This window comes from Sminthopsis crassicaudata, chromosome 1, assembly GCF_048593235.1.
Source record: "Sminthopsis crassicaudata isolate SCR6 chromosome 1, ASM4859323v1, whole genome shotgun sequence".
Taxonomy (NCBI): domain Eukaryota; kingdom Metazoa; phylum Chordata; class Mammalia; order Dasyuromorphia; family Dasyuridae; genus Sminthopsis; species Sminthopsis crassicaudata.
Window position 1 is genome coordinate 33,139,613 of NC_133617.1, and position 72,089 is coordinate 33,211,701.

Consider the following 72,089-nt stretch of genomic DNA (forward strand, 5'->3'; position numbering starts at 1 on the left):
TTAGGAGAAAGATTAGGAAAACCCATTTTCTCCAGGAATTTGTCATTATCTGTGATGTTCTCCTTTCTTTTTCCAGAAGACTGGATCCCCAAATCATTAATCCTGGAATTATTAGCATGACAATTATGATGTTAATTCTACCCAGAATACCCACTTCACTTTCTCTAGGGGGCTGAATCTCTGAACTCTTGAAAGATTGCTAGAGAAGCAATCTTGAGAGCAGTGCTATTTAGGAGTTTTCCCTTTTTTCCTCTAGAAAGTTGTTTTCTACATAACATGGAAGAAGAATTAAAGGTTCTACTACAAGGAAGCAAACTGGTCTTTTAGCTATTACCTATAATTAAATCTTAGCTCTAGATGGTTATACATTATTCAAAATGTCACATTCTCTTGTGTCCCTCATGCCTTACCTGCCTTGGAGGATGCTCAGGGGGCCTTCCAGACAAATAAAGGGAAGCTTGGGGTGGGCTTACTTTGAAACATGTGTTAAAAGGCCTCTTAACCCCAATTCGGAGCACATAGAATATTCCTTGGTTGGTTTAAATAGGACACTCAGCTTGTCCAGCCACCTTCTATTAAAGGGCTAATACTGTGAAAGGAAATTGAGTCTTCTGGTTGGCTGAGGAGATGGAAGAGTAGATCATACAGAAGAGGATAAAAGAAAACTGAATGGTTTCCCATAAAAACCATTGTATGAAAGGAAATTGAATGGAACCTATGGGCTCCAACTTCCTGGTGGTCACTTAAAGACATAAAAAGTCTCATTCTGGGCATTTCAGACTTAATGGATTCCCAAAGACCAATGGAAGTCACCATATCCCACCCCAAAGACAAGACATCTTCCCATTGGGAGGCAAAGGAGATCCTGAGCCATTTTATACTTGTGGTATATAAACCTTGTTTAGTTAACTGTTCAATGTCCTGCAAATGCCTCATTTCATCCCAAGGTTGAACTTGAAATGACAGTACTAGGAGTAGAGCCAGTTCCAATACCACGTGAGATCACTTTAGTATTTTTGGCTATCCTATTTCACCTTCACATTGAGCTTACAGGCCAGTAAGACGCCCAGGTCTTTTTCAAAACAATTGCTGTCTGAAAAAGCTTCTCCTTTGTCATATTTGTGAAGTTGATTTTCTGGCCCCAAAGTATAAGACATTTATACTTGTCCCTATTTAATATTCTCTTCTGAGAACCAGCCCCATTTTCTAGCCTGGAATCTCACACTATCATCCAGGGTATTTGCTGTCCCTCTTAGCTTTATCTTCAAAGCAGGCCATTACTGATAAAAATATCTGCATGGGGCCATAGATAATTCCTTTCAAGATAATATTATCTCATTGATTAAAATACATATTTTTCTTTTTTCTTTAATAACAAACTTAAAGATCATCAAATGTGGCTTTATAATTCAAACTGAATAAAATTTTATCTCTATAGCCTAGAGTCAGAAAGTCCTGAGTTCAAATTTGGCCTTAGCCACTTATTATTAGCTGTGTGATCCTGGGCAAGTCACAAATCTCTGCCTGCCTCAATTTCTTCATGTATAAAATGGGAATCATAACAGCACCTACCTGCTGATGTGTTTGTAAGGATCAAATGAGTTAATATTTGTAAAACACTTAGCACATAAAAATGTTAACTATTATTATTACTTCTATGACCTCAGATTCTTTGAGCCTCAGTTTCTTTATTTGCTGAATGAAGGGTTTATACTAGATGGTTTCTAGCTCTAGATTTCTGAATCAATAAATATTTCAACATACAAAGAACAGAAAAGCAGATAGACAGCATGTTTGACATTGAATCCTTAATAATTTTTTGAGTCTAGCCATTCAAATGGTTCCAAATCCCATTGACTATACCATCACCCAGCCCACTTCCTCCATCTTGTTCATAATATCTTAAGATACTGTGTCAAAAGCATAGCTAAACTCTCCAGTGGTCCTCAAACTTTTAAAATAGGGGGCCAGTTCACTGTCCCTCAGACTGCAGGAGGGCCAGACTACAGTAAAAACAACAGCTCACACTCTGTCCCTACCCCTCAGCCCATTTTCCATAACCCCGGGAGGCCTCATAAACGTCCTCAGTGGCTGCATCTGGCCCGTGGGTCATAGTGCGAGAATGCCCACTCAGTCTAGCAACTTTAATAAAAATGAGAAATGAGGTTGTTATTAAGTTATTTCAGTGGTGTCTAACTCTCCATGATTCCATTTGGGATTTTCTTGGCAAACATACTGGAGTGGTTTGCCATTTCCTTCTCTAGTTCATTTTATAGGTGAGGAAATAGGGTGAAGTGATTTGCTCAGGGTCTGAGAGTGGATTTGAACTCATGTTCTCTTGATGTCAGATGAAGCTCTCTATTCACTGCATCCCCTAGACAAAGATAACCTGATCTAACTGGAAGCCATGGTTCTTTGTAATCAGTGTCTCCATTTCTATAAATTTTCTCACATCTTGGTCCTTTAAAACTACATTTTTTTTTTCTGGCTCCTCTTTCCATCATGGTTACAATTAGAGCCTAGAGCTTTGTCCCAGGGACTGAATCTGAAATTAGACAGCACTGGCAGCTCCTGGATCCCTTCAGAGTACAGAAAAATCTGAACCTCTGAGATAGTGAGAATTAGTGAGAATGGGAAGTTCCCAGAGTCTCTCCCCTGCCTCTGGCCACAGCTGAGATAAACTTCCCACCACTGAGGTTCCCTCCCACTGTAACAGGTTCCCCAGGAATCAATTCACAAGCTCTCTCTCTTTTTTTTTTTTCCCCTGAGGCTGGGGTTAAGTGACTTGCCCAGGATCACACAGCTAGGAAGTGAAGTGTCTGAGACCAGATTTGAACTCTGGTCCTCCTGAATTCAAGGCTGGTGCTCTATCCACTGCACCACCTAGCTGCCCCTAATTCACAAGATCTCTAGAATCTTAGAGAGTCTTCCCGTGGAACCTTATGTACCCAGGTCTGGGGCTTTCTCTATCTTCAACTGGATATCTTTAAAAGTTAATTTGGGGGAATTTTTGCATTGCTTTGACAAATTGATAGTTGCAAATATCAAAGATAAATATTTATTTAGCACCTATTATATACCAATCTCTGCCCTCAAGGAATTTACAATTAAAAAGAGGAAACAATACATAAGGCAAATTATACATAGGATGCATAGTGTCAGAAATGGATGGGCATTTGTTTTCCACAGTTATGAAAATTAAATTGGAGAAATGAATCTTAAATTAGAAAACTGAAACTCACAAGGACTTCAAGAAATAGTTAAGCCCTGAAATCAGGAAGACCTGACTTTGAATCTGGTCTCCGACACTTAATACTTCCCAGCTGTGTGACTCTGGGCAAGTCATAACTTAACCCCAATTGCCTCAGCAAGAAAAAAAAAAAAGTCAAGGACGGAGGTTATTTTCTCACAAAAGAATGTAAACTCTTGGGAGCAGGGCCTGGCTATGTAATGAGAGATGAAGATTCATGTCCTGTAACTTCTATAACATCTAATTGATGGAGAATCGAGGATGGGAGCCCATAAGTCAAGAAGATAGGGGAAGTCATGAAGGTGAGATAGATATAGAAGCTGAACCAGGAGATCATTATGTACTTCAACAACAATACTGTATGAGGATGTATTCTGATGGAAGTGGATATCTTTGACAAAGAGAAGATCTAATTCAGTTCCAATTGATCAATGATGGACAGAATCAGCTACACCCAGAGAAGGAACACTGGGAAATGAATATGGATTACTTGCATTTTTGTCTTTCTCTCCAGGTTATTTTTACCTTCTGAATCCAATTATTACTGTGCAATAAGAAATTCGGTTCTGCACACATATATTGTATCTAGGATATACTATAATACATTTAACAATGTATGGGACTGCCTGCCATCTAGGAGAGAGGGTGGAGGGAAGGAGGGGAAAATTCGGAACAGGAGTGCAAGGGATAATGTTGTAAAAAATTACCCATGCATATGCACTGTCAAAAAAAAGTTATAATTATAAAATTAATTAAAATAAATTAAAAAAAAAAAAGAATCTGAATCGGGATTGGTTTGAGAAGTCCTCAAATGGACAGAAAAAAAGAGGAGGGATTCAGTGGGATGGCCTCAGAAAACTGTCCTCTGCCATAGTTTAGGGGAACAAGAAAACCCCTCTTGCTTATACCCTTGCTTCATGTCTCTCAAACTGCTAGTAAATCATAGTTCCCCTGTTCTTGTTCCCTAAGGGTGGAGTGGATTCCCGTGACAGATTGTGAGCCCTGATACTAATTCAAGGACAGCTGGGGCCCAAGTTCAGGGTATTAAAAAATCTGCTCCGTTGCCTATCGTTTGCCTCCCTTCATTAGACTATACTGGTGAAGGTGACGCCCCTTTCCGGTGGGAAATGAATAAATTGCTTTATGCTCTGGCTCTGAGAAACATCTATTTGAATTATTTTGGGTTAGTGGTGGTGTCCCACACAATAGGAAATGATTAAAAGGGATGAGGCATTAAGCGTGGGTTGGGGAAGGCTTTCTGTAGAAGGTGGGACTTAAAGGAAGCCAAGAGAGGTGGAAAAGAGAGAGTGTTTCAGGCATGGGAGACAGCCAGAGAGAATTCCAAGAGCTTAGAGATGGAGGGTCTTATTCATGGAACAGAAGTATCAAAGAGTGCAAGACGGGGAGGAAGGTGTAAAAAGATGGAAAGGTAGGAAGGAGATGACTTATGAAAAGTTTTGAAGGCCAAATAGAGCATTTTACATTTGATTCTGAAAGCAGTAAGGAGCCACTAGAGTATATTGAGTAGGGGAGTAACAGACTTCCAACTTAGGAAAATCACTTTGGTGGCCCAAGGGAGAATGGATTGGAGTGGGGAGAGCCCTGAGGCAGGCAGACGCCCAGAGAGCTATTGCAGCAGTCTAGATTTGAGGTAATGAGGGTCTGCAGAGGAGAGAAGGGGGTATATTGGGGTGAAATTGATGAGAAAAGCAGCAGCAGAGATGAAATTAATAATTAGGAAGGTAAAATGGGCAAGAGATTCTGGGAAATGAAACGGTTAAGAGATGCTGAGCAGTGAACGGATAAGATGCTGGAAAATGAAATGGACAAGAGATGCTGAGGAGCTGAAATGGACAGGAGATACTAGAAAGTGAAATGGACAAGGGATGCTGTGCAATCAACAGACCCATAGCTTGGATATGGGGGATGAAAGATGGGAGTACAGAATGACTCTGTGGTTGGGAGCCTAAGGACCTGGGGAAATGGTGTTCTGGTAGGAACTATGTCTGGCTTTTATCATCTTCTCAAATGTGTATTTATTTGGTTTTTTCCTAAGCTTTTTTTTTTTTTTTTGGTAGGTAATTGAAGTTAAGTGACTTGCCCAGGGTCACATAGCTACTAAGTGTCTGAGGCTGCATTTGAACTCAGGTTCTCCTGCTCCAGGACCAGTGATCTATCTACTGAATTACCTAGCTGCCCCTCAAATGTGTATTTATACCAATATATATCCAATGGCTCTCCATGAGTTGGGTGATCTTTTGAATGCTGTCACATAGGCTCAGAAAATAAAGAAGTTTATGGAGGAAAGAACAAGAAAAGGAATGAAGTATCAGACTAAGATTAAGTGGAATATAAATTCTTTAAGGACAAAGACTTCTTCATATTTTTGCATACCTTTGTATCCCCAACACCTAACACAGTATCTGTAGGTACTTAGAAAATTCTTGATGAAATGAATTGATTTCAGGTTTAAGCAGAACTTAAACTTGCTGACAATCATAGCAGAAACATGGTGAAGTTTTTATATTTTTTCTACTTACGTATGCTTAAAATCATTGGACTTGGACCCACCCAAACAATGTTGTAACTTTCAATGTTGAGAAGTAAGCACTACACCTGGGTGTAGCCAGTGTACTGCATTTCATATAGACCTGTGGGAAATTAGCAGGGGCTGTCTTAATTCAGCAGTAGGAGTCGGTATTATGACTAATGACAGCCTCTACACCCTGGAAATATGAAAAACAACTCTCTCTGCTATGATGTCATAAATTGAAAAGAAAACTCAGCAGGAAGGAATGATATGAGGTCAAATATAGGGCACACCCAAGGTACTTTTTTCTGTGACTACTTGGAAATGAACAATTTTTCAAATGCCAAATTCTAGAAACTGCAAACCCAGTCCATTTGTAGATAGTTAGCCTGAGTCAAAGGGGAGACAGCAGGATGCAATAGAGAGTCTTTGGTCCACCTCCTGGCTCTATCATTTACTATCTGTGTGACCTTGAGCAAGTCACTTTGGGGTGGGAATAGCTGATCTCTTAGGCAACTAGATAGAGACCTAGGCCAGGAGTCAAGAAGACTTATCTTCCTGAGTTATTTACTAATGGTATGACTCTGGCCCAGTCACTTCACCCTGTTTGCCTCAACTTCCTCATTTGTAAAATGGGCTGGAGGAAATGGAAAAGCCCTCCAGTATCTCTGCCAAGAAAACTCCAAATGGGATCATGAAGAGGCAGACATAACTAAACAAAAATAAGGTTAATTTATCCCTAAAACAATGATTGTATGGAAATGTAACTTTGGTATCTATAGGATACTTACCATAGAATTAATAATTTCCAAATCCAAATGCTAATGGAAAGTACTTGAATGCAGTGAGGTAGGTGAGGAGAATCTCCTTTTAATTTTATATAGAATGACAAATTTAGACAAGATGTCTTAGAATGCATTTTTTTTTTTTTTCAGTAACGACTCAACATTTTCTAGATCAGAGCTACAAGTTTTGTTCTTTATCTGGAAAATTCTGATCAAATTTAAATACATTTATAAAATATGTCCTATCTCAGTTTTTTAAAGAGAATTCTAAATCCTAAGGGCATGCACACACAGAGAAAGAGCTCTGTGTTTAAAGTTCTATTTATATCTACTTTTCTTTTTCATATAATTAAATACTCTCAAGTCAGTCAACAAGTCTTAATTTAGCACTTACTATGTACTAGGCATTGTGTCTAACTTTAGAGATTCAAAGAAAGGTTAAAAAAATTAAAAAAAAAAAAAAAAAAACAACTCTCAAAAAGCATACATTCTAATGAGGGAAACAGTGTCCAAATGAGTCAATATTCTCTCTCTCTGTGTAGTCTCTCTGTTTGTCTTTGTATGTATCTCTCTGTCTCTGTATATATCACTCTGTCTACACACAAAGTAGCTGAGTATTCTAAATATTAGCAGGTGAGGAGACTGAAAAGTGTCTTATAGCAAGTGCAATTTAAGCTGAACCTTTAAGCAAGCCACGGAAAGTGACTAGATATATAGGTATATAAAATAGGTATGCAAATCAAACATTTACCGATAATAATTATAATTTTGTGACCCCACATTCAGCTATACAACTGATGGAGTCGAGAACTATAGTTTAGGAAGCTAGGTTCTAGATGATCTCATTAGCTTCCATAGATTTAATTGCTATCTCTATGTCAATGAGTCTCAAACATTCCTTTCCTGCCTCAAACTTTCTGCTGACCATCTTGTCTCAACTCTCCGTCTCTCGGACATCTTGAGCTGGATGTCCAGTAGACATCTTAAACCCAGTGAATCGAAAACAGAACTTATCTTATCCCCTAAACCCTCTCCACTCCTATTTCCCCTGAATGGAGAGGGCAACACCATGGTCTGGGTCCTTCAGGCTCCCAACTTAAGAGTCATCTTGGACTCAGTCCACCTATATCCAAGTTGTTACCAAGGTCTCTTGATTGCATCTCTGAAATACAACTCCTTCTCTGCTTTAGCGTAGCCACCCTCATCACCTCAAGCCTGGCTATTGCAATAGCTGCTGGGAAGTCTGCCTGCCTCTGGTGTCCCTGCACCCCAATCCATTCTCCATTTAGCCACTAAAGAAATTTTCCTGAAACACAAATCAGACTATGTCACCTACTCCCCCATCTCAATAAATTCAATGATTTTATTGCCTCCAAGAACAAATATAAACTGTTCGATTTGCCATTCCAAATTCTTCATAATCTAGTCTCCTTCTGTGTTTCTAATTTTTTTTTTTAACAATTTTCTCTCTGACATGGATTCTTTGATCCATGGCTATTTCATGAACAAAATCCTGCATCTCTCAGCTTGGGGCATGTTTTCTGACCATTCCCCCATTCCTGGAACACTCTCCCTCTTCTGCTCTCATTAATGACCTCTCTGACTTCCTTCAAGCCCCAATTAAGAGCCCACCTCCTACAGGGAACCTTTCCCAACTCCTCTTAATTTCAGTGCTTTCCCATTTATATATTTGTTTTGTATATATTTGCTTGCATCTTGTCTTTCCAATTAGATTGTAAATTTCTTGAGGACAGGGATTATCTTTTGTTTCTTTTTGTATACCCTGTGCTTAGTACAATGCCTGGCATATAGTAGATGCTTAATAAGTGTTTACTGATTGTCAGGTTATGAAGAACTTTAAATGTCAAAACTTCTTATCACCTCCAGGTTTAAGTATGGAGCCACATTGAAAAATCACTTTGGCATTTGAATGGAGCAGGGAAAATTAGGGAGACTAGTTAGAAAGTAAAAGTCTATTGGCTCTTCTCAACAATGTGTGATTCAAGGCAATTCCAATAGATTTAGGATTGTAAATGCCATCTACATCTCCAGAGAGAACTATTGAGACTTAACATGGATTGAAGCATAGTATTTTCACCTCTTTGTTTCTCATAATTTTTTCCCCTTTTGCTCTGGTTTTTCTTGCACAACATAATATAGAAATAAGTTTAAAAGAATCGCATGTATTTAACCTATATCAGATTGCTTGCTCTCTTAGGAAGAGGAGAAATGAGGGAGAAAAATTTGAAACAAAGTTTTACAAAAATGAATGCTGAAAACTATCCTTGAATGTAGTTGGAAAAACAAAATACTATTGAATTTTTTTTAAAAGAAAGTATGTTTATGGAAATAAATTTGGAAATATGACTTCATATATGACTTCTCAGTGATGGGAAGGGAGAGGGAGAAAGGGAAAGAATCTGGAACTCAAAGTTTTAAAAACTGTTAAAAAATTATTTTACAAGTAATTGAGAAAAATAAAATATTAAATAATAAAGACCAAAAAAGAATATGAGGCAGTCTTTAGCTGAGAGAATGGAAAGAAGGGGCTTGAGTGGGAGGTTTGAGAAAGTAAAGAATGGCTGAACGACGGCCAATCAGAGAAAAGATGGAATGTTTGCCCACTTAAGATTCGATTTCTTCCAGCAGGTAAATAGAAGTGAAGGCCATACTGGTGGGAAAAAAAAACCAGGACTGAGTCTTGACAAAATGTGTCTGGCAATGAGAAAAGGAAGCAAGAGAAATGGAGGTGGAGACTAGTATAGAGTTGAAATGTTTCACCAAGAAGTCAAGAAAAAGGAGGAGAGTCTAAACAATGTAGGGATGATAACCTGGAAAAGTCCTGAGGAAGTAGAGACAATAATAGTGATGAGGATAAAGGATAAGTTTAAGGGTCATAAGGCACAGGGAATGATGGGATGTTGAAGATGATCAAATAAAGGAATTTTGGAGTTCATAAACATAGAATATAATCAAAGGTGACGCCAGAAGCAAGGGCAAGACCATTTCCGAGATAAATAGAAAGAGCTGGTTGCTGGACTTGGGTAGAGTGAAGAATAAGAAAATTAAAATATTTAAGGGAGGGGAATCAAAATGTAGGTTGAAGTCCCTTAAGATGACGGCAAGAGATGGGGAGGAAAGATTGTTGTTGTTCACTCTTCATTCTCAAAAATGTCAGTCAATGCTTTGAGATTCACAAATGAACTAGAATTAAGTGAGGGAGAAATGTACTCTTCCCCCCTCCAGAAACATTTGGAGACCAATGGCAAGACATAGTTCAGGACAACTAGAATGGCCCCAGATGCAATGGGAGACCTTGGTCTTTTTAAATTATGGTCTTTCCCAGATCTCAGTTTGTCAAAATCCACTAAATTATTAAATTCAGCTTAAAAAATTTTAAAAAACCATTAAAGGTTAGCAATTCCAATTGACTTGTGATGGAGAGAGCCATGCATCCAGAGGATGTGGATCACAACATAGGATTTTCACCAATTTGTTGTTTGCGTGTTTGGGTTGTTTTTTTTTTCCCCCTTTTTTGATCTGATTTTTCCTGTGCAGCATGATAGATGTGGAAATATGTTTGGAAGAATTTCATATGATTAACCTATATTGGATTACTTGCTATCTAGGGGAGGGAGGAGGTAGGGAGAAAAATATGGAACACAAAGGTTTTGCAAGGGTGAATGTTGAAAATTATCTTTGCATGTATTTTGAAAATAAAGCTATTATAAAAATTATGAAAAGCTACAGAAGAATTTGATGTGCTATGAATTCATTGAAGAAAGGAGTGTAGCCTGAGGGGATAGGGGAGAGGAATATCTATAAATAACCCCCAGCAGAATCAGGATTCAGTGATAAATTTGGAGTCTTAAGAGATCAAGAGATTGGGGAGCAAGGGGTATTCTAATAACCCCACTATGACCAGGGAGTTAGAAGGTATGAAAGAGTAGCCAGTGCTGAAAAGGATAGTCAGGGAAGCAACATCATCAGAGAGTCACAGCTTAGTGAGGGCTTAGAAGATGGAAGGAATAAGGAAGAAAGAGGCTTAAGGAAGAAGTGTGTTCATTACAGAGCAGATTTTTCAGAGGGTGGAGAGAAATGGGCAGACATCTATAAGGGGAGATGGGAGAGGGAAAGCATGGAGATGGAGAGAGGCACAAGGATCTTATTCATTGGCCTTTAAGGGATGAAGTATAATATGAGTGGAGTCTGGGCAGAATGTCGATGGTTGGAGAAAATGTCTTTGAGGAAAGCATTAATTAGACTATTTGAGGTCCTGTCTTGAGAGTCAGGCTCCTGGCGAATGACATGTTCTATGAAACCCAAAGAGAGCAGAAAGAAGTACAGGAACCAAGACAGGAAGCAAAGGTTGCCTGCTTGCTCTGGAAGTCTTGGAGAATAAAGGAAGGATGAAATCTTATCTCGGTGGTCTTGGAGCCAAGTCCTGGAAGGAAGTAGTCTGAACCCCCTCTACACCATGAGTAGCACAGGGCTAGGCAAGCACTGAGTGGTCCAGGGCTTAATAATTAAGTTAATTATTCTGATATGAATCTATTTTACTTGTAATTCAGCCACCAAATGTTAGGGTTAGGGAGGGAGCTTTGGAGAATTAGAGGGAAAAGAGAATAAAAGATTTTTAAAAGAGCAAAATAAATTGTTTAGTATCAAAACATCGAGTTTTGGGGAGCCTGAGTGACTAAGCTTTGCAAATCACTTTAACATTTCTGCTTAGTGATGCTTTAAGTTCAGCTTAGCAATTATCCCACAAAAGGGAAGATTCTACGATGGAAATGGAGGAATATAAGGGGGTAGAACACTGGACTTGAAAATCCAAAAAAAAAAACCTGAGTTCAAATCTCACCTCAGACATTATGTGATCAGAAGCAAATCACTTGTGTTCTTTCTCAAGTCTCAATTTCCTCCTTTATGAAATGGAGACACTTAGTTCCTAAAGTTCATGCCAGGATCAACTAAAATAACTGTCAGCTGTTGCTCTCTTCCTCATCATTCAGGAAACTTCTGGTCAACAAAGTCCCACCATCTAAAGAAATTTGACATTATTTTATATTCCCAAAGGGGAGTGCCTCTCACCACCTACATAGTTCTACAGGCAAATGACATCATGCTCTCTCTCCATTTGAATAACCTGATTTATAAGTTACCTTCCTTTGGACCCAAGGCAAAGATTAGAAACAAATCTCCACCTGTTTCAAACTTTTCCACGTATACAAAGTTCTTCCTTGGTTACTACCCATTACTCTCTACACCTAGCAACCAATCATCAGGATAGACAAGTCTGAACAGTAATGTATTGTTCCGCCCATGAGACACCCCACACCCAGGTGACAAAACAGCTGTGAAACTTGGGGATGACATTCTCTGCCCCATAAGTTAGGTTGGCTTCAAGGCCCATCTCGTTGTTTTAAAACATCATGGAGCCAGACTTTTAGAAACGTGTGTAATCCAAACCCAAAGGTCCATCTCCTTTCTTGTCTCTACACCTGCAGCACCATCCCTTTTCAACTCCACTTTTAGAACTTTTTTCTTGCTGTGAAGCTCAGCTTAGGAATACCTCCTACAGGAAGCCCTCAACTTGTTTTACATCTACTCAGATGTTTTGTGTGTTATATTCTCTCATAGAATACAAGCTTCTTAGAGAAAGCAGATTTTTTAAAATCTTTAAATCCCTATCTTCTGGCAGTCAGAAAACCCAGATGCCATACAAGGTATCTTTAGATTGTTTAGTTGTTCAGTTGTTCCAATTCTCTGTGACCCCATTTGGGGTTTTCTTGACAGAGATAATTAGTTTGCTATTTCCTTTTCTAGATCATTTTACAGATGAGGAAACTGAGGCAAACAGGATAAAGTGACTTGCCCAAGGTCACACAGCTATTTCTCTGACACCACATTTGAATTCAGGAAGATGAGTATTCCTGCTCCAGGTTCAGAGCTCTAACCATTGCACCACCACCCCCAAGTTGTACCTCTAAAAACAGAGGAGACAGCCTCCTCTATAAATAGCCATTAAATTTGCACTTGTGCAAGTCCCTTTCCCGCAAGCAAATTTTACTTTATTATATAGACTCACAGTGAATCCCTCAAAAGGGATTGGTTGAACAAATTGCGGTGTATGATTTTGATGGAATACTATTGTGCTATAAGGAGTCAGGATGCTTTTAGAAAAACCTGAGAGGATTTGTATAAACCGATGCATAGGAAAGCAAGCAGACCTAGAACGCCATACACAGTAACAGCCACATTGTAACAAAGATCAATCATCAATGACTCTGCTATTCTGAACAATGAAAAGATCCTAGAGAATCCTGAAGGACCTACAATGAAAAAATGTTATCCACCAGAGAGAAAGAAATTGATGCAAACCAAAACATAATTTGACTTTTTTTTGGGGGGGGAAGAGAGAAATCATACATGACTAATATGGAAATGTTTCACATGATTTCATATGCATAATATATAACCAAGTTGCTTACCTTCTTGAAGAGAGGAAGACAATTTGGTACTTGGGAGTTTTTAAAAACAAATGGTTAAAAATTTTTTACATGTAATCTGAGGGGAAAGATGAATCCCTCAAAAAAAAAAAAAAAAGGGAAATTCCCCATCCTCTGCCTAAATAGCACCAAAATGACACTAACAAAGATTTAAATCCTTCTAAGACTAATTCAAGATTCTCACGCATGGCCTTTGGGAAGTGGAAGGATATTATATAGTTCTATAGAGCTTTTCCCAAGGGAAACAATGCCCATGACTTTCTGGTTATAGAACAAAAATAGTCTTTGACATTCAAAGACATTTCCCAGAGAATAACAAAATTAGCACAGTTTCAATTTGATTTAACAAGTGTGGATATAAACTTTTACTTTTCTCTGATTTATATTGGTTTCAAATCTGGACTACCCTTCCTTCTTCCATACTGGCCTGGGTCAGCTGGATTCTTTATTATTAATTTTTTAAACGGCCAAGTCAAAGGCTCTCGCTTTCACTGCAGTGACTATGGGAACCCATCCAACTCCCAGGCTCCTTCCCTATATCAGTTTGAGTATTACAAGAGCACTCTCTTGTGAGCACAAAGTATAGGACCCTAGTTAATCCAAAGAGCAGGATATTTACTCAATTCAAAATATGGCCCACACTGCAATAGCCATGAAGCGCTTATGTGTAGTAGAAGCTTAAGATGTTTATATGAAAACTAATTTATTTAAACCTCTGTACACAAGAATGAACAGATCTGTGCGAGTTTACATGAAGAATGAGATTACAAAAAAGCAAAAGTGATATTAAAAATTGACCCAGGAAAATCACATATAAAAATACCCCAAATGGTGCCAAAGCTAGTAATTCCTGATTCCCAACTGACTGCCGACATTGAAATATGAGAAATTTTAAACGGTCAGAGCTTTAAAAAAAATTTATATTATTGTTAAACTTATCTACAAGGACAATTAGCAAAATGTAGAAAGAGAAAACAATGTACAAAGGACAGATTTAAAAACTACCACTCCTGAAACTCACGAGTCAAAAACCGGTATAAACCTTAATAATCAAATAAACTCAGACATCATTTTTTTTTTCTTCCCATGTTTTTTTTTTGTTTTTGTTTTTTTTTGGTTTTTGGGTTTGTTTTTTTATATCTCAGAAAATGAACGCTCAATGAGCAAATCCAGTCTTTCCCCTTCTTTAGAGGGAAGTTTGCCTTTAAGCTAAGCCAGGGCTGGTTCACGCCAATTTCCAGCTTTGGGTAGCTCTTTTTTAAACTAGGAAAAGAACAAAATAAAACAAAGAATTGCCCACATTGTTCATTTCCAAGCAACAGAAAACACAAAGTGAAGATGAAATTCAGTGTCACTTGGGTTAACCCCCAAGCTGACACTCTTAAGTTTTTTTGTTTTTCTGCTGGTTCCGGGGCGAGTTCTTTAATAAACTTCGTATTCTGAGATAAACGCCAGTAGATTCCGCCATGTTCTCAAACTCAAAGGGGGTTATTCCGGCTGCAAACTTACTCATGTCCGGGATAGGGCTGCTGGTCTTGCTGGAGGCTGTTGAGCTGACTCCCCGCTGGGGGGTGTCCTGCCCGCTGCCCTCGCAGTCCAAGCCAGCCGGGCCATTGTCCAGGCCGTCCTCAGAGTCCGCCTGGACGGGCGCCTCCTTCTGGACTTCTTCACTGAGCACCGGTGTCTCAGCGTCGGGGCCTGGTTTGGAATCCCCAGGGTCACAGACCTGCTCGCAGGAGTCTGCCGTGCCGAGTTCGGACGATGTCTGCTGGTCGGGCATTTTTCCTTCTGTGGAAGAGGTTTCTGGCTCATTCTGGCAGGGGGATGAGGAAACAGAATTTCCCGTCACCGGCGTGTCGCCTGGGAGGTCAGAGTCACTGTTGGCACTGTCCGCTTGCTCTAGGGCAGCCCAGATCAGCCGCTGCTGCTCCTCAAGCTCTTCCAAAGTCAGGGTGTCTTCGTCCATGGAGGCAGCTCCACTCCTTGGCTGAGCTGGGTCACCGGGAGTGGGAGGAGGGGTACCCCTGGGGAGGGGAGGGGTAAAGTTGGGAGGAGTACAAGGAGGAGTCCCCTGGGGCAATGGAGGAGGAGTTCTAATCAAGGGAGATCCAGGAGGCAATGGAGGTTGAAACTGAAATCCTTCACCAAGATGAGAACCATGTGGTATCTCCATATCTAAAAAAATAAAAAATAAATAAATTGAGGCTCTTTCAAAGTTACGATCCAACTTGACTAATAGTTTTAATGTAGTTTTAATATGTTCCTTAGTCACACCTGGGCTGGTAGGCCAGGGGTCCCCCCTCCCTCTAAAGGCCTCCCCTCTACAGCAGACCCTAACCCTCCTCAGCTCAGTCACCAAGAACTCCACCTCTCCAGGTCTTGATAAGCCAGGCCTCTCCCACTTCACAGAGATAATTGTGCCACTTGAAGAGTGGAAAGCTCTCTCTCTATATATACATCTCGGGTACATGAAACACCCTGTGATCAATACACACAGGAGATAGAGAAGCAGAGTATTGGGGGCCAGGGCTGGGAGAGGCCCCGGTTCACCCAGGAAGGATTTCCAAATCAGAAGGTGATTTGGTGATGTTGGACGAGCTGTGGAACCACATCCGACTGCCCCAAAGCGGTGGACAAAAGGGAGAGCATGAAAGGAGATGAAAAGGCAGCGTGCAGAGCTGGGAACTCTCAAGTCCTCAGGCTGGTCCTCACCTCACTGGGCAAGCGACCGGGAGTCGCCAGAGAGCTCTGAGCAAGGCTGCTGCTGTTTGTGCATCTTTCTTGAAGAGAACGATGACATCGGGGGGATGACCTGGATTTGAGGGAGGCTGGGCCAGGTCCCCGGCCTCACATTTCCCCCCTCCCCCCCCCAGCGACCAGAGAGAGGTCAGGGCAACTGGAGTGAATGCAAGGGAGACTGGCCTTCTGAAGCTCAGGTCCGGAACAGGGCATCAGGGACAGCCTTCTGCCAGCAATGGCATAGAGTGGGTTAGACAGGGGTGGCTGTGGCTGGAGGAAGCCAAGAAGGAGGTGGGGGAATGAGCGCTTGGATAATGGTGGGAGTGGGTGTGCTCAAGAGACTGGACCCAAGATTTGGGGCAGACCAAAGGTGTGCAGAGCAGAGCCAGAGAGCGGGCCTGGAGCCCGGGTGGTTGGGAAGACGGCGGCACCCCCAGAAGAATGAACACTTGTGTGGAACTGTCACTAAGTGAAGGAATCTGCTTCCTAAGAAGTACTCCTGGTAGGCCAAGGACCCACATGTGAATGAACACTGCAGCAGCACAATCTGTCACAGCAAAGAACAGAAGTAAAATAGGTCCCAGATCCTGGGGAATAACTGAATGAGGTGAATGCAAGAGGTGCAGAAGTCCAGAAAGTTCTGTCACTAGGTGCAGAGTGAAAAGAACAGAATCAGGAGAAACTCTAAGCGATAATCACAATGATAAGATAGGGGCAAGCAGTTCTGAAAGTCACGACAAGCCTGCCCAAGACAGACCAACGAGAACCCCAGAAACAGGACCCAAGCCCCCCCCTCCCTGCCCTCCCTTTTGGCAGAAAGGAGGGCTGTCCAGGTGCTGGGCTGTTTTGCATGACTCCATGACCACTGTACAAAGGAAACCAGGATGGTTAGTGGGTAGTGACAGATTTTTAAAAATTCATAAATAGAAGAAAAAAGTACAGACAGGGAATAGAGCAATTTTGTTACTGCCTTGTTCAACTTATATATTATATATTTGTTGTATATTTAGGTTTAGTTCTGCTCTGAAAACAAATGCTGAACATCAACATCAAACTGTCCAAAAAAAGAAAGAGAGACAGAGAGGAAGAATAAATGGATCTTGAAGACTAGATCATCAATGGTTGTGCTGAACTGCCGAAATGTCTTAAAATTTTTGTTTTAAGAAGGGCTTGTTGGATGGGGGGGGAAGGAAATTGCTATATTTAGAAGACTACATAAAAACAAACATACCAAGTTTTTAAAACCACTAAAGAGATTGGTCAATGTTCTCCCCATGATACTATTATGATACCATTAAGAGGGACTATGAATAGAAGACTGCTCAGAATCATAAGATATTTGAAGTTGGGAAGGATCTTAGCAGCTCTGCAATCCAATCCAAACCTGACAACAAATTGGGTAGGGAAAGAAGGAAAAAGAATGATGATCACTGGATTTTACATACACTCTATATTCTGTCATGTGGCCCTTAGGAATACTATAGATCTTTTTGGCTGAGAGCTATCCTCTCTGACAGCCAAAGAGGTGCCCAGGTGCCTTGTTGGGCTGGGCAGGGTAGCAGTTTAACATTTCCACAGGCATTTTGCCCCGGCTCCAGCCTTTTCCAGCTTTACTTCTTTTCCTGCTTCAGAATGAAATGAGACTCACCCGAGTCGAGGTCCATGTCCGTGGCCGAGGAGGTGGTTGTGCTGCTCCCCCTTCTCTGCTTCTTCGGGCTACAAGGACTAGACTGAGACGCGGCCCTTTTGCTGCCAGAATGGGGGCTTGTCTAAAGTTGTGACAGACGCCGGCTGTTAGGTCAGAATCCACCACAGAGCCCCCAAAGCCCAGCCCTCCAACCAAAGCTGGACTTGACTTCTCAGTCTCAGAAACCAAAACACGGGAAGTGAAGGAGGCCGTGCTCAAGAACAAGATCGGAAGCAGGCCAGTCTCCTTCCTGAGTCCAGACTCTAGAGCTATGGTGAGCTTTTCTATTGTTCTTGAGTGTATCACATAAACACCAAAAGAAAAATAATGACTGCTTTGTAGCTATCATAAGAAAAGGCCCCAGGTTTACAGAATGTGAATAATTAACTTTCAAAAGCTATGATTTCATCATAAGTATGGATGATCTTCAGAGATGGTCTCTCTACGCCCCATATCTCCTGCCGAGCCAGCCCCACTCTGGGGGCAGAGTGTCTCCCAGCTTAGCTGCAGCCAACCCATGGGTGCCAGAGAGAGAGAGAGCTGGGCCTAGGCCCTGACCTTCCACCTGGGAGAGCCTGCCCTCTCCTGACAGGGGTCATCCCTCAGTCTCCTCCGTACAAGGAGAAGGCACCAGTGTGTGCATTGTGGAAAACTTCTAACACTGGCTCATTATTCTATGATAATTAATAACTCATTTATGGTACTCCAGTGTTTCTAAGTTTACAACCTTGCTATCATATCTCCATATCATAAACCTGTATTTTATGATGACAGAAACCAGCTCAAGAGAGAGTCACTTGAATAAGCCAGGACTTAAGCCACAGTCTCTCCATCTGAACAAGTTAAGACCACTTAACCCTAAGGAGAATGGGGAGCTCTGTCCCTCTTGCAAGATGGCCTCTCTCATGCTCAGAGGCCACTTTTGGGAGGCAGACTGAGCAAAGTGGGGGGAGGGGGATTCAGAAAAAACCCAGACCAGCATCACATCCAGCACACCGAGTCCACTTACTGCTTGAAAGTTGGAAGACAGATAACTTGCAAAAACATCCTTTTGCTGAGATGCCTGCATTGGTATTGAACCAAATATCCTCCAGTCCTAAATAATGAAAAGAAAGATTTATTTGGTGAACACTGTCCTGGTGATCAACTTTATGGCATTAGGAGGCAAAGAGAGGACTCAAATCATCTGACTTTGCCATGTGACACAGACCACTGATACTGAGAGAATTAACCCCACTGACAGACTTGTACACCAGGAAATGCTTGACATTCTCCTCTGGCAAAAAGGTCTGTGGACATGGAAGATCTAGGCCTTCCTTATCTCACTGCCAACTTCCTGGATTGTTTCAGCAGTGACTTTACTACTCCCAGGCTAATGTGCCCCAAACATTGCCTTTCTCTTGCTCAAAAGTGGATCCATTTCTTTTTGCTTCAAATTCAAACTCTTCTTCTCTGTCAAGGACCTATACACACTGGCCTTTCCAACCTTATCTTCCACTGCACCAAATATACAATTCTCACAGTAGCATAACAAAAACCAGTCCAGTTTCTTTATACTTTAGCCACTTAGGGACCCTGATACTGACTGGCACAGAAATGTCAACTTGCTCCCTTTTTTCCTGACTGGTCCATTTCCTCCTCTTCTTTTGACAGTGCAGCCCACCATATAAACAGAACATGATAAACATGCGATACACCAGTTGTAGCCTCCCTAGCAGACCCCCATCTACCCAACTTGCCCACACTGCCCCTAAGTATTGTTAAAAGAACAATTTCATATTTATCATCACTTCACCAATTCAATTTTTTTTAAAGTATATAGCTTATCTTTTAAGACATTTTAAGATTCAATGGTAACTGGGTTTTGGTGCTTTTGAAACATGGACTATGTCTTTTTTTTATTATTATAGCTTTTTATTTACAAAACATATGCAAGGGTAATTTTTCAACACTGACCCTCACAAAACCTTCTGTTCCAACTTTTCTCCCTCCCCTAGATCACAAGTAGATAGACTATGTTTTAAACAAAATTAATAAATGAATGAAACAGAATGTCATGCAAAAACAGAAGAAGAAATACACTCACATCTGAAATTCCTTTGGGTGTAGATATGTTAAAGCCAGGATAATTGACCAATTTAGAGAGATCATAAGTGACACATTTATTCTGCAGCTCTCCCGCTTCAGTCTCTCCATCAGCGGCATCTATTAGAAACCATAAAAAATATTGTCAGAAGACAGTATTTAACATAGTGTTCCACATACTGAATGTATCTGCTCTTAAGAAAACAAAACCGTTCCAAGAATTCTTTTGACCATATCTATAGATCAACCTACTTTTTCACATATGGCAATATAATTGCTGATATTTCCAGATCTTTGCTAATTGTAGATGAAGCTGACAGGCTTGTGCATATTGGCTAGAATGGTTCTAAAATAGTTCTACCATCAGACTTACAGAAATAACAGTAAAGAGTTCAACACAGCAGGAATGGGCTTTGGGATTCTGATCTAGGGCCTAAGATATGTACTTTCTATTTCTTGGCTTTTCTCATAAAGATTTCATACAGCAGAGAACACAAGGGTGAAGGATCATCTACATGGTACAATTAGCTTAAAAATAAATGGGAGGCTTGGGTCCCTTGAGGTTCATGAGATGTTAAAAGTATTATAAGTAGGCATGAATACTCTTGTTCCATATAGGCCCCATATTTAAATTTGATTAAATATGTTAAAAACTAATTACCTGGAATGTTTGGAGAATAGAGTATCCTCTGTAATAGATTTCTCCCCCCAGTTAAGTTTTTTTATTTCAATCCACTGAAATAATTCTAAAAATGCTGATGCCTTTTCCTAACTTAGTATATATACTCAGTCTGGGTAACTCTTGACACAGAAACTCCCTCCTTTTCAGTGCAGCAACTCATATGCAACTGAGGATCTTAGAAAGCTACCTTGGTCAATTTTAATCAAGTAGTTATTTGCTTAGGGTCAAATATAAAGACAGTGTCAGAGATCATACATGACTAATATCCAGGCCTTCCTAACTCCAACGTTCTCTCCCTCTCTCCTAAGACTTAGACAGGTCTAGGAAAAATAAATCATCTATCTAGGACAAGAAACTTAAAAATAAATGGGAGGCTTGGGTCCTTGAGGCTCCCTTTAAACTCACTTCTGTTTTTTTCCCTTGAAGACTCAGAAGGGAGTCCTCAGTCACACTGCTTCTATATTCTATCCATTTGGATACCTGAATCTATGAACTAAGACTCACAATACAGAGTCTCAGGGCCACAAATTCTTGATCATTTGCTTGGTTCTATGTGACAAAGAAATAAAGAAAACAGCTTGTGCATCTTGTTTTCTTACTCATTTATTTTCTTTTTTTTTATCTAATTTTTTCTTATGCTGCAAGACATAAATAGGTTTATACATATTGGATTTAACATATATTGGATTGCTTGCCATCCAGGGGAAGGAATGGGGGGAAAGAAAATTCAAGACACAAGGTCTATGCAAGGATAAATGTTGTCAAATTATCCATGCATATTTTTTGAAAATAAAAAGAAAAAAAAAAAAAAAAAAAAAAAAAAAAAAAGCAGTCTGACCCTGTTGGGATTACCTGCCTTCTACCAATAATATGGGTATAAAGTCACCATTCTATTCCCTAGATCCCTGGGAATCAGTCTCAGACTTGATTCGAAAGGAATGCTGGTCTTTGTTCACTTTTTTTTCTGGTATTAATGTTTATTTTTTTAAGATGATGCATGTGCATTCATTTTTTACATGAAGTATGAGTCATTGTTGGGCTAGAAAAAGCAGAACAAAAGGGGAAAACCATGAGAACAGAGAGAAAAAAACAAAAACACCAAAACAGGTGAAAATAAGTGTGCTTCAATCTGCATTCAGTCTGCAAAATTCTCTCTTTAGATACAGATGGTATTCTCCATCCAAAGTTTATTGGAATTATGTTGTATCACTGAATTGCTAAAAAGAGGCAAGTCTATCACAATTGAGCATCATATAAACGCGCTTACTGCGTCCAATGCCTTCCTGATTCTGTTTGCTTAATTCAGCATCAGTTCATTTTTCCAAGCTTTTCTAAATCAGACTTTGTCATTTTGTATAAAACAATAATATTCCATTATTTCCAAATGCCATAATTTATTACTTAGCCATTCCCCAACTGATGGGCACCCAGTTTCCAGTTCCTTGCCAGCACAAAAAAGGCTACCACAAACATTTCTGTACAGGTGGATCCTTTTCTCTTTATGATATTTTGGGGATATAGGCCCAGTAGTGAGACTGCCAGATCAAAGGATAATACTGTCTTATGGACCTTTGGGCACAGTTTGGACGCTTCTAATGAAGAAAAGGGACACTGGTGCAGGAGGCAGCCTGGGCCATTTTGGTCAGCAAGTTCTCCCTGACGATCAACCTCAACTGGTCTTTTGGCAGCTTCCCCCTGTAGCTCCTTATTTTGCCCTTCAGGGACAAAAAGAATAAATATAGTTGCTCTTCTACACAAAAACGCTTCAAATACTTTTAAGATGGGGCATGGGAATTCACTTCTCAAACCCCATCTCCTCAAACACGGGAGAAAGATCGCAACTGTCACATGCAATATACGAATGGTGGAAAGGTCTTGTCAGTCACCCCAAGTGCATCCTGAAGTTCCTCACTGACGAGGCAGTCTGCCCTGGGAGATGTACTCCTAAGAAGCCGTGGCAAACTAGGCTCAGCCTCAACTTGTGCAGTGAGGCCCACTGCTGCTAATCTGAGCAGACAGAGAGATGCTGCTGGGAAGAAGATGCCTAGAGTCAGGGGATGATGAAGAGTGGTCCCGCCCAGCACCATCAGACCCAGGTTTGAAACAGAGCTCTACCAGGGCTCCCCTCTCTGGAAAGTGGGGACACGTCTGGCACCAGGGTGCCCCTCTCTGGACAGGAGGGATGCATCCAGCACCGGTATGGCCTGCCTGCCAGGTTCACCGTGAGGAAAGTGCCCGTTTATCCTGATCCCCCCAGAGGAAAGCCGCACAGCACCATGGGTTAGCCCTAGTTGGCCTTGTAAGCACAGCTGCTCCCTTCTCCAGACTTCATTCACAAATCACGGAAGATGGCCCATGATCCCAAGCTAGGAAAAAGTTCATTCTTGTTATCAGACTGAAATAATTTGTCCCAAATAATTTCTTCCCCCTTCCCCCTCCCCCCCGGGAACAAAGAAACAGTGATTCCACGTAAGCACCAAGTTTTGGATCAGAGAAACACCCTAGAATTCACCTGGTCCCACATTCCTCTTGTGCCAATGAACTAAATATGAGTTCCTGGGGGGAAGTGACTTCCAGAGCCCTCCACTGCATCTTTTTCCCTTCAACCTCAGGTTGCGGCCCTGAAATCTGCCCACAGCACAGAGTTGGCACTTAATAAATGCTGACTGACACACACACATATCACCATCTCTTCCAAAAAGGAATTAATTTTACCAACTTTGGTAAAAGACGTGGGTGATAATAGGACCACTACAAACAAGCACTCCGCAACTAACTGCAGGCATGAATATAGGTAGACGGATGCCGAGGTTGCCAAAGACTAAATGCTTCACTAAAAGGACTGCTCTGGGCTCTATTTGGTTCTTAGAGCATGAGGCCATTTGCCAGTCAGTCAACCCCAAGGATTTCTTGGCAACCTGCACTTCGTGGTCCCAGTCACTTAGGTGATAAAGACCATAACTGTGACACTCGCCAAATTTAAAAACCCCATACCTTTTCCATCATAGAGAGCAAGTCCAGAATTCTCCAATTCAGCCTCTTTGAGCCAACCTGGCGGATAACCCAACTGTCTCATGCGATATATGAATGGTGGAAGGGTCTTGTCAGTTACCCCAAGTGCATCCTGAAGTTCCTCACTGAAAAAAAAAAAAAAAAAAAAAAAAAAAAAAAAAAAAGATAAGGAAAATGATTTAATGGCATGGTGGGTTTTATACCACTGGCAGTTATGCTGATAGTTTGGGGTTTTTTTTTTTGCATTTCATATATGAGTTCAGTGACTACTAGACAACACTTGTATACAGAATTTCAATTATTCTAAAGATAATACAGCAGTACTACTGGGCTTATATCCCAAGGAAATACTAAAGAAGGGACCTGTATGTGCCAAAATGTTTGTGGCAGCTCTTTTTGTAGTGGCTAGAAACTGGAAAATGAATGGATGTCCATCAATTGGAGAATGGTTGGGTAAATCATGGTATATGAATGTTATGGAATATTATTGTTCTGTAAGAAATGACCAACAGGATGAATACAGAGAGGCTTGGAGAGACTCACATCAACTGATGCTGAGTGAAACGAGCAGAACTAGGAGATCATTTTACACTTTAACAATGATACTGTATGAGGATGTATTATGATGGAAGTGGATATCTTCAACATAGAGAAGAGTTAATCCAATTCCAATTGATCAATGATGGACAGAATCAGCTACATCCAGAAAAGGAACCCTGGGAAACGAGTGTAAACTGTGAGCATTTTTTTTTTCTTCCCAGATTATTTTTACCTTCCGAATACAATTCTTCCTTTGCAACAACAACAACAACAACAAAATTCGGTTCTGCATATATATATATATATATATATATATATATATATATATATATATATATTGTACCTAGGATATACTATAAGATATTTAATATGTATGGGAATGCCTGCCATCTAGGGGGAGGGGATGGAGGTAAGGAGGGGAAAAACTCGGAACAGAAGGGAGTACAAGGGATAATACTGTAAAAAAAAAAAAAAAAATTACCTATGCATATGTACTGTCAAAAAAAAAAAAAAAGTTATAATTGTAAAATTAATAAAAAAAAAATACAGCAGTAAGGAAAAAAGGGAAACTTGGCTATTAAAAAAGAGAAACCAGATATACCTAATAATTCCTGGTTTGAATCTTCCAAATCTTTCTTCGACTTCCTCTGCATGGTATCGCTGCTGATAATTTTGGTTGTTTGCCTCTCCACAGGCTTCCATAAACTCTTTCCTCTTCTCGCTTATACGAGCAGCATTCCGAGGCTATAATAGAAAGCATTTGAAAAGAATAGAGCTGTATAGTTTTAAAATATAGAAATTATACAGGAAAAAAGTTACAGGAAAACATTGGTCTCAGTTGGGCAAATAAACGTTTTCTCTGGACAAAACACTGTGCAGATTTTTAAGCCCCAAAATAAAAAACAAAAAAAGAGGGAGAAGGTGATTTTGCTCTTTTGTAACTTTATCATAAAACTATCAATTTCCTTAAAGATTACTTTAAAATTTTATTTCTTTCACATTCAGTACACCTGACATACTGAAACATTATACTAGCTGAAACTTTGACTTCTTGAAAAGTAATTGTGTACTCTTTAGCTTCTACAAAAATAGTGAAAATACAAGAAACTAGATGGTTATAGAGATGTCATATAGAGGAAATTTACCATTGGACAATCTTTCATTTGATGTTCTTCCGAACCACAATTGAAACAGTGAGCCTTTGGCCTATAAGTTCAAAAAAGAAAGAGAAAGTCACAAAATAAATGAAACAAAAAAGCAAAATCAGTTATACAATGTTATAAATAATGTCTTTGTGCAGCACAGAATCAAGGAAAAATCCCACTAGAAGGAGCACAAAATAAAATACTGGTGCTAGAAAGGCCCTAGGAGATCATCTAGTCCAATTGATCACTTTACAGATTTCAAGGAAACAAGTCTGAAGGGCAAAGGGACTTGCCCAAGATCACATAATGTGACACCAAACTTCAAAAACAAGTATTTAAATTAATGTTACTATACACAAAAGGTCTAATAAATGAGGATTCAGGAGTTCTTTCCTTGTTTTACTATCTCAGGCTCTGGAAAAGCTAGAGAAGATCACAGCAATAGTGACCAATAGAAGAATACACAAGACCTACTCTCCCAAATTCAGTTTAAATAACATAAAGAAGGAGGACAAATAACAGTTTGTTATTTAAAACAGTTAAGATAACATGAAAAACTTTTAGGCCCCCCCCCCCCCCGCAATAATTAGATATGAAACAATTCCAACCATCAACACATCTCTCTGTATTGTTTGAAGAGTAGCATAGCACCTACTTCCTCACTTGATCCCCTAGTAACAGAAGTGGTAAGTATCATATATACACTGTTCAAAACTCTGTGCGTTCAAAACACAACAAAAACTAAGAACATCTCTCAGCACAAACCTTTTTGCCTTTACTTGTATTTCTTGCCCTTCTAGAGAAACAATCTGGCTGAAGACTTGCTGGTACCTTTAGTAGATTTTATTAAGGAATAGTGACATGGTGATATTTTTTATTTCTAAATCAAAGGTACACTTAAAGCAGAAGTAATGAAAGTTGTATAAACCTTCCTTCATTTCACTGAGTAGGATACTTGGGTATTTCCCATCCTTCAGTAAGCTGAGGGTTTTCGTTTAGTAGAGGCTGCCCCAATTTATCAAGGCAAAAATTGGTAAAATATAGGACACTTCCTACAACCTGTGGAAAAACAAGTCAGAAAATGGTGCTATTTAAATAGAAATAATATATAGGTGAAATAATAACATAGGAACACTGAATCGAACTTTTTTACAAATGCATTTAGTTCCTCTAATGGCACAGAAATCTATGTTCTGTTTAATGAACAAGATCTTGTAACATAAGTAAAAGGTAATCAATTTCCAGATTTCCCCTTTTCTGGAAGGTGTTAGTTCTCATGGTATTCCTAGGTAGAAACAGTGAATCTCAGGGTGGGAAGTAGCATCTTAGAGGATTAAATGAGTTTTATTTCCCAGTCACAAGAATCCCTTAGATTATGTCATTCACAGTCATCAAGCTTCTGAACACTTCCAGTAGCACTGATCTCATTGCCATTTCATGAAGCACCCCTCATTTCTTCTGGACAGTCCAACTGCTGTTATTGTAACCATCCTTCCTCTAATTTTCATCTGAAGTCTTGTTCTATCTTCGTGTCTTTATTTTCTATATCATAACAAGTCTTTCAAATATTGAAGAATGTTACTATCCTTTCCCAGGTCTAATTACCAAGTCTTTTCCTCTCCAAAACAAATGACTAATGACTGCCAACTCTAAATACTCAAATACTGACTGCAGTTTGAAGAGGGTAGACTAGAAAGGAACTTTAACTTCCTATAATCTGGATATTATACTTTTTGGTTTTTCTTAAGTAATCACATCACACCTGGACAAAGCAAGGTGATTTAGTTTCCAATCAAATAAAGCCAACAAATCTTCATACCAACTATCCCCTCTTGCCTATGTCTACACTGACGTAGTTACTTTTAACAATTTGAATGCAGTTACATTTATCCTTGTTAAAAATAAAAAGTCACTGTTTGACACTCTAGTCTGTTGAGCTTTTTTTTTTTTTTTTTAAATATAGGATTCCCCCCCCTCCCCCCCCCCCCGGGATGGGGTTAAGTGACTTGCCCAGGGTCACACAGCTAGGAAGTGTTAAGTGTCTGAGACCAGATTTGAACTCCTGAATTCAAGGCTGGTGCTCTATCCACTGCGCCACCTAGCTGCCCCCATGTTGAGCTCTTTTTAAATCTTTGCATCAATTTACCTCAGGTTTATGACACCTGTAATTTCAAAAAGCAACACTTTAATATGTATTCATCAAGTCACTACCTTAATTTTTAAAAGTCTGAGAGCTCTAAATGATACCTATACAACAGTAAAATCTAATAATCTAATGTAACCAGTTAACTCCCTTATCCAAAGAATACATAGTTTAATAGTTCTACAAAATTAATTAGGTATCTAGCATGTGTCCCTTTCAAAAAGATTTTACACTTGGTAAAATATTAGACAGTTAAAAAACCAATTTTATGAAATCCAAGTCACATAATTATAAAAACAAAAAACAAAAAACAAAAAACACCAAAAAAACACCAAAAACCATTATTATATTAAATCCCATATGACTGACAGAATGGAAAAACATACTTGCAGAAAAATAAAATATAAAAATCTAAAATAACTTACACTAAAAGCTTCCTTAATTTTTTTAACTGCTTTTGATTTCTTCACTTTATGGTCCTCTTCCAATATAATACTGGAAGGCTAATACAGAGAGAAAAAACAAACCTTATAATAAGGTGCTGAATTTAATGAGTACCAAATTCTAAGATGCAAGTGTTAAATATATTCAAAACATGACATAGGGGACAATTGAATATGTAAAATAACATTCTGACACGTTATTCATTTCCACACACAGGAATGTTGGTGTAGGACCGACACAAGAAAACAGCAGATACATAAAGTGCAACTGTCTTGAATAAAGCAATAATATATTTGAATCCTATTTTGCTGGGTGATAATTTGGAAACTAATTTGGATGAATCAGATAGAGTTAGAAGTTCAAACAAGTACAATAGTACAATATATTTCTCAAAGACCAGACAAGAAAACTAATTTAATCCTAATTTTTATCCCAAATGATAAATGATTTTCACAATAACCCTGAGTCAATGCAAATTACAAACAGCTTTACAACTCAAAGAAACACTAAATTATTATTGCTTTGATGTTAAGCCTATTTTTTGAGTAGACTGGTAGAATAAATAGCAAAACAAACTGCTAAATGCAATTTAAACTGGAGCTATTTTTCTCTTCACATTAACAGCTCTCATTCATAAAAGGAAAATTTATCAGATACTTCATGTGTGCAGACATTTTAAGTGTTACTCACATTTTTTTTTTTTAAATAAAAATGTAGCTAGCACTGTGTGGCAGCCCAATCTTAAGAGGCAAGAGACAAAAAAAAAAAAAAAATAAAATAAAATAAAATCTCAATTTCTTAATTTTGGGCTTTATCCAAAATTACACCAGGAGTAGCAGAGGGTCCTCTAGTCACAGAATGGCCTTAGAAGGAGACTGTAAAAACCAAGCCATGGGATGACTGGAAAACTAAAGTGTGTGACATTTTTTGAAATGGAGGTAGGAGAGGGATAAGATCTGTTATATAACCTTTTGTTATCAAAATAACAGATGTGTGGATCATAGAATTGGAGTTGGGAAGAGTCTTCTAAGTTGTCTAGTCTAAACTGTATTTATTACTTGATCCGAAGTATTTACTATGCAGATGTAATATTAGGAATACTAGGATCAATTAATAGGATGAAAATTTAGAAGTGAAAGAGGCCTTCAAGATACCATGTGGGTCAACACGTATTGCATACGAGATAGAAAAACTGAGGCTAGATCCAGCAATTGAACATCACAGAGTAACAGAGCAAGAAATGAAATTGAAGTTAAATTCTATGAAGCTTTCAATTTCAAATCCAGTCATCTTTCCACTATTTATACAATTGTAACTGATGCTAAATACAATCAAATAGCTAAATTCATACACACTTAGATTTTGCTCCTGTTAAAGGGAAAAAGGCTGTAATTTGGAAATCTGAAGACCCTGATCAATTTAATTCTCTTTCCCCCTTCTAGATCCTTGATCTTAGATATTTATTCTTTTCCTCTTCTGGGACTTTGAGTGGAAGATGCTCTTTTGAGGTTTCTGATTTAGGATGCTCTTTCTCTTGATCTTAGACCACCTTTCCTCTTTACAGGTCCCAAATCTATAAAATGAGTCTGACAAAAAGGTGGATACTAAATGACAGATCAGAATACACTATTTAAAGAGCCTTCAACATGGGATATACCTGGGGTAGCACATTAAAGGCAGTCCTCTCAATATCAACTTTCTTCTGCTCCTCATATCGTTTTACTAAATTAGAAACAAATTCCTCGATTTCTTGATGATATTGCCTGTAGAAGAGAAAAAAATTACATAATTATAATCTCAAGGAGCAAACATTTAACAAAAAGACAATATCCTGCACACTTTTAAAAAATGTTACCACATAACTGATTTTCATAAAGCTACAAATAAATCTGGAAATTTCACAAAATTATTAATGGCTTAAAAATTGGTGACAACTTTTGTTCAAGATAATCCCACTTTAGATAGTTTATACAAATTCTTTCATAAAATAAGGAAAACTTGAGTTAAGGAGAAAGCATACAATTTAAACCTAAGCAATTTCTAGAGTATTTTCAATGATTAAAGAAATACTTTATATCAAGAAAGCAGCACATTCACAAAAGTCAAAATAATAGTTTTAACAGACATATAAATGTTTTTAAAAGTTACTTACTTTGAAATAACATTGTTCATAAATAAAATCTGTAGCAAGGGTCCATCTAACTTAGAATTGTTCACCAAAATTCCACTAGAAGAAAAGTTAGAACATGACTTTATAGTAGCTACTACAGTACCATTTATCAATATATTCAATAATACTATATGTATATAATTAGCCATAGTTTAACATTATAGGGCTCAAAGCCTCTTTTTATACCAACAAACTCCATCCTCCTAAAGAAATAACTCTACATTTTGGCTACAACTAATTGGTGTGTGTAATCTACATATAGCATTCTTGCTTAAAAGTGATTACTGTACATTTATAATCTACATCAGATTTCTTGCTGTCTTAGGGACAGGGAAGGTTAAGGGAGAGAGAAAGAAAAAAAAAAAATTTGGAACTCAAAATCTCACAAAATTTAACATTGAAAATTATTTTTACATGTTTTACATTTTTCCAATTAGAAAAAAAATACTACTCATTTAAAAATGAAATACAATAAAATCAACTGCTAGAAATTTCAGTTATAAAGTGAATCTAATTTTTCCACTGATTTCCAATATAAAATAGATGTATTATAGTGAAGGGAAAATCAAGTCCCAGGATATAAAATCAGTTTAAAACAAAGAAAGTAATTTCACACTATCTGTTTGAAAAAGATGTTTCAACAGTGTTAACTAAAGTACTCAAGATGGTATGACAATTTTAATTACCTTTTGACTGGTAATACAACAACTAATAAATTAAATTTGATGAACTTTTCATCTCCCAATTTAATCGTTTATTTGCTTGTAGACTAGTAGTTTCCTTAGTAAGATTTGTAAAACAGTAAAAATGACTATGGCAAAATCTTATCACTGGCAGACAGTAAATATACACTATGCTGGAAATGGGGTAGAGCTGAAGGAAAGGAAATCAGGCTAGAACAATCTTCTACATCAATCCTAACCAAAAACTTTCCCTCAAATGTTGGATTATTAAAAAAAAAAAAAAAAAAGCATTACTATTAAACTTCTTATGAAAAATAAAAAAAATGTTTAAAATCTGGCCTTGATATTATAATTAGGCCTTTGGTCTCTTAAAATTTCATTAAGAAGGCTGTTCTAAATTAAATTATGTTAGACTCGAGATTAAAAGGCTGAAATCCTTCAGCCTTTACAAATCTTTGGAGGAAGGTAGTGCACACATCATCCTCACTTACTAGAGAGGAAATCCAAGTCCCAGGGCTAATAACTTGCTTATGACTACCTCTTTAGTCTCTATTACATTGTATTGCCTCTACCTGGAGCTGTTCCCATGTGTAAGCCTTTGAACTCCTTTCAGGACTGGTGGGCATGTATTTTAAGTAAATTAAAATTAGCCAAATAATGGGTTACTTAATTCAACAAAGATTTATTAAGTACTTGTTTGGTGCCCTATTAAAAGTGCTGGATGAGATATGAAGCTTAGACAAAAATTTTTGCTCAACAAGATGCATGAGCAACTTGCCTGTTCTATCCAGTCCAATTTTTCTGGTCATTATTTAAAAAATGTTTTCCAAAGAGTCACTTACAACATAGAAATAAGAATACAAGTAAGGATACAAAAATTAGAAAATCTGGCAAATGCAAACTGTACTGATTTTTCTAAAATTCTAGGAAGTTTGGAAAAACAAAGGGGCAAAATGAAAAATTTCTATGACATTCTTGTTAACATGAAAAAAGCTGGCATTAAACTAAAGTTTATTTTTATGATTTCATACCTTGGTCGAGACAGAACGCTGAGTTTTCTTTTCAGTTCTTGATGTTAATGATTAGTTAAGGAATACAAATCAAATCTTTACAATCTGTGGGACTAGCAAGATGATAAACCTACAAATGTCAGCCAGAGCATTTGATGCTGTTAGCCACACAGCGGGCTCCCACCCACCAAACTCTAAGTGCTTTCTATGAGGATGTCACTGGGGTGGAAGATAAAAGATGACAGTCCTTACCTTCAATCAGCTTACTGTCTATTGGCAGGGTTCAAGACCCTGAACTAACAGGGAAAACACAACAGAGGCAAAGTATTCTAAGAATTTTGTAAAGGTCAATCAAAAAATCCTTCCTCTTTAACCCCTAACGCCAAGCCATCCTGGGCATAAGGCCCTCCAATGAATTCTTGGATAGAACATGTATTCCTTCCCAACACAGTTCTAAGTCACACCCAAGATCAGACTGAACCAAAAGACACAAAGAGGTAAAGAGGGACTGGATAAACATAAACACACCCAGGAAGGGCTTGGTTAATATTTGGGGAGTGAAATGTCTCAGGTAAAGCAAGACACTAAGTGCAGCTGTGTTGGGAACTGAAATCTCTAAGCTAATTGGCAAAGCCTAGCACCGAGATCAAATGTGCACAGCACTCATGCAGGAACAGCATTTCCTTCTATGATTCTCATTAGCAGACTACTATTTCCTATATTATTTATATTTGGCTTGATTACTGCACTAAACATTATCTAAAAAAATCTGGTGACAAGGGGAATTTGGGCAAGTTAACTAGAAATGATTCCACATGCATATTCTGTCCTAATAAAACTAATCTTTCCCTGAGACAAATGATAAAGGAGAGAAGACCATTGAAATCATTGTCACTATCAGAGAGAATCTAAAGGTCCAGGAAATAATAGTGTTTACCAACTTAAACTCAGAAAAGATCAGTATATCTAGGAACCAAAAGATGGTTAAAGTATAACTAGGTATTGCCCTAAATGCCTATGGATATGGTTTCAAGTCAGAGGAATCAAACAATCTATAGAATTGACAAAGAAGACATAAGTAAACTAACAAAATTCACTGATATTTAACCATGTATAACATTTACCTTTCATTATTGGCTTCATGTAATGTAATCAATAATTAACACAACCATAAAAAACATTCAAATATTAAATGTAGTAACATATAAAGGTCAATAAGTCAGACACATGTCTGAAGACTATGTTGACCTAAAGTATATGATCATGATATAGTATAAAATAAAGCCTGAAGGAGCCTGAGAGAAGTGGGAGCATCACTTCCATCAGTTCCTCACTCAAACTACCCCATGACTCCTGTCTCCCTTTGACGCCGACCCTATTCCTCCTGCTCGACCCCCCTCAGCCCCCTGCAGAGGCTAGACCCCTGCACAGCTGAGTGCTCTCATGATTTTTTCAACAGAAATCAAGTCCTAATCAATTACAAGAGCACTGTCTATTAGGGTCACAAAAGGACAAAACAGTCCAGAAGACAGGGCTATCATTAGAGGAATAAGAACTATCTTATCAGAGTTTGGAAAAATTTCATTCATTCAGCACTTTTGAAAATCAGGAGAGTCAAGAATCTCCTCCAAACAGGAACAACTTACAATTTCTCTCTTCCCTCACTTGGGTAATAAACACTCGTGCACACACACAATCAGAAGAGTCCATTCTTTGCAGTTTATCACAATGAAATCCCTAGTTCCCTTAAATATTTCAGGAAACCATAGAAAGAACTCTGGAAGATGACTATGAACCACTATGAACCACTACATAGAATTTCCAATTCCTCTAATTTTGTCCGCCTGCATTCTGGATTTCCTTCACAGGCTAAATGTACACTATTTCAAAGTCCAATTCTTTTTGTTTAGCAAAACAACTGTTTGATCATGTATACACATATTGTATTTAATTTATACTCAACATATTTAACATGTATTGGTCGACCTGCCATCTGGGGGGGGGGAGGAGGGGAAAAATTGGAACAAATGGTTTGGCAATTGTCAAATTACCCATGCAAATATCTGGTAAATAAAAACTATTAAAAGAAAAAAATATATATATATATATATATTTTTGCTTATGCAGTAAATATATTGTTTTTTAATGTTTTTTTTTTTTTTTTTTTTTTTTTTTTTAAAGAAAGATCTCTCCAAGTTATTTTTCTCTGGTCACTGTTTACTTCCAGCTCATGTAACTCATCTGTCAGCAAAGAAAAAAGATATAAAAGGCAATGGTTCATCCATTAAAAGTCCGTCTGGACCTCTTCTGAGCCCACACTGCCAAGCTTGCAGCAGGCCCAAATGGGGTTGTCCTTCATCTCTGTGTCATGACCTCCCTCTCCTTTTGCAGACTCAGGTCCAGGGCCAACTTATTCATGAAAAATAATGTTTTCTTTTTCCTGGCACACTCTGGTTTCTCCCTTTGCTCTACTACCTTGTAAGCACAATAGGTCATAGCTAAGTTGGGTACCTGTCCCAGAAACTCCTGGGGGCAGAACCAGCAGTGGCTACAGCCCCACCAGTGGCCCCTGCAACAAATTATGGCACCAACAAGGGCTGAGGAAGGGCAAGACACAGACACGCAGGAGCAGACCAACAAGGGCTGACAAGCTGCCAAGGGTGTCCCTGTGAGTAGATACAAAGTATCCTCCTTCCTGGAGGAGCTGGGCTTGAGAAGTCCGGGTTTCCAGGAGAGGAAGGAGGAGGGGCTGATGACCAGAGTGAAGAGAGGAAGGCCAATTTGGTTTTTGAGATGGGATTTCCTACCTAGTCAGGGCTGGAAGTGCAGGGGCCCCACGAGGATGGGCCCGCAGTAGGAACTGAACCTGCTGCCTGCCACTGGGCATCGTCCTCCCCTTCCTTCATTAAGTCCCTGCTCCCAGGGACTCACCATGTCAAAGGCAAAGCTAGAGAACTCCGATACTCACAGGGCTCCAAGCCAGCAGAGGTAATGGGAACCTCTACTTGATCACAGGTCATCAGCCCTCGTTGATGCAATGATTAAGTCTGAGGTCCCCATGCCCTTCCAAATCACTTAGCTCTTAAAGCCTCTGGGACCAAGGACTCTGATAAATAAGTGTTTCCTCCTTTAATTTTACTGGCCATTTTCAAATCCATCCAGCCTCCTTGCATACCTATTTCTCATTCAGAAATTGAAGGCAGAGATGGTATCTTTTTGCTGGTATTAGTATCCTCAGAGTATAGCACACTGTATTTTTAAAATGTCTTATTACTCACTGATTTATCAAGTATCTAAAGCTGCAAAAAAGGAAGAAGTCGAGGTAACTTTGAAGAGGCTTACCATCTACCTTAATACTGACTTGATCTTCCCTACTCTCCTTCCCTGGAACCCCAAAGTAAACACCTAAGGGTAGGAAAATGCAGCTAAAAAAACAAAACAAAACAAAAACATTTAGCCAGGATTACTCCCACCTGCAGCCCTTCTTCACTCTAATTCACATAGTGTTGATCAGTATCAGCAAACTGCTGAGTCCACTATAAATTTGTTACCAAAACCCACCTGGGCCTTCACCATTACAAGGCCTCCTTTTTTCTACATTTTACTATTGGATCTGCTATTCCATTAAACAGAGACTGTCACAAACCTTCCTAGTACCACTTTTCCTACTCTTCCATTCTCAGCTGAGGATCTTATTAATACTTGACTGAAAAATGACCATTCATCCAGAATTCTCCCATATCCATATTCTACCTAATTCAGACATATCACTTCGCCATCTCACATGAAGAGAAGACTCTTCTCCTTGCCAAGACAAACCCTTCTCCAAGCAACCTCAAAGCCTTCTCACCTTCTCCAGGAGACTGCCTCTTATTATTCTCACATGCCCTACTCTATCTTTCCCTCTCTCTATTGGCTGTTTCCAGGGCGAACAGACATACTCAGATATCCCTCAACCTTCAAAAAAAAAAAAAACAAAGAACAAAACAAAACCCTCACCTGATCTGTCATCCCTACTATCTATCATTCCACATCTTCTTTTCATAGCTAAAGCCAAGGCCTTCTCCAATCTGGCCTCCATCTCCTCCCTCCTCAATTTTAGGTCCTCTGCATTTTTACTTCCTGTCTTACCATTCCATAGTTCTCTCCAAAGTGACCCGTGAGATATCTAACTGCTAAATCCAATGGCCTCTTCTTGAGCCTCATCCTCGACCTCTCTGCAGCCTTAAATTCTGTTACCATTCCTCTGCTCCCGGCTGAGCTCTCAACTCTCTCCTGGTTTCCCTTCTGCCCCTCTGACTGCTCCTTTTTTTTATCTTTTGCTGGAATTTCATTCAGGCCACACAGAAGACAGTCCTTCCCAAGTTCCCATCATGCTCGGTGATCCTCAGCACTCAAGGATTTAATTACCATCTCTATGAAGATGATTCCCAGAGGATGACCTTCTTGATCTAAGCTCCAATCCCACATTACCAACTTGTGTATACACACACACACACACACAAAGATATCAGATGGACAGATATTAGCAATTCTATTTTTGTGTACCTAGTCCAAGTGCCCCCAGGGCTTAGCACAGAGCAGGTACAATTCACTAAATCAACACTTATTAAGCACCTACTATGTGCCAGGTATTCTACAAAGCACTGGGGATACAAAAAGGGACAAAAAATCCCTGCCATCAAAGAAGCTCAGTCTAATGGGGAGACAACACACAAATATACACAAATCAATCTATACACAGGATAAATAGGAAATAATTAATGGGGGGGCACTAGAATTAAAGGGGAAGAGTTGGAAAAGGTCTCCTGTAGAAGTTGAGATTTAAAGGAATCCAAGGAAGTCAGTAAGCAAAGAGGAGAGAGCATTCCAAGTATGGAATGGCTTTAGAGTGTCTTGTTCTTGTTCCCATGGGCATTATTTACTCATCTTAACACAAGTTTTATTTTCACCTCCTTCCTGCCAATAGCACTTAAGCTCAAGGAAGGCAGGGATGATTTTGGTTTCTGTGTTTTCAGCAATAACCATCCCCATCTTCATGCCTACAGATGGCGGACCCATCCGTAGGAATTGGAAAAGAACTAATCCTGTCCCTGTATCCCAGTGCCTGCGCACACAGCAGGGCTTACTAATTAATTGCTTGATGGTTAGCTAAAATTCATCTGCTCAAATGTCTCCCTCTAGTTTGCTTTCTCTTCCCTCTCCTCCCCCTTATCCCCCAAGGATTTCTTGGAGGGCAAAGGTAATAGAAAGTCAATCAATAAAATTTATTAAGTGGCTACTTTGTGCCCGGTACCAGAATAACCCTGGGGACACGGAGAAAAACAAGACAGTCCCTCGTCCATGAAGAACGCAATCTCGCAGGGGGAGGGAGGAGAGAGAGGGCGGCAATAACAGACAACATTGTGGGGAAAAGCTAGAGGGGACAAGTAGGTAATAAGCAGCGGGGGCCCACCACCGGTTTGCTCTCTCTCTCCTTCCCCACTTCCGTAGCTGGAAGGCACAGGGGTGAGTCGCGGGGGGCCCCAGCAGTCAGAGAGTGACTAAAGGAGAGCAGTCAGGTAACTCATTTTCTCTCTAGGAACGACGTGAACAGCTGCAGGGCCCTGAGGCTAAGCAGCCGTAAGGCCCTAAGTAACCCGTATTAATAACTTTTAATCCCCGCGGTCTCCCCCCTAGATGCACCTTAAGCAGCTAGGGGGCAGGAGGGGCTTCCCCAGAGGCAGGCACCCAGCAGGAGCTTAATAAAAGCAAGCAAGCAGACCGAAAACCGTCCGCCTTCTCGAGTCTCCCCTCCAGACACAAGTTAAGTGGCCGGGAGGCAGGAGGGGCTTCCCCAGAGGCAGGCACCCAGCAGGAGCTTAATAAAGACATGCAAACAGATCAATAAAGTCTCCCCGCCAGACACTCGTTAAGTGGCCGGGAGCAGCAGGAGCTTCCCCGGAAAGAGGCGCGCAGCAGGAACTTTAAGGAAGCCATGCGAACAGAGCGATAACTCATCCTGCGCTCTCCCCGCGGGCACAGCTGCAGCTGCAGGGGGGCAGAAGGCACCCGGGCGCGCACTTAGCAGGCGCCCGCTCCAGGTTGGCAAATCGGAGAACCGCCACCCCGGGCACCTCCCTCCCGCGTCAGGGCGGCCCCTCGGCTCCGGCCCCGACGCCCGGGCGGGAAGGACAAGCGGGCCTGACGTCACCGGCTCCCCCGGCGCTCCCGAAGCGGGCTCCCCGGGCCCCGGGGGCTGCGGTGGCGGGCGCAGCCGCTCCGCGAGACGGGAATCGGACGGAAGGATATTCTCGGCGCGGAGCTGCTCGATGGTGTCCTCGTACCGCCGCAGCCGCTCGCGCAGCTCCTCGTCCTCGAAGCCGTTCGTCGCCGCCTCCGCCTGCTGCGGCTCGTCCTCCTCCCCCTCGCCCGCCGCCGTCTCCGCTGTGCCTTCCTCTGTCTTAAATCGGATGTGAACGGGCCCTCTGGGCGCCTCGTCTTCTCCACCGAAAGCCTCGAACAGCTCCCGGTCGCCGAAGTCCACCTCGGCCGCCATCTTGGCGCTCTAGGAGAGACGGGAGAAGGGGCGGGCCGACGGCGAAGAGTGGACGGTTTCCCGGAACGGCCAGCTTCCAGAAGACCTATTTAAGCTAGCCGACAGAACTACAACTCCCAGAAGGCAATAATCTGCCGAATGCGAGAGCAGAGACGGTTCAGACCCCAAGCATGCCGGGACTTGTAGTTTAACACAGTGCAGGAGTGAGGGGTGGGGTAGGAAAAATCTGAGCGCCCATTGTTCGCATTGCATGCCGGGCTTGGTTCTGGTGGCCCGGAAAGCCGGCGACTTGGTAATGTGCGCAGGCGCACGTAGAGAAGGCTGAACCTGAAAGATCTTCGTGGAACGTGATGCAAGAGGAGAAAGTTCCGAACGCCCGTGGAACATAAGCACAGAACAGCTGGAGGGATCGAGAAGGGGCGGGCTTTGGGGGGAGGGCGTGGTTAAAAGATTAAGTGGGGCTTCTTAAATCGAACTCTGTAAAATTGTTTAAATTTAAAGTATTTTAATAGCTGTTTTCAATATAATTGATTACCATTATGATCCTTTGCCTTTTATTTTGTGCGTCCAGATACACGATTCTGAAAAAGGGTCCATAGACTTCTGTAGACCGCCCCAGGGGTCCGGGATACTGGACAGATACATGAAATACATGTTAAGAAAATTTATTTGTTCAATGTTCATTCCCATTGTCTTTTGTTTGAGCTGGATATGGCTGCTTCTTTATTTTAAAATTTAAAAATCTTATTCCGTTTTGGTTTTTTTATATCACTATTCTTTACCAATATACTTCCTTTTCCCTACTATACTTAAAATGAAGAAAAAAAGAGTAGTAAAACCAAGCAATAGTTAACCCTGTCAAATTGATGGGGTGAGTGTTCCCGGCAGCAACCAGTGTTTGAACGGACCCCAGTGAGAACAAACTGATTCTGTAGAATTCTCTTCTCTTGTACGGCAGAGCTGTCCTGTACTGACTGATGCCTACTGCTAACCTTATACAGTCTGAAGGCTGAGCTCTAGACAACTCCCCAGGCTATCTTGTATAAAGGGGACCATCAGTCGATTCATTACTATATTCTGCTTACTGAAATTGCTCCCTCATAAGTATATTATCTAGTCTGTTACCTTGATATTATCAGGTTTCACTAATATTTTACTTTGTTTTCTTTTCTGTGATGTTATTACCATTCTGAGACTAAGATCTTTTCCAAAGGAAGCCATCTCTAATGTTAAAATGAAAGCTAACAGGAAAATGAGCTTCAAACACAAACATTTGCACTATAGGCAACATTTTTGGAATCTGTATTTTGTAGATTTCTTTCAGGCAGTCTTGAGGAGAGAAAAAGCATGATGCAGAAAAATGCAATTAGCAAAAAAGTTAGCACAGCTTAACCCCTTGTTAATTTCTAGTTCAATAGGAATTTTGCCCACCTGGTAGTATTACAATAAAATTTGCTCCTTGACCTGGCAGTGGTTAAGTCTATGAATTCATTCCAGAGGACTTATTAGCTTTGTGAATTGTTGGATCTCATCAAAATAGGGAGGAAGCCATTTTAGGAGTATCTGGAAGCAATATAATGATCTCTACCACTATTCAAGTCCTCCAAAGAATTTTAGAAAACACACCAAACAATTCTGATGGGGAAATCCCAGGGGAAAAAAAAAAAAAAAAGCATTTTCCCATTGAAAAACAGTACTAACTCTCTGGGAATAAAGTTTTTGTAGAATCCAACACTTCAAGGAAGAAGCATTCCAGCTTCCTTTCAAAGGGACAGACACCAGCTTGGTTGTCCAGAGCTCTGAATCATGTATCTACAAAAGGCTGAGATGTCCTACAACCACAACTTCTTAACACAGACCCTGGGTAGTAAACAACAGAACTTCCAGAACAAGGGAAGAGTGCGGTTCTGTCACTTGATTTAGTAGTGCTACCCAGTTAGTTGATAATAGCAGGATCCAGCCTCCATCTACTGTTTCTTAGACCTAAACCCAGTAAAGAACTCTTATAGTTCTATTCAGAGTGATCTTTACCCTGGATCATACCAACTTAAAAGCAAAGGAAGCTTGTAGGTCCCCTGCCTGAGCTATTTTTGAGATCCTGAAACAATGTAACACTTTGTAAAACAAAGAAAGGAGCAAAAGGATTCGTCCAGACTTTCCCTGTAAAGATGCCCAAAGCTGGATTGATCCTAACATCAACTCTGAAGTCAAAAAGTAGTCTGGAAAAATGAGCAAACAAAAAATCCCACTATTAAAAGCTGTTATGGTGACAGTGATGCTCAAGTCACAAACTCAGGAGGGAATGACTAAAATATCTATAGACCCTCAAATAAAAATATAATATAGGCAACAAATCCAACTAAAATGCCTAGATGAATTAGAGGCTTTTTTTTTAAGATGAAAGTTTTTGTCAATGCAATGAGTTACAAGAGGAAAAAATGGAAACAAAATAACTATATAAGGAGAAATTGGGGGAAAAAATCAGTAGTTTAGCATAAGAGATATAAAACCTTAATCAACAAATTCCCTGAAAATTAGATGGAACTATATGGAAGCCAATGATTACATGAGAAAACAAAGTAAAAAAAGTGGGGAAAAAAGAAAAAGAAAATATAAGGTATCTCACAACACAAAAGAACTGACTTGGAAAACAGACTGAAGAAAAAAAAAACAATAATCATCAGATTACCTGAATGCTATGCCAGAAATGACACTAAACATCACATTTCAAGAATTCTTAAATATGCCCTTATCTCTTAGAACCAGGGAACAAAATGAAAATACAATCAATCCACTGAACACTTTCTGAAAGAAATACCCAGTTGAAAACTTTCAGAAACATTATAGCTAAAATTCAGGTTTTCCAAGTCAAAGAAAAGGCATAAACAGCTAGAAAGAAGAATTCAAGTACAAAAGAGAGAATCAGAATCACATATGATATAGAATACCTATCTCTCAAAAGGAATATTCCAGAAGGTAAAGCATATAGATTCACAAACAAGAATAATTTACCTAGCAAAAGTGAATATAATCCTGTAGGAGGGAAATTCCAAATATTGCTGATGAAAAGACCTGAGCTACATAGAAACTCTGAGATTCAGACATAAGAGTTAACTCTTATATCTTAGAGAAACTTAAGGTTATCATGGATGATGATACAGAACTGGAGGATAAACTGCCTTCTAATATGGAGATTCATATACTCCTAATTATCAATCTTATCAATATCAGAGATCATAGAGGGAATATCTAATTAGAAAGCTTGGAATTGGTTCTATTGTATCTCATCTTCATAAGAAAGAAAATGGAGAGGGGTAAAGAAATACACAGGTAGGGAAAGAAGGAAAAGAAAGGTTATGAAAAATTATCTCACATAACTAGGGCACACAAGTTGATATCTATATATACAAACAAGGAAGAGGAAAGCAGCTGACACTTGATTCTTATTCTCATCTGAACTGGCTAAGGGATAAGAATATACAGAGTGGGGTACAAAAATATATCTCACCAGGGGAATAGGATGAAAATGAAAGAAAGCAGAATTAGTCAGTAGATTAGTCCTAATGGAAACAAAATAAGGAGGTACAAAAATATAATTCTAGATGTTTATCAATTGGGGAATGGCTGGACAAATTATGGTATATAAATGTGATGGAATGTGCTGTAAGAAATGAGAATCATTTCAGAGAATCATGGAAAGGCATATGAACTGATGCAAAGTGAACAAAACTAAGGGAACATTTAAACAGTGACAATAAAGACAGAAAACTTAGAATTAGGAAATCTGACAACACAGTGACAAACTGATTCCAAAGGATCTGTGACATGCTACCCACTTCCTCATAGGTGGACTCAGCATGTAGAAAAAAATTGTGGTTCAATGCCTGAGTTTTAATTGAGACCATCACCACCATGATGTATCAATAATAATTTTGAAATGGGTGTTTCACAGCATATTCTTTGAAAAAATTTATCTGAATCTTTTACTTTCCTTCCTCCCTCCCTTCTGCTGAACCAATGAAAAAAATACAAAAAATATAATTTTTAATTCATAGCTGCATAGAGTGCTTTGCCATTTCCTTCTCCCTTTGTGCTATCATCGAATAAATTGTTTTCCTAGTTCTATTCTTAGCTCTGAATCATTTCATAAAGATCTTCCAAGTTTCCTGATTATCTAGTTCATCTTTTCTTTTGGAACTATGGCACAATGCTCCATTACATTGTATATATGCATCACAATTTGTTTAGCCAATCCCTCTTAGGATACCTTTGTAGTTTCCAATTTCAGGTCAGTGAAAAAAGAGCCACTATACTTTTGTATATACATGGTATATCCTTTTCCTTTTTGACTTCCTATACTGCGGTGTTCCACGATTTTCAAATGCTCCCTATGATCTCCAAAATCAAACATGAAATCCTATGACATTTAAATTCTTGGTCTTCACTTTCATTGGATATACTCCATTATTGGAGATGCACATCTGTGCCTTCAACTTTTGCCACTTATATCCTACCTTTCTGTGGAAGTGTTTCCCTGGCTTAATCCACTGGTAGGGACTTCCCTCTGAAATTTTCTGCCATTAACATTGCCCATATTTCACAGTTGTCTAGAATGCATGCTTCTTCAAAGGAATCATTTATTTTTTTGTCCTACAGCTTGGCAGAATGCGCTACATTAGTGAATACTTATTGACTGATGGTCAATATATTGGTGCTTAAAAAAGATGGGGTTTATCAACTGGAAAATATCTGAGTTAAACGCTAATTTTGCAACCCATAGAATTTATTTTTGGGCCGTTTACCAGACTACCTTTAAGATACTGGTATAAAAGCCTCAGTAGATCAATCAAGTTGCCTGATTGAGGCTTTTTTCATTTGATTTTTCCCATTCCTATTCTACAGATGTAGACTAGAAAAATCATCCATGAAAACTAATTTTTTTCCCCCAACTACCACAGAATTCTACTTTAACCCAGAAAGTACAAGATAAGTCAAACAAAATGAAGAGACATTTTTGATAAATGAGCCACACATATAAAAGTACAACTTCCACTGGCTTCTATTTTCCCATACATAGCTCTGTGATCTAGAAATAGAACCCTAACCTGTAAAATAGAAATCGGGAAATTATCATCTTTGTTCTCCCCCAGTGTAATGCTGCCTGTCTTCTGAAGTGAGATAAAACGGCACTTCTTTTCTAATCAAAAGATGAAGTTAAATCTTATCTCTACCACTTACTAAAGGCAGGCAAATACATTTTTTGAGCCTTAAACCATAGCACATGCCCACTTTTAGCAAACTTTTTTTTTTTGTGGGGGGAAATAGGGAGTTGGAGTTAAGTGACTTGGCCAGTGTCTCAGCCAGATTAATTTAGGTCCTCCAGGCTGGTATGCTAATTCACAGCCCCATCTAGCAACTCCACCCCTAATTTTTAAAGCAAACAAAACAGCTTTCTAATCACAGAAAGCACTTCAATATATGTGCACCCAACACTATTCCTTTCCAATTCTGGTTTTAGACTTATCTGAAAAAGTCATTATCTTCAGTATGTTATCAAATAGTTGTCAAAGTAGCTAGGACTATAGTTTTGAAATAATGGAAATTTAATTATTATCAGGTCTGTCACATCACCAGGGATTCCACTAACACTTTACCAGAAAAACACTATTTTCTTTTTGCTGCATTATTTTATTACCATTCTGTGGCTAATATCTTTTCCAAAGGAAGCCATATCTAATGTTATCATGAAAGCCAAGAGGAAAATGGATTTTAAACACATACACAAATTTGCATTATAGGCAACATTTTTGGAATTTGTTGTAAAGGTGCACCTAATAATTGATTTCATTCAGGCAGTATAATGAGGAGAGAAAAAGCATAAAGGAACTGGATTTAATAAGTAAAAAACCAAAACAAAACCCCCCACAAAAGCCATGGCCATGTTACTTGGATCCCTTTTACAGTGATGTTCTGCCAATTTAACAAACAAAATACAAAATCACAAACTTCAGAGTTCTGCCCGATTCCATTTAGTGACAAAGTGGTTTTCAAAATCTGTATGTCTTTAATAATGCAATTATAAATTTGTAAAGTTGGATACCTCAGAGAGATGAAAAGATCCAAACTCAGGCTGATCAAGCAAAGTGCATACATAACACTGTTCTGTTATAAGGCACTTTATTGTAATAAAAGTGCTTACACCCATAATGCATTAATCTATTACCTGAATAACATACAGTATTTAACAAATGCTGTACACCCTGCCCCCCCCAAGCAGCAAAGAACAGTAGTGTTTCAGTGAAAGTTTTCAATTCAGCTTGTTGTCCCCTCTTCCCCCCAAAATGTTTTACATTTTTCCTCACTATGGTATTCCCTACAGCATATTTCTAACTGTTCTACTAAAGGGAATTCCTAATTGGTTTTTATAAACTATATCAAAATGCTGTAGCAACCATAAAAGAACCAATTCAAAGGATTTCAGGGAACTTAAAAGGAACACCAGTTTTGAGAAAAACATCTTTTATTATCATCACCATCCAGCTTTCTGTGCTGGACTAATGTGCCCAATGGCCAGATCTTCTAAATAACATCTACACAACATTTCTTTCATGTTTCAAGAGATGAAAATAACTGTACAAGGTTAAGTACAAAAGTACACAAGACAGTGGACACGAAATATCCATGTATGAGATTTTACCCCACCTGCAGCTTTACATTTGTTTGAAAAGTAGAACTTGTTAACTAAAAAATATTGTCCTTCTATAGTTCTGTCAAGTTTAATGGAAGTGGGTTTAACCTGATTACAACACTAACACCAGTATCACTGATCTGATATTTACAAAAAAAATTGTATTTTTCAATAAATTAAAGTCAATGCAACACCCATGCAAGCTAGAATGCTAGCTGTTTGGTGAACAAGGACCTGACATCAGAACAAGAATTTCACAAAGTCCCAAACTTTAAAATCATGTTTTTTCAAACTGCATCCATTCCCCGCATCGAAGATGTGAAGCCCAATCCCATTCCTCTTTGTGTGTGGGTTTGTGATCTTGCCATCTCATACTGAGCATCCAGATTTCTAAATACTTCTTCCTGTTGCTTCAGGGTTTTATAACTTTCTTCATCAACTGAACTACAACCAGCTTCATCCTCACTCTGGAAATCAAAGACATATAAACAGATTTACTCAGACTCAAGCTTTCAAAACAATTAAAATGACCTACTTTAGAAACATGCTACTCTCTACTTTGAATATAGCCATTTGCACAATTAATTCTTATACTGCTTTTTCTAAAAATGCAAAGTATGTGGCAATACATTACAACTATTAGTGACATGTTTTCCTTGGATCTTTTTTATTTTATTTTATTTTTTATTCATTTTTCCAAATTATCCCCTCCCTCCACTCCCTCCCCCCATGACAGGTAATCCCATACATTTTACATGTGTTACAATATAACCTAGATACAATCCATTCCTTGGATCTTTTATGGTTCAACTATTGTTAATGGCCTATAAGTTCACATTTTATTTCAAATGAAAATATTAAATATTTTAGAGGAATAGGAATGTTTTCTGGCAATGAGAATATACATATTTTTCTATTACATATAACTGGAGAATGCCAATTGTTACTTTAAATACATTTTCACCCAAATTAGAGATGTTAACATTTTGAAGTTAATAGTCATGACTACTATCATGAAAAATGTTTTAATTGGCACAGGTAATATAAGCATAAACTCAATTATAATCAAAGAATATACTAACTGGTGTAGATTTCAAAATACATTAGGATTTTGGAAGTCATTAATAGATTTATGGTGAGTATTTCAAAAGGATTTCTAGATAAGCATCCCAAAGGATAGGAAAACTACTACCCTGAATATAAAAGTGATAAGAAATTTAACATTGCATATGCAAATACCCACCCACACACCCACCTCCTTACCTTAATACCCATTAATTTCCTGAATTTGACATTTTGGTCTTTGTTCCCAAAATTCAATTTTTCCCAAATCTCAGCAGATTGTGACTTATCCTGTAAGAAACATTAAAACACATACATTTTCAATGTTTTTAAGTCTGTGATATAGCTTAAAATATGGAAAACCTCTCTATTACTGTGTGAAATCCGTTCTAAGGTTCTATTCTTGGAATGTGATGTGGAAGTGAACTTCCATAATCCAGAATCAGTAGCCACTACTTTATGAAGTGGCTAATAACTGTTGCTTGGCAAATAGATAAGGTGGGTTGAACCCAACATAACTTTTTCAAGATAAAACCACCATTGCCACTCTACCTTTGCCTCCCCAACCAATTCTGTAGTGTTTGGAACAGCAAATGCCAGAAGAGATACATTGATCCATTAAGTACAGAAGCTTACCCCTTCTTTTTTGCCTTGCCAAAGCATTTTCCTTTTCTTTTCTTGTTCAGCAAATTTCATAGGATTCACAGCTGCTGGATTATAATAGCTAGGTACTGCTATTCCCGTCTCTGCCAATGCTTTGGCCTGTAGTGCAGCCATTTGAGCTGCCATAGCTATCTGAGGAGTTACTTGTGTTCCAGAGGCTAGAAGGGCAGCAACATTGAGGACAGACCCACCAGTAGCTGCAGCTGCTGAAGAATAAATATAAATTAACATTAAGATACAGGTTGTCTAAAGGCTTAAAATCTGAAGAGTAACATAGCTCTTATATATATTTTTAAAATTGTGAATTCATTCATAATGATTTAAACTTTATATATAATTTTTAAAAAAAATTTAAATAGATATAGAGGCAAATTGTTTTGAGGGCCCCAGTGCAGCCATATCATCTCCCATCTACTAATAGTCTCCAACTAGGAGCACTGTCTTCAGTAACTCATCCTTCAGCAAGATTGTAATAACTCTGAAACTCACACCTACTTGGCACACTCCCCCCAATCTTGATTGGAGAATAGACTTCAAACATAAAGATCAAAACTCCAGTAGTAAACACTAAGGCTATGGTAATTGGCCATTAAAGGAGGAATTTTCAAATATATAAGATAATGTCGGCTTGAGTTTCAACCAGGAGAATTATGATATCCAAAGGAGAAAAGTGTGGCAGTTGGAGATAGTACTAAATAGATAGATAGGTATGTGGAAGGTAAAAGCACAATGTGACAGAAGTTAAACGGAAAGAACACTTCTAGTTTAGTGGAAAATTAGGGAAAGCTTCTTGGAAGAAATGGCAATTGAGGAAGGCCTTTAAAGATGAATTTATTAGGGAGCATGACATTATAGACATATGCATCAATAGAGGTAGGATTAAAGCAAATTTAATCAGAAAGAGTACATGAAATGAAATGTAGTATTATATAATATAGGTTGGAGAAGAATAAGAAGCTACTGAAGAGTCTTTGAATGGTGAGTGAATAATATGGCAGTGGAAGCCTCACTCTAGGAATGAAGTGAGATGTAGTTAGGAGACTGCAATAATTCTGGTGAAGAGTTACTTTTTAAGTTTTCCCTTGATGTGGGGAAGGTGTGTAAATTATAAACAGTACATACTTAAGCAACTTAAGATATAACTATGAAAGAAATTCTAAGTCATGATAATGCAAGTACAAAAAGTTTTAGAATCATAGATTTAGAGCTGGGAAAATATTGTAGACTCTAAATAATCAATCCTAACTAATTTTCACTGGAGTAACCTGAAACCAGACAATGGGAGTGACTTTATTAATGACCACAGATACACAGCCAAAATTCAGATATTTTAAATAGAAATGAAGCATTCCACCCACTGTATCTAATCTAAGTTCTCTTTGAGTACCAACTTTTCATAAAAATTTTTCATCACATTGTGCTCCAATTATACATTTCCCCATTATACCTAAGAAACCTGAATAGGCATAACAAATTACTTGTAAAAAGTTTGGTTTAATCAAGTTAGGAAAAGTTTTTACCTGCTACTATTTCTTGCTGTTTCTGTTTTTCAACCATTTCTTTTTCTCTCTGTTCTTGCAATTTCTTTGCTCTTTCCAACCTAATGATTCATAACAGAAAAAATTCAAAGTATGTAAGATAAAAGAACCCCTAAATAAGATTCAAAAATATACATTAATATATTTAAATTTTAGAACAAAAAAATAAGGGATTTTAATATGCCCATTTTAAAACTTTTAAAAATTTCTTTCAGTAGATATAACAATATTTATCAATTATCTTTCCTATCTAAAGGCAAACTCTGTGATGATAGTCTGTCCTAATGTCCATGTAAGAGATAAAAGTTTTGTTTTTTTTTAAACTTGGAATGTATATGATGGCTGTAAACTAAAACACATTCTAGCAGTGTTTTAGTAAGAAATTAATCATATAAATAAAACACTCACTTGTCCACATTCAGAAACAACTAAAGGAGTGGTAAGTAGAAAACAATGTTGATTTCAGAATTTTCTGAACGTTTTTCAGAGGAAGCAGAGACAGTTGAGGAACAAGTAAAAATATAACTCCTGACTACTATGTGTTTAAATATACTCTTTTAAAGCATTTATTTATAGCCTTGCAAACTGTTACAATGAAATAATGAATGTTACAATTCCCAAATTCATCTTAATGCAAGCGGCTCTGTTACTCTTGTGCAGATTTTTCAAAAAAGTGAAAGTTTCAGTCATTTCATTTGATTGCTTTTAATTTATAATAAATTTGTGGTATGAAAACCATTGCACCCAGGAATTGAGGAAACCTAGGTTTGAGCCCTCTGCCACTAATTTATTGTGAGATCAGTCATTTCAACTTTCTGAGTCTAAATTTCCTATAAAAGTGGAGGACCAGACGATATTCTAAGACCCTTTAGTCAAAAAGATATAATTCATCGTTCACAACCCAAAACTGGACTGAAAATTAAGTTCATTAATAGCCTAGGGAAAAAATTCAGAAGGCAAAGCATCTGAAAATTTCGGACATGTGTTTTAAAATTATTACGCTATTCTTGATTTGATTACTTGTTAGAAAAAGAATATACTTAAGTCCCAGATTAGATGTTTTCATGTATCAATGGAATGAATTTTCTAAACCTGTGAAATCACAGTTCTGGGACAAAAATTAAAACAAAAACTCATTACAACTCCTCCCCACCCTACATAAATTTAAGTATTATTATATAGCACATAAAAAATAAACAAGTATGATTCTTTCTTGATAATGTATTTTCCTAGAGAAGCCACAATCACTGTTGAAAATTCAAATTCCAAAAGGATTTCTACAAATAAAGTTTCATAAAGAGGAAGGAAAAAAAAAAAGAAAGGATTTTTGGGGGTGTGGGGTAGGGAGTAGAAGGGACGGGCGCAGGGTTGAATTTCTGGAATACAGTTTTGCAATGAAAGAATTCTATGATGGCCACCAAAGTTGAATAAGAAAATTACAGATTATTGCATTGGCAGAAGGAAGTATTTGATTCCTGGCACTTCACTTTCAGCATTTGAAATATTATTATTTTTTAAAGTAACAATTGAAGAGATCAGTGCTATAAATCAATAGGCCCACCTACCTGTAATATGCTAAGGAAGTAGGCTGGCAAAAATTTACTGTCTGATTCAGTTGAATAGGCAACTTATATTTGCTCTGTAATAGTTGTTGAAGTTTACATAAAATCAATAAATTTTTACCTTTCTGAGCAAATACAAGATAATATCCATCACTTTTATGAGTTCTAAGGATTAGGCAGTGAAAATGTTTTATTTTAGCAGATGTATGTGAAGCTATTTGCAAAGCTGTTTTAATATATTTTATTAAAGATATATTCTTCAATTTTCAAGATTTCCTATACTGTTGCTAATTCCTCAGCAATTAAGTTATTCTTTCAAATTTCAAGAACCCATGAACAGTTTAATTGTTCCTATGATGAAGAATTGGTAGTTAAATCACATAAATGGGCAATGTAATGTGAACTACCAGTGTCAGCCTCAAATTCCCCTAAAATCAGAAAATGAAAAAGGTTTTGTGGAGGAGCAAACTGGCGGGTTTTGAAAAAATTCCACACCTGTTTTTATGTAACATTAACTATAAATTTAAACACAGAAAAGCTAAGAAAATTCTCACATTTTGAGAGCATCACCTTTTGCCATCTGACTCACATTCATTTATGGATTTGAAAACAAATACTTATTCTGTTGCTTTTAATTTCAATAAGAAAAAAAATCAAACCTATATAAAGGATGAGTAACTGCTTAATAAACGATACTACTTGCATTAAAATGGCCATTGCAAGTTTTGAAATCAACACCATTCACTAAGGTGAATGGAATGAGGAAGGGGTGAGCTCACACCTTTGCTGCTGCTGCTGCTGTTCAGCTGGAGACAGTTTCTGCCAGGCTGGGTTCACAGGGCAGCAGTACATCAGGTTACATTGTGATAACTGTATTTTTGCAATGGGAAAAAAATAGAAACTTAATTTTAAAAAGAAAAAAACAACAAAAGCTAGTGTAGAATTCGCAGAATATGGGAAAAATAGCAAATATGAAGTGCTGTGATTTTTCTCCTGCCGTTGCAAATGATTAAGTCTTTTGGGAAGACTTAACCTTGTAGATATGAATGAGATAGCTCCATCTCCCTTGTGTGTTGTCCAAGGAACCACACATAAGATAAGAAAATCTAAGAAAATGTGCATTTTCCCCTGTCTTTAACAGGGTTGTATTTAAGGTTTTATAAGGGCAAATAACAAATGGCTTCTATTTACTGACATAGCATACAACTATATCATAATCAATTATTCCCTCCTTCAAAATAGTTAACATTACACTTCACGTAATTCTAACTAAAGGGCAAATACTGATCTACTTATTTTATGTTCTTAAGAAGCAGAAATGTAGTGTCTTTTACAACCAAGAGTAAATTTCCTTGTTTCATAAGCGAAAGTTTCAAGAATTTAAGGCCCATTCCAACACTCAATCCCAAGTCCTGGGACTTCTTGATATTTCCGGAAAAACAAACCCCAAAATACCAGGACAGAAACCTCCCCAAATCAACAGAAAACCTAGGAAATTAAGAGTCAAAAAGGGGAGGGGAGGAGCTGTTTCTTGCAACCACCCCAATCTTCATAACTTCACAAATAAGTGAAATTATGATATGAGGTAAAAGTTAATGAAACTATATATTTCTGCATTGCGAAAGGTCACAATATTTAAAGTATGATTACAAATGGAATCTTTTGTATTTTAACTTCTGATCCCCAAGATTCAGTGAACAGAATCAACGCCTTTTTTTTTTTTTTTTTTAAACAGGTCAAGCTCGTCAAAGCTAAGTTAAGAAAAAAGATAAATGATGAAAGAGGATAAACATACCTTCTAGCTAATGCTTCTTGTGCATCCATTGCTGTGTTTCGCCCTCTAAAAGGAGGTGGACTGGGAGTTCGACTTAAACTTCGGCTAAATCTTCGTGGTTTTTCAATTCTCTTCTTTCTTTCCCTGTAATAAATTTTAGGAGTCTTACTAGGTACTAATTTATCAACATATTTTTAAAAGCCCAGAAAAACAAACACTTTACATGTAAACTGTTTTAAAATAGAAACTGTCATTCAGCAACTGTCTGATTCATATAATTTTCTAACAATATAAAATATAAATGGGACTTCATTCTTGATTCTCCTCTTATAAAAATTAGGTGTAACCAATAAAATTTTCTCATCTAAAAACTGAGGTTCACACTCAAACCTGTCAATCAAACAGTAGCATTAGGCAAAAAAGGAAAACTGGCTATTATAAATAAAATGAAGATTCCAGGGTCAGCGTTGGAAGAAATCAATCTCCTAACTTAACAAATGAAGATTCTGGAGTACTGAAGTTACTTGCCCAAGGCCAAACAGAAATCTATAACCTGCTCGCTAGGAGTGTTTTATTTCTTATATATGCAATAAAGAATTCTACTCATGAAAATCATAAGTTCAACTCAAATTCACACAAAAACCCAACAAACTCTTTGAGACATGCATATTTTACACATCTTCATAATGATTTCTAATCTTGAATCCGAAAAGGACTTCAGAAATTATCTAAATTCAATCCACTCATAACTAAAAAAAAATTCTATCCCCCCCCCCCCAATCTTATTTCTAGATAATGAAACTTAACATTTACTTTCTATCTTACTCTAGGTAAGTCACTTAAAAATACCCACAAAATAAACTCCACAACAATCAATATGACATATAATAAATACATACCGGCTTCTACTTCTGGTTCTACTTCTACTCCTGGTTCTATGCCTATGTCTTGACCTTGACCTTGATCGAGACCTAACCCGACGCTTTCTTTCCCTGCTCCTGGACCTTGACTTCTTCCGTTCCCGACTCCTGGACCTTGACTTCTTCCTTTCTCTGCTTCTGCTGCGATGACGCCTGAAACACCAAATATAAAGAATGTATTTTTACTCACTTATGCTTAAATTGCAAGTAGTTTAAAAGTTATGCACTATTCTTTTAGTGAGAACAATTCAAATTTATTGTTCAATCAAAGCCACTTATAAATCTTTAGGATCCCATTTAGTCTATGCATTTTATTACCTCAAATGAAAAAATTCTACAAAATTTTAAATATGTGTAATATTAGAGTTGAGGTTTCAAAAACCATAAATGCATAAAACAAGCCTTTGTGCATTTTCTAAATGTGTAATGCTAAAATTATTGTACTTTTAAGAAAAACCAAGTGATAAACCTAGCTTCTAAATTCCCTTAAATCACATAGAAAATCTTTTGAGTAAAATTTCAAATGCCTTCTCTGTATTTTAGCTTAAAAAATAATTCTACAAATGTGGTTGATTAGGTCTACTGAAATTACATTTTTTAAGTAATCTCACACAAAGTTGGCACTTGCTAAAAATTTTTGCTTTTAATAATTACATTGCACCAAGGAGTCTCTCTTCTCTAATATAGACTCTAGTTTTGTGGACTATTCCTGAATCCTTAGGGCCATAAATTGCCAATTTTCTGCAATAATTATTAACTATGCTTTCATTTCCAATATATATATTTTTAAACCTGGTAGAGATCTGGGAAAGGAGAAGAAATAATTTGGGACTCACATGATTAAATGATAAATGAGTATTTAAAAATGCATAACTCTTTGGAAAAAGCTATTTGACCACTGCTGTATAAAGCATTAATATAACCACTGCTTACCTTTCACGAGATCTAGATCTTGAATGACTTCTGCCTCTTGATGACTTCCTTTCTTTGCGTTTGTGTCTGTCCTCACCATTTTCAGATGAATTTAGTCTCTCTCTTCCCTTATCAGAAGAATGTTCTTTGTCATTATGGTCCTCAGATTTATGTTTCTTGGAGGACTTGTCTTTGGATTCATGTCTTCTTGCCTGTTTTAAGAAGAAGTTGGTTCTTTCAGGAAAATAGTGCAACAAAAAGAGTTAGTATGGGTATCAGAAGATAAAAATATGTTGTGATGCAACATTAGTAACCTTAGGAGTGTGGCTCAGTCAATAATTATCTATGTTCACATCACCCAATGTTGCAAGTGAATACTACTACTTTTGTTTTTCTTTTTTATAATTATTCCCCACCTACCCCCAACCCTCCAAATGTAGAGTAATCTCCCATAAAATTATTTTTCAATAGTAGGGTGAAAACATTTTCAATTATCACTGCTAGGCCTAATAAATGTACATATTCAAATATATACAACCAATTATTTAGATACACACCAGATTCACACATTACTTATAAATGCGTATATCTTTAACTGTTGGAAATATAGTACCACAGAATTGTGATGTTAGAAATGAACAATAGTTAATTAGAGACACTCAGAAGATTAGGAAATGCATTAGGAAATGCAGTTTCAAGTGGATGACTCTTTTCAATAAGACTTAGCTTCCTAAGCATTTTTTTTTTTTTTGCATCCTCCAATTATTTTAAGCAGACACAAAGTCTTTCTTTTTATAGCTACAGTGTCAAAGTATTCTATAAGGTCAGTTCTGACTGTCTCCAATGTTTTCATTGGAGTCTAAACTGTGAAGCAGTCATTTTTCTTCTTGACATATGCAGACAAGTTTGGGACTTTTATTTTGGTACAGGTACCTATGGTAAAAAATGTCAAGCACTTTTACTTAATTCAAGATAGGAATAATATATCTGATCCCCAATGCCATCACATTATTTCCCCCAGTTCAAAAATATTAAAAAAATAAATAAAACCAAACCACCCTATATACCATTGATGTTTTCACAGATTCAGCTAAAACTCAATTTATTGGCACCCACACTACTTAAAAAAAATAAAAAAATGCTATGTATTATTCTCTCTTGGCCCTGAAACAGGCATCTAGGTTTGTCTTTCTGATCCAGCTGTTATTCAAATTCAAGATCCTGGACTTAAAAAAAAAAAAAATTTGAGTTGGAATACATTTTAAAAATAGTCTAATTCAGCCCTGTTAATTTAGCAGATGAGGGGAAACTAGCCCAAGACACTGTGACTTGTCCAAGTTCACTCAGTTTCAGTAGGGCTGGGGTTAGAACCCAGAGCTCCTCCTAATTCCCAGTTCATTGTGCTTCCCATGATAATATAATGTCACCCCATGCAGTAAAATACATGCAATAATGTATTTCTTTGCACTTGGCATTTTTTTCCTAAAATACTTTGATTACCACCACTATTTATCTAAACATGCATGTTGTAATTTATGAAAATGATCATATAACAGTTGTTAAGAAAGTTAGAAATCTGTGACATGTGGATTTTACTTTTAATTGCCAATTCCCCTCTAAAATAACATTTAAGATAATTTTCTTAGACTCTGCAGTATGATGGCAAATTAGATTTCAAAAAGTGGGTCAATTTTCAAACTTTATTTCAGTATTCCATACATAACTTTATTACTAATTTAAAAAAAAAAAACCCATCAAAACCCTTAACTGATTTAAGATATATTTAAGGGAAATAGGAGTTTGAATGACTAATAGTTACCTTATCATGAAGTAGGCTTATAATTTTGCTATCTGAGTCTGCAGCGTCTTCAGTTCAGTCTCTTCGCGCATTAGCACGCTGAGTATGATTTATTATAGAAATGTTATCATGTGAGCTAAACAAAATAGTCATTTTCACAAAAACTCTCCTAAATTAAAATTTTTACAGAGCTTCCATTAGGGGAGGAGGTGAAGTCCCTGACCCACATTTAGCTTTAGGAGTCCCTCACCCAGCCCCCAAAGGACTCCTCCTCCCTTTCTGGCTGCTATTTCTGCTGTTCCTTGTTGGCTCTCTCCATGTCTTCTCTGGTGGATGAGCCAGTTATCTCCTTTGCAACACAGCTGCTGCCTCTTCTCACTCCCCTTGCCTTTTTCCTCAAGCTTTGCTGTCACTGCCACATTTCCAGCTGCCCCTCACTTACTCTTGTGACCCTGTAGCAGTTTTTTTCCAAGTTCAATGCTACCATTAGAAAAACTGAACTAAGTGAGAAAAGAGGACTCTTGTTATCTTTCCAAAAAAATAAAATGAAATGAATGTATCCCTAGGCAGATGATTGTTACTTTAAAAGTCCTGAGCAGTGTTAAGTCATCAGAAGACTCGGGACCTCAGGTTAATGGAAGCTCTGTGCGATAGCCCTAAAGAACCAATTATATTTCTTCATATGAAATTTTCATTGTGAAAAATTCAACAAATTAAAATTAAGTTTCTGAATGTACTTTTCCCATAAACAACTATCTTCTTGTTAAAATGATGAATCCAAATCATGCTTCTCTATGATATTCCATAACCCAATTAACCTTCCAAATTTGTAAAGTTTTGGGTACTTACCATATCATGGTCATATATTTCACACATACATTTCTACCAGAAACTTTAAAAGTATTTTAAAATTACCTATACTCTACAAAGTGTTAATTACCTCTTTGCTTCTGCTCCGGCTTCTGTGTTTTCTTCCTTCATTATCTGTAGGGGAGGGGAAAAAAAAAAAAAAAAAAAAATCACCACTAGTATAAGCCAAATGTTCAGGAAGACATACAAATTCTATAAAGATCCTGTTTATAAATGATTTCCTTAAAAATGAGATTTGAATTTGTTTACACATTCATTATACCTACACAGATCAAATCCCAAGCTTGAACACCCTTAAGTACAAAGAACCAGCTTGCCTTCTCCCTATTGTAAAGGCAGTTCTTGTTAAGAATAGGTGCTCAGCTTTCCAGTTCATAGATTTTAGACTGCAAATCAGAAGAGGTCAGTCAAGCCATTTAGTAATATAATACTACATTTCAGCACCTCTTAAGAACGACCATAAACTAAAATTCTTAATAACTTCAAGTCATTAAAGAAAAGATTAAGCACACAGAGTATTTGTAATCTTTTGGGAAAAAAAATTTCTAAAAAAAACCTAACATTTTAACAAGAAGTTTTAGTATTTAGAGGGGATAAACTTCAGTTGTTAAATTTATCTGGGTAGACCTCATTTTTCATGCTTTTTTCCATGATGTACTACTCATACACACCTAAGAGTTAACCTTCCACAAGCTTATGGACTTAAATATCAAAGTACTTCTGATTTCATTTATAAATGGATTATTTCCCTCTTTTCCCTATGTAGATCTTAATTATTTTACAATATGGAAAGTAATAAATATCGTATGGCACTTTCAAGGAGGCAGAAAATTTTGGGAGGAGCAAATAGCAACACTATCCAAACTATGTAGCTCCTGTCTAGAAATAAGACAAAGTATATCAAACTTTGATATCAGGGTAGTTACATTATACACCCAGGAGCCAGAAAATGTGAAATATACTTTTATTTTAAACTTTTGTACAAGGTGATATCTGTATAAATATATCAATCAATTATAACCTGGACAACTCCTACGTAGTCTATACAGAATATAGTAATTACCATTAAGTAGCTTTTCATAATATTCATACCTGATTTCCGTTTTCTTTCTCTTGACCTTGATCGTGATCTTGAATAATGATGTTTTGATGCTCTAGGAGAAATGGAGGCATCTGACTGCTCCTTTTTCTTATCTCTATCTGGAGATGACTTTTCTGTGGCTATTCCATCTCGTTCTGTGTCACTAGCCTGAATGTTCAGGGAACAAGGATTAATGTAAAGCTTTTCATGTCATTTAAAATAAATACAACCATTCTGGCTTTTTAAAAATAGTTATCTTCCACTAAAAATTCTTCAAGGGAAGTGGATTTATGTTTATGGGGGATGGGGTAGATTGAATATAGCTACAATGAGCATTGAATTAAATTTATTTTTACAACAGGATTGAATGTTAATAAAAAGCAATCAGTGATCTACTTAACTTCTGATTTTATTCACAAAATCTAGACCATTGTAGTTATTTATATGTATAGTCATGAATGCCAGCAGACAGTGAACCATTTGAATGGTGAGTCAGGAAGATCTGGTTCAAATCCCTGTTTTTGATTAATCCTAAGAATTGATTATATTTATATTGGAGAACAACCTACCCTCTGTTTTTCCTATTAGAAGCTCCCTGAAACTAAGGTCTACCTTTGCTTTCATAATACCCAATATGGTATCTGGCAAATAATTAGCACTCTGTAAATGTTCTTCATTCATCATTCTAGAGAGAATAAGGAGCCACAAAATCTAATAGGCCAGGAAAATAGTGGATATAAAATTTATTTAGATTTTAAACTAAGTGGTTGAGGCAATGTTTTTGAACCATTGAGAATATCCATTTAATCTGATCTGCTATATTAATAAGTCATAAAGTCAGCCTCTATTTAATGATTAGCTCATGTTGCACCTATGAAAAAGCTGGATTTATAACTGATTAAATATATGGAATCAGAGAGTCATTAATAATTCAACTTAAAACAGAATCCAATACTTTCTTTGGTTCCTTGTGTGATCATCAAGTATACCATTCTATAGCTTTGAAATATTCACTTAACTGACTTGTGGAAAGTATATTTCATGCCTAGAATTGTATTAAAACTATGTCAGGTACATAAGGAATGAAACAAATTAAGATTAATTTTTAGCACTGATGAAACAACTGTCTACAAATGATTAAAAAACACAAAAACCTGTTGTTATAATATCAAATAAATGAAATTTTATAAATACTTTGTCATGCAAACAGTATTTGGCAGTACTGTAAAAAGCCTCAGTTCAAAATTAAGAATGATCTAAATAACTAGTTTGGTTTAAAAACAAAAAAACAAAAAAACAAAAAAAACGCTAGTTATTTCAAAGTAAAACTAGTATAGAATAAATTCATTTCTACTTTTAAAATGGGCTCTTCTCTCCCGGTGTTTTCAGTAATGTTGGAAAGGAAGGCTCTGAATTATATCTCAATTAAGGAGAGATTAAAAATGGCAAGGAATGATCACAATGTGGTTTTATGTACCTACATATTCGTAGGTATACATACTTTCTTTGAGATCTGGCAGGTAACAAGTGGGACCAAGTAGACAAGTAGTAAGGGGGAAAAAGGAATTGGAAAGCCAAGGTAGGCTAGATTATATAGGATAGAAATATTAAAAGCACACAATGCCCAGAGTAGATTAAAATGGTATAGGTAAAATAAAAAACAGAATAGACAATATTATCATGTGATTTTCTAAGTCAATATGCAACTTCCATAGCTCCTTATGAATGGTTTAGTGGCCTCCATTTATATTTGAATTTGAACTACTGATGTAGGGTTTGAAAAATCAAGAACCTGGCTGAGCAAGAGGTTCTATTCAAAATTCTTTAGAAACCTAAGGATGATTTTAGCTGTCTAATTTGGATGTATCTGGAACAAGATAATTTATTTTTGGGTCACCTCCTGTTGCTTCTTATTAAATTTCAATCTTTATAGTTTATTATTTTACAATACCTATTATTATCAAGCTGTGTTTTGTCTCCGAGTTAAACTATAAAGTCATTGAGGAAAGGGAAGTGTTGAGAATCCTAGGAAATAGTTGTAAGATAAAAGGAGGGGGGGAAATCCCCTATTGAAGGGGTCTACAACCAATTTGAGGCGATGGGGATTAGTGGGAGAGAAGTAGTTTAGTAGAAGGTAAAGAATATGAAATCTGGAAAAATAGGCTGGAACAAAAGCTTTAATACCAAGCTGAGGAATTTGAATTTCATCTTAAGAGATCAATAGGATAGGAAGTCATTTCCCCCATCTTCGTAAATATCTTAAGAGTGTAATATCCTGCAAGACAGAGAAGTCAATCATTTAATAAATGTTTGAACTGAATCATCTTGATGGGTGCTGATGTACTCTTACATAAATAGGATGCGTCTCCCTTGTTCAAGCCTCTATTACCTATTCTGAATGGCAGCTGGTAAAAATGGAAAAAGCACTGAATGAATGCAGAGTCTGAAGCCCTGGATTCAAAACTGAAGAACTACCTTAGATCTCTTAGATTTCTTCCTAGCTGTGTGACCCTGGGCAAGTCACTTAACCCCAGCCTCCAAAAAAAAAAAAAAAAAAAAAGTAGTTTAAGATCTTAGAGATCTTGGGCAAATCATTTAACCTATTTTGTGTCTCAGTTTCCTCATACATAAATTGAAGTGGTTGGTCTTTTATGGGTCTCTGATCAATCTTCATTGATGGACTGATGGGAGAAGCATCTTTGGGATTAAGATTGATTACCAGTTGTGTATGCCCTGCCTTGCCCCCACAGCACCCCAAAGCCTTGAAGGGGTATTGGTATTCATTTATCCTACAGTGAAAAGAATGTAAGACATCAATCAATACTTAAAATAAAATAAAAAATGTGAACTTTTTACTTCTGAGATAGAAAATAATCACATATATACCAAGTTAACAGAAACTTGTTAAAATGGCAAGTAAAATTTTCTTAGCTTCAAATCTCTGTGAAATAGCTACTAATTTAAAAGGTCAACTATCTTGTATTTGGGGAAAATTTCATATATATATATATATAGCTTACAATTAAAACACATTGTTGATGCTTGATGTCATTTTAGCAATATAGCCATAGTCAGATTCATCTCATTATTAGAAATCTGCATTGATAGCAGCTTTCTTATAAGATATACACCAAAAAGTTTACATGTAGTAAGAGAACTAAGATCTCTAAGACTAACATACTTCTTTCTAAAGTTAGATCTCAAAGTTAGATCACTGATAAAGAATCTAGCCTTACATACTCATATAACATGTTTATTAACCAAAAAAACTAAGTCCTGAGTAATAATTGCCATTTTAAAAAAGTATACCAATTTCCTGGTCACATAAAATCAGTTTAATCAATATTTAGAACTCTTAATTTCCTTTAAAAACCAACATAATAATATAACCAGAAAAGCTAGGGGGATGAAGGTGGTGGGGAGGTAGAATGGGAGAAGAACTTGATGGAAAAACACAGCCTGACTCCAGTGGGAGGGAATCAAGGCAATAAATCTTAATGGCATATATGCTTTAACCTGAAGAACATTTAAATATATACTACAAGTCAGGCACAGTGCTAATTTACACTAGATTACTAGGGGAAGTCTTCAAAAAGCCAGAACGTGCTAATTTATCCAAAAACATTTTAAAAGGAGAAATTTCCCCCTATATCTGTCAACAGAAAGGAACATTAAAAAGCTCACACATTTTTATTGTTGTCTGACAAATTATATAATCAAGCAATAATGCCATCCATCAATTTGTAGTGTCCTATGAAAAGTTTCAAGGAACTAGAGTACAGTAGTTAAAATAAGGACAAATTATATAATATAATATTGGAAAGACAAGTCTGTCAGCCTTAAGAGATTAAAATATAGCCATATGGGGAAGAGGGTGAGAGAGGGGCACAAGGGGCACAATATCTCACCTACCTTCCAGAATTCAGATCTCAGAAAAGGCAACAGCAAGTTTAAAAGCCCAGGATTCAGATGACCAGAACTGGAATCTGGGATAAGCTGCTTACTACCTACATGGTCTTTAAACAAGTCCCCGTAACCATCTTAGATCTCATTTTCTTCATATGTAAAAAAAAAAAAAAAAAAAAAAAAAAAAAAAAAAGGAGCTGGACTGTTCAGCTTTTAAAATCCCTTCTAGGAGTAAATCTTCAATCTTATGAAAAGGGGGCCGACTAGGTTGCCTCTAACATCCCTAACAGATGTAAAATCCATGATCCTGTGAAAATGAGGAGCCTGAATGACCTTTAAAGTTCCTTCCAGCTGCAAATATACGTGTATATTACACATATACAATACATATTACATACAAACATATGAAAATAAACAGGATTCGATGGTCTCAAATTGTTAAGATGTAAATCTAAACTCCTATGACTAGACTGTACGACCTCTAAACTACGATCTTATGAAAAGGGCTTGCAATAGGTGATCTTTTTAAATGCCCTTAAAAGTGTGAATTCAACATTTTATGAAAAAGAAGGAAAAAAGCTCCTTTAAGGCACAAATCTATAATCCCAGGAGAATGATGGAATTGGAGTGGATGACCTTTTACTTAAAAAAAATAAATAAATAAAAAGGCTTTTTCAGCTGTATGTAAATATTAGGGAAAGGAGGGAGGGGCCTCGGAGGGTCTGGTCCAGATCAGCCCGACGGGCCCCATCAGGGCCACCCGAGACTCGGGACATCCCCTCACCCCAGTTCCTCCATCCAAGTTTGCCTGGCTCGGCCCCAGCACATACGCACGCAGCAAAGGCCGGTCCCGATGGGTACCCCGGAGCGCTTTCCTGCGCAGGCAGAGGGCGGGAGGGGAAGGTGGGGGTCCGACTAGGCCCCGCTTCCTTCTTTCTTCTCCCATTTCCTATGTAAACACCGCCCCCTTGCCCCCAAGAAAAAAAAGGCAGAGTAGGTTCCGTGTCCCCGTTTCCTGTCTTCCTCCTCCTCACCCCCGGCCGAACCATCTCCTCCTCCCCACCCCCACGCCGAAGACTTAGGGGCAGAAGGCCAGAGCCCTCCGAGCCGCAGGAAGGCCGCCGGGGTGTCGCTAGGAAAGTTCTGGAAGCAGGCACTCCCAGCGGCCCCCCCTTCCTGCTCAGCCGGCACCGCCTCGCCTCCCCCACCCTCCGCCGGGCAGCCATGATGGCGGGGCCTGGAGGAGGCCACAGCGCCATTTTGTTCACACACTTACGCGCACTCCCTCCCTGGCGGGCAAACCTCTCTCCTCGCGGAGGCACCTTTCCCTTCCCTTCCCCCGGCTCGGCTCCGGCTCGAGGAGTCACCACTTACCGCCATGTTCCACAGAGTCCCGGCCGCTGGGGCCGCGCCTCCACCCGCCGCTCTCACCAGTACCCGCCGCCGCCGCCAAGGCTTCGCCGCTGACTGACTAAGCCGCTCGCGCCAGAGACCCGGATGGCACAAAGGGGCTGGGGCCTGGGACGCCGCAAAGCATCCTGGGGGTGGGACGAATGAGGGGGTGGGGACAAGAGTTACTACGGCAACGCAGCTCGCGGCGGCGATTGGTAGTTCTTTCGAAGGAGCTCGTAGATCAGACGAAAGAAGAGGGGCGGGGCGCGAACGAACCGGGGAGGCGGCCTTCTGGGGAGTTGTCTTGGAGAGAGACAAGGACTAGGCGGGCCCGCCTTCGCGTTTGAAGAAGCATTGGCCTGCTCGGGCCGCCGTAGCAAAGGGCTGGATCCGGACTTCTCCCGCCAATTCAAAGTTGGTGGGGGGGGGCGCGGTAGAGATTCATGGCGGTTGAGGAGAGAGGACGCGGCTTCTGAGACCCTCCCACTTATCCACGCGGTCTGTAGCGAGCTGGGCGAGCAGTTTCTACTGGAGAAGGTTGGGATTGTAAACTCCCTGAGGGCAAGACTGCCTTGATTTCTTTAGGTGTTCTCTGAGCCTAGCACTGTGTCAGGTATCCAGTAGGCACTTAATAAATGTGGATTGGTTGATTGGGAGATAGGAGGCTTGTCTGGGGAAAAAGAAGTGGAGTTGTCAGAACCGGGGAGGGGTGGATACCGAGGTAGATTTCCGCTCATTAAATAAAAACTTAGATATGATTTTTGTTGTTGTCCACTCGTGTCTGACTACTGTGGTGAGGTTCTCGTGGCAGAGGCACGGGAGAGGGTCGTCATTCCCTTATTGAGCGCTTTTACAAAAGGGGAAACTGAGGCAGACGGGGGCGTGGCTTGCCGAGGGTCACGATGCTGACCCCAGAGCTGGCACTGCGCCCTGTTGGTAGGAGCTCCCCGACCTGAGCATCCTCCTAGGCAAGCCTTGTGGATGTGGTGGTGTGTGTGACATTGAGAGCATTCTTATTAAAATACTCTTATTTGGGGGACAGCTAAGGCTGGGTTCTAGGGTCAGGAGGGCCTGGTTTCAAATCCATCCTCAAACCCTTCCTGGCTGTGTGACCCCTGTCTGCCTCAGTTTCCCCAGCTTGAAAAATGGACAAAATCACTCCTGTGATTTTTGCCAAGAAAACCTCAGTGTGAGCCATGAAGAGTCAGACATGCACAAATGACTGAACAGCAGTTCTTATGTTTGGTGTCGTTTGGTCTGAGAAACCGATTACTTTTTTGAGATTATTATTATTATTTTAAGATTCTGTGATCTTTGGTCATTGGATTACAGTGCCCCCAGTTCCTCATCCCTAAATCCCTTCAAACTCACATGTGTCTCCTAAACTGCATCAGCTGCCCATTGCAGGCCCTGGGCTGGAAAGGAAAGTCTGGGACCAATCCCTGGATTTTAGAGGGAGGAAAAAAGTAAGCCATCTAACTTCAGCAGCATATCCCAAATAACTGGTGCATCCAGGTCACAACATGACCGTTCTTGTTCCGGAGCGTCTGTGGGGGCAGCTGGAATAGAGCACCTGGCCTGGATTCAGGGAGACCTGAGTTCAATCCTCCTACCAGGTTGTGTGCCCTTAGGCAAGTCACTTAACCCTGAGAAGGAAAAGGCAAAGCATTTCCAGTGTCTTGGCCCAGAAAACCCCACCTGAGGTCATGAAGAGTCGGTTAGGACTGAAATGACCAAGCGATGATACTCAATACATTGGGCCTTGATTATAATTGGGACTCAGTGAACTTAGGTTTAAATCCTAACTCTGTAACTTGCTAGGAATGTGACTCTGGGCAAGCGACTTCGCCCCTCCGTTTCCTTCTGCCATAAAACGAGGGGATTTGTTCCCGTGGCATTTCCGAAGCCTCTTCCAACTCTTGAGTCTCTTGACCAAAGTTTGTTAGCTTGGTGTTTACAAATAATCAGTTTCCCTCAGTGTTACTCTTCAGGGTAGGTAATCCGAGGTGGCTTGACCTCTCCGAGTTCACAGTTTGTAGCTATTAAATCCTTGCAAGTACTTTAGCAAGCTTTCCTCTTTTGATTTTCCAACACCGGTTGGAGATAGGAGCTTCAGGAACAATCAGATTTCTGAGGTCTTGGCTTGAGATAAGATAAATAACTTGTATGGGTGGAATTTGAAACCAAGTTTTTTCTGATTTCAAGTCTCAGCACTCTTAAGTACAATGTGCTGGATCCCAGGGTTAGAGTCAAGCCCCAGTATAAGTACAATGTGGTAGATCACAGGGTTAAAATTCTTACCATGCAACAAGAAATTTGGTTTTACACACATATATTGTATCTAGGATATGTTGTAACATTTAACATGTATGGGATTGCCTGACATCTAGGGGAGGGAGTAGAGGGAGGGAGGGGAAAATTTGAAAAAGTGAATATAAGGGATAATGTTATTAAAAAAAAATTACCCATGCATATGTACTGTCAAAAATATATAATTATAAAATTAATTTTAAAAAAATCACAGGGTTAAAATCAAGCCTCAGTACTTTAAGTACACTGTGCTGGATGGCAGGGTTAGACTTGGATTAAAGAGGTCATCTAGTCTCCAGAGGAGAAAACCAGTGAAACATCTTGAATACAGTTACTCAGCTAGGCAGAGCTGGGATTTGAACTCAGCACCTCTCAGTTGGATTTCAGATATAGCATTTTTTTTTTTTACTGAACCGTGACGTTTCTCAGTGATAGGTTGCCCTGGTATTTAAATGTTTGGAGACCAACTTCAAAATTTATTTACTAGTGTTTTAATATATTGTTATAGGGAAACAATTGGACAAATATGTGGGATGATATTGAACTTCTAACAAGTGATGACACGGGAAGTGGTTGCCTAAGTATTAGGTCAGGAGAAGAACATGGAACAACTTTATATCAAGTGGATACATTAGTCAAGATATCTTCTGAGAAGGTAAGATTTCTGATATCTCAAACAATTTACCATGTATATAATATAATTCCTTTTGGGTAAAAGTTCCTTCAGTCCAGTTTGACAGTTTCATATCTTGAACTGAACCATCTTTCCCACAGATTCATTCTCCTTTTCCATCATTTGTATTACTATTGATGGCACCCTGATTCTCATTAGATCATCAAGACATGAAACCACCCTATCATGTCATTGTTGCTTTTCCGTTTTCTTCCTACCTTGTTAGTTTTCACAATGTCTTTTTCATGTTGATTGCTTCCTTTCTGACCTAGCACCTGCCTCACTGAGGTGGTTCTTATCACTTCCCTGATGGCATTCTGACAATCTTAGCTATCTAAATTCATCCTTCACCTAACAACAGCTGAGCACATGTGCTACATCCTATGGGCCTTTTATGATCCCTGAAGGGTGGGGGTGCCTTCCTTTTCCTGAAATTACCTTTGTATTTACCTTATAATTTATTTTGCATTCCCTTGTCAGTATTATTATTTTCTGGTTACAATATAAAATTGCTTATTTGTAGTTTTTAAAAATCATCTAGTGTTGAGAAGTTCACGCTTAATTGGGCGAGTTAGTGTAAACCTCATCAGAGAGTTGGCCTGTAAAGAATAGATCTGCTTAAAGTGCTTTATGTAGACAATCCCATGGAAGCTCCACAATAACCCTGGATTGTTAGTTATCACTTGTGTGGTTAGCCCCACTCTTCAGGTGAGAGAAAAAAAAAAAGATTAAGTGGGTTACTCATAGACAACTAGTATGAATCTGACAAGATGCAAACTCAGGACTGTGATATAGCGGGCATCTCTCCAGAAATTCAGGAGGCAAAAAAGGAAAGGGAGCTTATTCAGAACACAGGACTTGAGCAAAGGGGCAGAGCTGGGCATCCGTTTGATAGTGGTGAACTTTGGACTATGGACCTGATGGTAATGTGCAGGGGGAATTCAAGGAGGAGGAGAGACCAGTTAGGAGGCCATTGCAGAAGTGCAGGTATGAGGTGATGAAAGATGTTGTAGAATAAGATCCTCTTAATCCAAACCTGAAAAATAATGATTTCTCCTCTACGTCATCTTCCGGCCTTTGCTTGCCATATACTCCCTTTTAAGAGTTCTTTTTTCTCTCTAGAGTAGTTTAAAGCAATAGGAAGTTTTTACTTGCATCCAGCTAGATCTTGCCTCTTTCTGTCTTCCACCCTATTCTGCCCTGAGCATCCCCCAGAACAAGTCTGACCCTTCTTCCACATGAAAACCCTTGAATACAGCTCTCATGTCCCCCGGTAGTCTTCTCTTCCAGGTTAATCACTCATCATTCCTTCACATGGTTGTTGTGTTGTCTCAAAGCCCTTTACCATTCTGGTGTAAAATCAAAAACTGATTTTAATTGTGTTTTTAGGTCAGGCTAACATAGGTTAATAGCTTTTTACCCCTGTAACTTCATCTCTAGTCCCAAGGAACTTAACTTCCACTTGGGACACAATTCTGTTGTGAATTGAATCTCTACTCTTGTAGTGTCTATCTTTGTAAACTCATATCTGACTCTTTGTGACCCTGTTTAGGCTTTTCTTGACAAAGGTACTGTAGTGGTTGGCCATTTCCTTCTCTAGCTCATTTTATGGATGAAGAAACTGGGGCAAACGGGCTTAAGTCACTTGCCTTGGATACACAGTTAGTAAATGCCTGAGACTGTATTTGAGCTGTTTTCCTAACTTTAGACCTGTCACTGACCACTGAGCCATCTAGCTGTTTCATTCCCCCATTTACTAATCCCAAATTCAGATTCCTCTGCAGTTCAAATTCAGATTGGTTGAATCGAAACCTTGTAGAATATACTTTTCTTTGGACAATCTTCAGCTTGTGAATATCCCTCCTAAACTGTGGGTGTTCAAAATTGAATCCAATACTTTAGATGTCATCTCACAAGGACAGAATATAGTCTTGTCATTAATTCTGTCCACTTGAACACTTTGGGCTGTCCTATTACTACTCTTGTTAACTACTCTTGTTTTCACATGCCTCTCCAGTCACTACTTTGTCACTAGTTATCTTCCTCTCATTAGATTTAGCCCAATTTTATAGCCTGTCAAGATATTTTTAGATCGTGGCTTTGTCATTTAAGATGTTGGCAATTCTGCCTGGTTTTGTGTCATCTGCTTATTTGATAACTACACCATTTATACTTATCTTAGCATTGATAAAAAATTTAAGCACTTTATGGCCAAATACAATATGATATTGAATCATTAATGACTTCTTTGGGATCCTGCCAGTCAATCAACTGGGCAGCTAGGTGGCACAGTGAATAGAGCACTAGGCCTGAAATTGGGAAAATTCATGAGTTCCTAGCTGAGTCACCAGCAAGTCACTTCATCCTGTTTGCCTCAGTTTCCTTATCTGTAAAAAATGAGATGGAGAAAGAAATAATAAACCTCTTCAGTTTCTTTAACAAAAAAACCTAAATGGAGTCTCGAAGAGTCAAACATGACTGAAAGACAACTGTGTTAGGATTACTAGGTGAGAACTCAGGTTGTCTGGACAGTGACAAGGTGAGAATTCAGGTTGTCTGGACAATTACTAGGTGAGAACTCGGGTTGTCTGGACAGTGACAAGGTGAGAATTCAGGTTTTCTGGACAATTACAAGGTGAGAACTCAAGTTGACTTGATAGAAGGAGCAAGCTCATTGGTTGAAGTGGTTCTTCCCAGAAGCCCTTGCATTATCCCACGCCCATTCTCTGGGAGGATAAAAGAGAGGACACCCAGAGATAGAAGAAGACTCTGCATTACATCTTGCTTGACGCAGCTCTCTGCAGGAAGGGAAGTCACTTCTCTGGACAAGAGTTAACAGCAACTACCTGGAGACAACGGTTCGCTACAGGAAGAAGAATCTGTCTGAGAGATTTGAATAGACACAGCAGATCTCTTCCCAGAGAGCGATCTGGCAGCTTCTGGAGACAACAGCTCGCTACACAACTGAATGACAAAGTTAACCAATTCTGACTGTGATTAATTGTTTTGTAGCTTGAAACTTTTTACCTTTTCCACAAAAGTAGTATGAAAGCCTGTCAGGTAGATGAGGTTGAATGATGTTAAAATAATATGAAAGGAATAACTGAAAATGAGATATCACTAAACTTTTAACTTATTGGCTATCTGGGCTAAAAGAGATGTTTTGAGCCTAATTAACTAGGGTAGGAATGTAACTTCCTTTGGAATAAGTAGTGTTATATATATTTTTTCATCACTTTTTTTTAACTACTTTCTTAAATTATTTTATTAAGAGTACATAAGTTGAACACAAAACTAGAAGAACTATTTATTTATTTTTTTGTTCTTAGTAAACTTTTTATTTTTCAAAACACATGCGTGGACAATTCTTCAGCATTAGCCTTTGCAAAACCTTGTGTTCCAATTTTCTCTTTCCCCTGAATGCTCCCCTAGATGGCAAGTAATCCAATATATGTTAAACATGGTAGAAATATATGTTAAATCCAATATATATATATATATATATACATATATATTTTTTAATATTTATATTTATACAATTATTGTGCCACACAAGAAAAATATAATAAAGAAGCAAAATAAAATTCAAGTAAGCAACAAAAAGAGTGAAAATTCTATGTTGTAAACCACAGTCAGTTCCCATAGTCTAGAATTATTTAAAAAAATTTCAAGAGCTTCATTTTAAAAATACTTAAACCAGAAACTTTGATGTAAAATCTGACATTGTCATATTCTGTGTTTTCCCAGTGACAAGTGAGTGATTGTCACATGAAAATTTTCATCATTACATTTAGCTAAATTCCATCATGATTTAATATCTATTAGTGTTCTGTTTGTTTTTTTGGAGGTCTCTGGACCAGCTTTGTTTCAGTTGAGTAATCAATCACTACTGGTATAACCAGATGTTTAGTCCAAATTCTTTATTGTCTTCTTGCCTGGGGCCTGGGCTAGCTTGGTCTCAGTGGAGAAAATGCAGGAAGACAGGTCAGCCACTATGATGGTGTGAGATGGAGTGAATCTGTCTGGCTGAGTTTGTCCCAACTTGATATGTTCTGTTCTAATTACACTATCATAGGTGTGAACCTTGTGGAACTATATTAAGTACTAAGTACATGTACTGAACTAGAGAATTAATTAATCACCATGCTATACTAGATAACTATTGTCTTACTAATTCCATTGACTTTAAAGACCTTGTTAGAATCCTTGTTTCAGAGTTCTGGCCCGTAACAAATATCTTTTGATTAATCAATTTGTAACATAATTCCTATAGAACTGATTGAATAATAGCATTATTTTTCATAATGAGATTTTTTTTGCTGAACCCAGATTGCTATGGATTTTAGAGAGATATTTTTTCTTCTTGTAGGCTTCATTTTCTCCAAAGTTACATGCATGCAGCTCAAGTGATGGGTTTATCATCGTGGTTGATCAATCAGTGACACTTTTTGACAATATTTGTCGATCTCTCCAATTGCACCTTCAGTTTGGTAAGTTTAATGAGTAGAGATGAAGCAAATTAGGCTAAGAGATTAACTCTCCACTTGTACCTAAATTTTTTTTTTTATTTGATATTTTATTCTATGTCCTAAGTAATTGAAACTATCAACAACCTCAGATGAAATCAGCTCAGGCAGAATTATTCTCAGTGAATTTGGAGTGCTTAAAATTTGTGCACAGTACTTTTCGAATGGTGTCTTTGTTGGATGATATAGATCATTATGTGACACTCCAAGACTCATATAATATTGTACATTCAGAAGATTATAAAGAGTTGCTGAAGTACTTATGAAAGGGTGCTTTTTTTTTTTAATAAGACTCCCAGAGTTGGAAGAGACCTCACCCTTTGCTAAGCATGAATGTCCCCTCTGTTATATCTCTAATATACACTCTTTTCTTGAGGATCTCTAGGGAAGAAGAAACTGTCCTTTCCACTTAGAGGCTGCTCTGATTGTTGGGAAATTTTTCCTTTTAGAGAGCCAAAATATGTCTCTTTATCTTCCACTGAGTAATCCTAATTCTGCCATATAGGCAAGCAAAATGAATCTAATAAAATTTTTTACATGCTAGCTTTCCATTGTGATTTTTTTGAAGTCACCAATAAAACTTAAGAATAAAAAATAAATATCCAGTAGGCCTTCTAAGCAATGAAAACTGATCATGAACCTGCTAAGAATCCCCATTTCCTTCAATTAAATTTTGTATGGCATTGTGTACTAAATTTTGGGCCTTTTTGTAATCTTGGCTTTTTTTTTTTTCCCTAGAAGACATTACAGTCTATTTGTTTTTTGTTTTTTGTTTTTTTTTCCAAAAATTTGCTATCTAGAGTTAAATACAAGATATAATACTACAAATATGTTCTGAACAGAGCCGAGCACAATGTAATTATTGCCTCATTCTTGGTGAACATGATCTTTTTTATTAAGGCAGCCCAAGATTATAGCTTCTTAGACCACTATATTGTCCTTTTGGCTTATTTTTAACTTGAGAACCACTAAAATCACTGGGACCTCTTCATATGGACTGTGTTTCTAATCGGCTTCCTCCTGTTGCTATTTATTTAGTTGATTTTCATTTTTTCTTATAACATTTTCTTTTATTAAATTTGGCCACCCCTCTAGTATGTTTAGAGGGATAGGTTATATTCTGAAACAGAAAAGACTCGGGGTGACAAAGGAAAGTTTTATTCAACTATTGGGAGGATGTGGTATGTAGGAGGCATCTGACTTACTCTCTTTTTAGGCCTAGTGGGCATAATTAGGAACAGTGGGTGGAAGATGCAGTAAAGCTGATAGAGCCTTCATGGGAGGACTTCCTGACAATGGGAGTTGTCCAAAAGTGGAAGCAGCTGCTTTTGGGAGGGGGCGGTGATAACTTTGGGAGCTATTGAGCAGGAGCTGCCTGAGCAGGTATTCCTTTCCAACTTCCAGATTCTCAGATTCTGTGAATAATGTACGTTCAGAGGGTTACAGCCTTTGTAAATAAAGTCCCCATGAGACTAATAGCCTAAAGGAACTCATACTTTGATTTGAAATTTTCAGATACTGAAGTGGATGTAGTTGGTGTGTGTGAAGGAGGACAATTTCTTTTGGTTGGTGAGAGAAGTGGCAACTTACACCTTATTCATGTGACATCAAACCAGACATTGCTTACTAATGTATGACTTCTTCTTGAATTGAATTAGCTCAGAAAAAATGTGAGGTGCACAAAGTTAGAGAATCCACCCAAATGGTCGTAGGCACTATTTGGGGCTGACCCCATATTGGTCTGATCAGTCATAACGGGACACACTAATTTGACTTTAACATAGTGATGTCATTGTGGTCCTCTTCAAGAATGAGGGACAACAACCAACAGCTTCTTTTATCTTTTCCTTTTCAAGAATTAAGTTCAAAATAATTTCCTAGCTAACTATTGCCCTGAATACAATTTTATTTCATAAAAATTAGTTTCCTTTTAAGTTGAGACAGACTGTTTATGTTCACTGATGTTAACTATCATAGGTAGGAAATAGCTGTGTATTAAGAAGTGAACGATAAAGAGATTTTAATGAGAGGAAGATGTTCTTATATTTTTATGAGGATATTTTTATCATGTAATTATATATTAAATGTATATTTATCATGTAAAAACATTTTTATCGTGTAAAATTTTGTGTTTTGGGGAAGAATGATTGCTAATGACACTTTTGGGTTTAAAATGTCACCTTCCATTTGTAAGCTTTTTTTGTTTTTTTAGAACTATCACTTAAAAAATTAATTTGTAATTAGGCATTTGTTCAGCAAGCACCAGATGAAAATCAGTGTACTTATAAGGACCTTATCATAGAACAAGATGGCTCAAAAGAAGGTGAGTTTTCTTGCTATGATTTGTAACTATTCAATCATTCTGAGGTGGTGACCAGATCATCTAACACATTCATTTTGATTTTTAAATTATCACTTAAAACTTAACAGTGAATATCAGTCCAACCATTGAAGGTTGATTG

The 72,089-nt window shown here is 38.2% G+C and overlaps 3 protein-coding genes across 10 annotated transcripts in view; 1 reads left to right on the plus strand and 2 right to left on the minus strand.

Annotated features, from left to right (window-relative positions):
• Positions 1-14,198: 14,198 nt before the first annotated feature.
• On the minus strand, positions 14,199-38,085 carry ZCCHC8 (zinc finger CCHC-type containing 8). Of its 3 annotated transcripts, none has more exons than XM_074298456.1 (14): positions 37,704-38,085; positions 31,436-31,476; positions 29,704-29,778; positions 29,209-29,314; positions 27,533-27,610; positions 25,920-26,023; positions 25,730-25,795; positions 24,965-25,025; positions 24,421-24,563; positions 23,262-23,404; positions 19,587-19,705; positions 18,510-18,596; positions 17,462-17,582; positions 14,199-15,249 (listed from the first exon to the last, which is right to left on the minus strand). In XM_074298456.1, the coding sequence occupies exons 1-14, from the start codon at positions 37,950-37,952 to the stop codon at positions 14,456-14,458; spliced, it is 2,187 nt and encodes a 728-aa protein (XP_074154557.1). In that variant the 5' UTR covers positions 37,953-38,085; the 3' UTR covers positions 14,199-14,455. The 3 variants fall into 3 exon arrangements, with proteins under 3 accessions (XP_074154557.1, XP_074154568.1, XP_074154577.1); XM_074298467.1 differs by having other exon boundaries at positions 31,436-31,472; positions 37,696-38,010; XM_074298476.1 differs by lacking the exon at positions 31,436-31,476 and having other exon boundaries at positions 29,704-29,812; positions 37,696-37,966.
• A 6,369-nt stretch (positions 38,086-44,454) lies between these two features.
• On the minus strand, positions 44,455-62,439 carry RSRC2 (arginine and serine rich coiled-coil 2). 6 transcript variants are annotated; one of them, XM_074298562.1, is made up of 10 exons: positions 62,101-62,439; positions 56,832-56,988; positions 55,810-55,853; positions 53,093-53,283; positions 52,139-52,312; positions 51,261-51,383; positions 47,886-47,965; positions 46,339-46,571; positions 45,904-45,993; positions 44,455-45,107 (listed from the first exon to the last, which is right to left on the minus strand). In XM_074298562.1, exons 1-10 carry the CDS (start codon positions 62,104-62,106, stop codon positions 44,928-44,930), a joined length of 1,278 nt encoding a protein of 425 aa, XP_074154663.1. In that variant the 5' UTR covers positions 62,107-62,439; the 3' UTR covers positions 44,455-44,927. The 6 variants fall into 6 exon arrangements, with proteins under 6 accessions (XP_074154663.1, XP_074154641.1, XP_074154619.1 ...); XM_074298540.1 differs by having other exon boundaries at positions 46,339-46,568; positions 53,093-53,305; positions 62,101-62,231; XM_074298518.1 differs by having other exon boundaries at positions 53,093-53,305; positions 62,101-62,231.
• Positions 62,426-72,089, plus strand: part of KNTC1 (kinetochore associated 1) — an 88,150-nt gene continuing 78,486 nt past the window's right edge. Inside the window, exons 1-5 of the mRNA XM_074298486.1 lie at positions 62,426-62,655; positions 64,937-65,083; positions 69,471-69,591; positions 71,143-71,258; positions 71,872-71,950. Of these exons, the coding sequence (XP_074154587.1) occupies positions 64,955-65,083; positions 69,471-69,591; positions 71,143-71,258; positions 71,872-71,950 (445 nt within the window). The 5' untranslated portion in view covers positions 62,426-62,655; positions 64,937-64,954. The remainder of the gene's footprint in view (positions 62,656-64,936; positions 65,084-69,470; positions 69,592-71,142; positions 71,259-71,871; positions 71,951-72,089) is intronic.

Coding starts and splice junctions, on each gene's coding strand:
- ZCCHC8 (XM_074298456.1), bottom strand. CDS start 37,952: ATGGCGGCCGAGGTGGACTTCGGCGACCGGGAGCTGTTCGAGGCTTTC. Junction 29,779..31,435: donor AGCGTTCTGTCTCGACCAAG/GTATGAAATCAT, acceptor CTTTTCTTCTAG/TGGAATTTTGGTGAACAATT. Junction 25,026..25,729: donor ATACAAGTAAAGGCAAAAAG/GTTTGTGCTGAG, acceptor TTGAACTTATAG/GCCAAAGGCTCACTGTTTCA.
- RSRC2 (XM_074298562.1), bottom strand. Junction 53,284..55,809: donor GCCGGAGCAGAAGCAAAGAG/GTAATTAACACT, acceptor TTCTTAAAACAG/GCAAGAAGACATGAATCCAA. Junction 45,994..46,338: donor GGCAAGGCAAAAAAGAAGGG/GTAAGCTTCTGT, acceptor TGTTTCTTACAG/GATAAGTCACAATCTGCTGA.